The following is a 72,089-nucleotide window of genomic DNA, read 5'->3' as shown; positions in this document are numbered from 1 at the left end:
AAGTTTATTTTTACACATTTTCTCTTTAAATTGAGTTATAAATATATGTACATTTAAGTGCAGAGTGTGGGTATTTCAAGTAAGTTATCTTTGGCTCTGAAGAAACATTTGGGAGTATATTTTAAATGTTTGCTTACATATTTAGATATATTCCATATACATTTTACTATCCTATTTATAATTGAATATTTCATTATATGTGTAATTACAACTTATTATTAGAGAAGATACTAAAAAGAAAGCAAACAGTGAAAAGAGTTTTAAATTCTTTGCAAAAGAGGCGTTGTAATTCCTTGGCAGTTAAAGAAAGTTTTATTTATTGAACAAACATGTACTGTATTGCTGCTCTGCACCAGCCTCTGGGTTTGAGATTGGGCATGTGGCCACAAACAAGCTCTCAGAGTTAAGTCTCTGTTGAGGGAAAAAAGACTTAGAAAAGAAAGAAAAGATTTTTCATTGTTAATTTATAGAAATGCAAGCGATTTCTGTGTATTAATTTTATATCTTGTGACTTTACTAAATTCATCGATTGGCTCTAGTAATTTAGGATTTTCTAGGTATACTATCATGTCAGAAGGAGAAATTAAGACAACAATCCCATCCACTACTGCAACAAAAAGAATAAAATATCTAGGAATAAACCTACCTAAGGAGACAAAAGACCTCTATGCAGAAAACTATAAGACACTGATGAAAGACATCAAAGATGACACAAATAGAAGAAGAGATATATTATGTTCTTGGATCAGAAGACTCGATATTGTCAAAATGAATATACTCCCCAAAGCAATCTGCAGATTCAACGTAATCCCTATCAAGTTACCAATGACATTTTTCACAGAACTAGAACAAAAAGTTTTTACAATTTGTTTGGAAACACTGAAGACCCCAAACAGCAAAAAACAATCTTGAGAAAGAAAAACAGAGCCAGAGGAATCAACCTGCCTGACTTCAAACTATACTACTGAAAGAGTTAACTGCTAGGCAGGTCTCCTAGGGAGGCCAGAGGTCTCCAGGCCACAGGAGGGAGAAAGCTGCAAGCGGCAGACCTTTTTTTTTTTTTTTCCCCTGTATTCCTTCGCTTCCACTTTAGTCAGGATTTAGGAGGCTCCTTTAATCCTGTATTACTATGATGACAATAGGTTCTACCTGAAAGTGACTTTTTTCCAACCTTGAGCTACTAACTGCCCCCCAAAACAACACATCTTACTCATGAAAAAAAAATATTTTTTAAGCTATGTTAATGAAACTATGTGTCTTGTTTGGAGTTCTGCTTTCTTTCAAGACTTATACAATATATCTCACCCAGAGATGTTTTGTCCACGCCCCTTGTGCAGATATGTATGTTGTAGGAGAGAAGCCTGATGCAACTCTCTCAGTCTTGTGGCGTTTCTTTTTTCTATTCTCAACAGCTAGCAGAAAAGTATATAATTCCCTACTTAAAACTAGCAAGACGAGTAATCTTTCTACCCCCTTCTGATGTCTATGTCAGAAGCTTTTTCTGTCACTATTACTTTAATAAAATTTCTACAACACAATGCTCTGGGTGATTTAGACTGTCTTTGGTCCTGGAGTTAAAGCTTTTCCTTCAGAGACCACAAATTCAGCGGAACACCATACGCTTTCATCTATCATCTTGGGGGCTCGTCCAGGATTCCAAGACAAGGTGTAAGCTATCATCTTGGGGGCTAAGTTATAAAGTCTATCACTACAAATCTATAGTCATCAAGATAGTATTTTTCTGGCACAAAAACATATATAGATCAATGGAACATGATAGAAATCCCAGAGATCAATACATGCACCTATGGGCACCTTATCTTTGATGAAGGAGGAAAGAAATATACAATGGAGAAAAAACAGCCTCTTCAATAAATGGTCCTGGGGAAACTGGATATCTGTGTGTAAAAGAATAAAATTAGAACACTTCCTAACACTTTACATGAAAACAAACTCTAAATGAATTAAAGATCTAAATGTAAGACCAGAAACTATAAAACTCTTAGAGGAAAACAGGCAGAACATGTTGATATAAATCACAGCAAGATCCTCTTTGACCCACCTCCTAGAGTAATGGAAATAAAAACAAAACAAATGGGACCTAATTTAACTTAAATCTTTTGCACAGCAAAGGAAACTATAAACAAGATGAAAAGGTAACCATCAGAATGGGGGAAATTAATTGCAAATGAAGCAACTGACAAAGAATTAAACTCCAAAATAAACATGCAGATCAATATCAGAAAAACAACCCAATCAAAAAATGGGCAGAAAACCTAAACAAACATTTTGCCAAAGAAGATATACAAATGGCCAATAAACACATGAAAAGATTTTCAACATTGCTCATTATTAGAGAATGCAAGTCAAATGAGGTATTACCTCATACCAGTCAGAATGACCATCAAAAAATCTATAAACAATAAATGCTGGAGAAGATGTGGAGAAAAGGAAACTATATTGCACAGCTGGTGGGGATATAAATTGATATAGCCACTATGGAGAACAGTATGGAGATTCCTTAAAAAGCTAGGAATAAAACTACCATGTGATCCAACAATTCCACTATTGGGCATACATCCTGAGAAAACCATAATGTTTCAAAAAGAAACATACACCCCAATGTTCATTGCAGCACTATGTACAGTAGCTAGGACATGGAAGCAACCTAAATGTCCATTGACAGATGAATGGATAAAGAAGTTATAGTACATATATACAGTGGAATACTACTCAGCCATAAAAAGATATGAATTTGAGTCAGTTGTAGTGAGGTGGATGAACCTAGAGCCCATTATACAGAGTGAAGTAAGTCAGAGAGAAAACCAAATATTGTATATTAATGCATATATATGGAATCTAGAAAAATGGAGCTGATGAACCTATTTGGTAGCACAGTGGTAAAGAATCTTCCTGCCAGTTCAGGAGATGTAAGAGATGTGGGTTTGATCCCTGGGTCAGGAAGATCCCCTGGGGTAGGAAATGGCAACGTGCTCCAGTATTCTTGCCTGGAAAATCCCATGGATAGAGGAGCATGACGGGCTACAGTCCATTGGGTTAGCACAGCACAAGGAAAGGAACCTATTTCCAGAGAAGGACTGGAGATGTGTAGAAAACGGACTTGTGGATACAGTGGGGGAAGGAGAGGATGGCATAAGTTGAGAGAGTAGCACTGACATATATATACATTACCATGTGTAAAATAGATAGCTTGTGGGAAGCTGCTATATAACACATAAATCACAGCAAGATCCTCTTTGACCCACCTCCTAGAATATGGACAGAGGAGCATGACGGGCTACAGTCCATTGAAAAATAATTAAAGTACTTTGATAGAGTTGAGTTTGTAAAGGTATGGATGCACAGATCAGAGTTCAGCCTGTTTTGATGCTCTTTTCAGAGAAGCATAGATACTACCTCATATTGTAAACCCACTGCACTCACCACATTTCCTAAGCCACAAAACTGAGAGAATTGCAAAGAACAGTGATAGCACTCACTATTTCGTCTTCATGCAAGCATTCCAGGTCTTGGCACTCAGAGGTTGCAGCCTGACATAAATTAAAATCCTGACTGTGGGAAAGATGTCTCCCAAGATTTTTTATACTCCTTTATCTACAGGCATGTGGGCCAGTCCATGGAGGAAGTAGTTGATTTGTCCACTTCCTAACTCACAGTTCTCTCCTGCTTCCCATCATACAACCCATGGCCCTGCTAGGTTGAGACACTACTTTGCAATATTGCCTTATTTCAAGTGACTTATGTGTATGTGTCATAATTTATGTCATGTTCGCTTGTGTCTTTCTGAAGCAGTAAATATTGCTTTAGCTAAATCCCTTTGGTCCATCAACAACTAATGAGAGCCTATTTGATAAACAGATTGCTTGAGGTCAAGGCATTGTTCCTAGATGGAGTGAGAAGATCAAGGGGAGTAAATGCAACCACTTTCTTCATGGTGTTCTCTCTCCATGAGATTTTTTCCCAATATCCACAATATTTCAGAGCAGATTACTGAATCCTTGTAAAAAAAAAGATTGGTATTAATAAAAACAAAAATAAACCTGAGATCAATTTGGTGAGAATCACATACAGTTTCCTCAAATCACAACCATTATCTAAGCATGTGAAAAACTCCTTAATTTGCTATTGGAAACCTATTTAAATTGTAGCACTTAATTAGGTCACAGAAAAATAAGAGCCTAGAGTTAGTTAAATTCCAAAAGCTTTTCCACAAACATTTTGGAAACTTCTTCATGGCTAAAAATTTGGAAATCATACGCATCTCCTGCCTTGCTGAATATAAGTGAAAATGAATATCAGAAAAAAGTCAAGAATTTAGTTCATTGACAATCTCTTCTGTGAGTATTTTTACAGTGTTGTGTATGATGCTCTGCTGTGCCATTATTTTAATCTCCTTTTTCTGTTTTATAGTGTACAGATAGATCAGTGTAAGGGAAACATGTCCTTTTCCTAGCACTTAACATTGCTTCCTAGCATACTTGCCCTGGGCACAGTGCTTGTCTATACTCAGTGTTTTCTCCCAGATAAGGAGGAAGATTTTCCCCATCAGCTCACTTTTTTTTTTTTTTTTATTAATTTTATTTTATTTTTAAACTTTACATAATTGTATTAGTTTTGCCAAATATCAAAATGAATCCACCACAGGTATACATGTGTCCCCATCCTGAACCCTCCTCCCTCCTCCCTCCCCATACCATCCCTCTGGGTCGTCCCAGTGCACCAGCCCCAAGCATCCAGTATTGTGCATTGAACCTGGACTGGCATCTCGTTTCATACATGATATTTTACATGTTTCAATGCCATTCTCCCAAATCTTCCCACCCTCTCCCTCTCCCACAGAGTCCAAAAGACTGTTCTATACATCAGTGTCTCTTTTGCTGTCTCGTATACAGGGTTATTGTTACCATCTTTCTAAATTCCATATATATGCATTAGTATACTGTATTGGTGTTTTTCCTTCTGGCTTACTTCACTCTGTATAATAGGCTCCAGTTTCATCCACCTCATTAGAACTGATTCAAATGTATTCTTTTTAATGGCTGAGTAATACTCCATTGTGTATATGTACCACTGCTTTCTTATCCATTCATCTGCTGATGGACATCTAGGTTGCTTCCATGTCCTGGCTATTATAAACAGTGCTGCGATGAACATTGGGGTACACGTGTCTCCTTCCCTTCTGGTTTCCTCAGTGTGTATGCGCAGCAGTGGGATTGCTGGATCATAAGGCAGTTCTATTTCCAGTTTTTTAAGGAATCTCCACACTGTTCTCCATGGTGGCTGTACTAGTTTGCATTCCCACCAACAGTGTAAGAGGGTTCCCTTTTCTCCACACCCTCTCCAGAATTTATTATTTGTAGACTTTTGGATCGCAGCCATTCTGACTGGTGTGAAATGGTACCTCGTAGTGGTTTTGATTTGTATTTCTCTGATAATGAGTGATGTTGAGCATCTTTTCATGTGTTTGTTAGCCATCTGTATGTCTTCTTTGGAGAAATGTCTATTTAGTTCTTTGGCCCATTTTTTGATTGGGTCATTTATTTTTCTGGAATTGAGCTGTAGGAGTTGCTTGTATATTTTTGAGATTAGTTTTTTGTCGGTTGCTTCATTTGCTATTATTTTCTCCCATTCTGAAGGCTGTCTTTTCACCTTGCTAATAGTTTCCTTTGATGTGCAGAAGATTTTAAGTTTAATTAGGTCCCATTTGTTTATTTTTGCTTTTATTTCCAATATTCTGGGAGGTGGGTCATAGAGGATCCTGCTGTGATGTATGTCAGAGAGTGTTTTGCCTATGTTCTCCTCTAGGAGTTTTATAGTTTCTGGTCTTACGTTGAGATCTTTAATCCATTTTGAGTTTATTTTTGTATATGGTGTTAGAAAGTGTTCTAGTTTCATTCTTTTATCCACAAATCAATCAATGTAATACACCACATTAACAAATTGAAAAATAAAAACCATATGATTATCTCAATAGATGCAGAGAAAGCCTTTGACAAAATTCAACATCCATTTATGATAAAAACTCTCCAGAAAGCAGGAATAGAGGAAACATACCTCAACATAATAAAAGCTATATATGACAAACCCACTGCAAACATTATCCTCAATGGTGAAAAATTGAAAGCATTTCCTCTAAAGTCAGGAACAAGACAAGGGTGCCCACTTTCACCATTACTATTCAACATAGTTTTGGAAGTTTTGGCCACAGCAATCAGAGCAGAAAAAGAAATAAAAGGAATTCAAATTGGAAAAGGAGAAGTAAAACTCTCACTATTTGCAGATGACATGATCCTCTACATAGAAAACCCTAAAGACTCCACCAGAAAATTACTAGAACTAATCAATGATTATAGTAAAGTTGCAGGATATAAAATCAACACACAGAAATCCCTTGCATTCCTATACACTAATAATGAGAAAACAGAAAGAGAAATTAAGGAAACAATTCCATTCACCATTGCAACGAAAAGAATAAAATACTTAGGAATATATCTACCTAAAGAAACTAAAGACCTATATATAGAAAACAGCTCACTTTTGAGAGCTTGACTTGCTTGACTCTTACAGCGTGTGCATTATCTAGAAGAGAGAGAGTGATCCAGGTGGAGAGTAGGGAGAAAAATCAACATATTCGTGTAAAACCTATACTCCTTTAATTCATAGAATTCTGATTAGAATTATTTTTCTCTACTTTTCAGTGGATTAATAATTCTTCAACAGTCAAGAAGAAGATTTTAACTCTCATAGTTGATTATGCCTTTATTCTACTATACTTTCTGCTTTGGTTATTCTTGGCCTTTTCTATGTTGCCACCCACTTTGCTAGAGCAGTGGTTTTTTAGGGTTCATGCATTAAATTGCTGTGCTTCATATTTCAATCCAGCAATTTAGGCAGCACCAAGGAGTAAATTGTTTTAAATAGAGGATGAGTGAAGTGATATCTATCTGGGCATGATTTTTTTTTATTTTTTTGGCCATACCTCATGGCTTGGGGGATCCTATTTCCTGATGAGGAGTTGAACCCAGATGCCCTGCAGTGAAAGCACAGTGTCCTAACCACTGGACAGCCAGGAAATTCCCTGGGCATGAATTTAGATTGTATTCCTTTCTTACTGTAATTTTAAAATAATATGTATATTGATAATAACAGTAATGATAACATTGCAATTTAGTGAAGACCTCCAAGATGCCAAAATTTATGCTTAGATCTCTATACTTTAATTCAAACAACAGCCCTATTATATAACTGACAGGCTTTTATTATAAATGAAATTATTGCATCAAGAATAACCTTACCTTAGACCATACAAGTAGCAATTGTGTCAGTTTCAATGACCTTATTTTTAAGATTATAAACATGATATGCTTATTATATTTTAAAAGTAAATACCTTTATTATGTAGGTTATGATGTAACTTAGCTTTCTCTACTTGATCCATACTCAGAAACTTCAACTTCTTACTCTATAGCATATAATTGTGAAAGGATTCCCTCCCTTAATTAAAACATCCATCACCCACACATTTACCTTTTTTTGGTGAGAACATTTAAGTTCTCTCAGCTAACTTCAATTGTATAAGTGTCAACGATAGTCATCTTGTTAGCACATTATATCTTTAGACCTTATTGATTTTATATTCATCCTACTGTGAACGTCTCTACCATTTTACCAGCTTCGCCCTATTTCCTCCACCCACGTCAGTCCCTGGAAACCACTTTCCTGTCTTCAATTTGGCTTAAAAAAAAAAACAAACAGATTCTACATATAAGTGGTAACAGTTGACTCACTGGAAAAGACTCTGATGCTGGGAGGGATTGGGGGCAGGAGGAGAAGGGGACGACAGAGGATGAGATGGCTGGATGGCATCACTGACTCAATGGACGTTGAGTCTGAGTGAACTCTGGGAGTTGGTGATGGACAGGGAGGCCTGGCGTGCTGCAATTCACGGGGTTGCAAAGAGTCGGACGCGACTGAGCAAATGAACTGAACTGAACTGAACTGATGCAGTATCTGTCTTTTTCTCTCTGGCTTATTTTACTCAGCATGATGCATTCCAGATTCATCCATGTTTTGTAAATGATAGGATCTCCTTTTGTAAAGGCTAAATATGTGTATTATTTCACATTTCTTGATCCATTTATTTGTTGACACTTAGGTTGTGTAGAGTCCTCTCTTGTGTTGTTGGAAGAGGGTGTTGGCTATGACCAGTATGTTCTCTTGAGAAAACTCTGTTAGCCTTTGTGCTGCTTAATTTTGTACTCCAAAGCCAAACTTGCCTGTTACTCCAGGTACCTCTTGACTTCCTACTTTTGCATTCCATTCCACTATGATGAAAAGTACATTTTGGGGATGTTAGTTCTAGAAGGTCTTGTAGGTCTTCAAAGAACTGTTCAACTTCAGCTTTTTCGGGATTAGTGGTTGGGGCATAGACTTGGATTACTGTGATACTGATTGGTTTGCCTTGGAAATGAACAGAGATCATTCTGTCATTTTTGAGATTGCACCCAAGTACTGCATTTCAGACTCTTTTGTTGAATACGAGGGATACTCCATTTCTTCTAAGGGATTCTTGCCAACAGTAGTACATATAGTGGTCATCTGCATTAAATTCACACATCCCAGCCCATTTTAGTTCACTGATTCCTAAAATGTCTATGTTCACTCTTGCCATCTCCTGTTTGACCACTTGCAATTTACCTTGATTCATGGACCTAACATTCCCCTTTCCTATGCAATATTGTTTTTTTACAGCATTGGACTTTACTTCTGTCATCAGTCACATTGACAACTGGGCATTGTTTTCACTTTGGCTCCATCTCTTCATTCTTTCTGGAGTTACTTCTCCACTCTTCTCCAGTAATGTATTGGGCACCTACTGACCTGGGGAGTTTATCTTTCAGTGTTGTATTGTTTTCTCTTTTCATTCTGTTTCTTCTTCTCAAAGCAAGCATACTGAAGTGGTTTGCCATTATCTTCTCCAGTAGACCACATTTTGTCAAAACTCTTCACTATGACCCACCCATCATGGTTGGCCCTACACACATGGTTCATAGCTTCATTGAGTTAGACAGGGATGTTGTCTATGTGATGAATTTGGTTAGTTTTCTATGATTCAGATCATGAACTCCTTATTGCAAAATTCAACTTAAATTAAAGAAAGTAGGGAATACCACTAGACAATTCAGGTATGACCTAAAACAAATCTCTTAGGATTATACAGTGGAAGTAACAAATAGATCCAAGGGATTAGATTTGATAGACAAAGTTCCAGAAGAACTATGGCTGGAGGTTCATGACATGATGCAGAAGGCAGTGATAAAAACCATCCTAAGAAAAAGAAGTGCAAAAAGGCAAAATGATTGTCTGAGGAGGCCTTACAAATAGCTGAGAAAAGAAAGGGAGCTAAAGGCAAAGGAGAAAGGAAAGATATACCCATCTGAATGCAGAGTTCCAAAGAATAGGAAGGAGAGATAAGAAAGCCTTCTAAGTGATCAATGCAAAGAAATAGAGGGAAACATTAAACTGGGAAACATTAGAGATCTCTTCAAGAATAGTAGAGATAACAAGGGAACATTTCATGCAAAGATGGGCACAATAAAGGACAGAAATATTATGGACCTAACAGAAGCAGAAGATATTAAGAAGAGGTGGCAAGAATACACAGAAAAACTATACAAAAAAGATCTTCATGACCCAGATAACCAGGATGGTGTGATTACTCAACTAGAGCCTGACATCCTGGAATGCAAAGTCAAATGGGCCTTTGGAAGCATAGCTATGAACAAAGCTAGTGGAAGTGGGGGAATTCCAGTTGAGGTATTTCAAATCCTAAAAGATGATGCTGTGAAAGTGTTGCAACAAAATTGCCAGCAAATTTGGAAAACTCCACAGTGGCCACAGGACTGGAAAATGTCAGTTTTAATTCCAATTCCTAAGAAAGACAATGCCAAAGAATGTAAAAACTACCCCTCCATTTCCGTCATCTCACACACTGGCAAAGTAATGCTCAAAATTCTCCAAGTGTGGCTTCAACAGTATGTGAACTGAGATCTTCCAGATGTTCAAGCTGGATTTAGAAAAGGAAGAGGAACCAGAGATCAAATTGCTGCTATCTGCTGGATCATAGAAAAGCAAGAGAGTTCCAGAAAAATATCTACTTCTGCTTTATTGACTATGCCAAAGCCTTTGACTGTTTGGACAACAAACTGTGGAAAATTCTTCAAGAGATGGGTCTACCAGACCAGCTTACTTGCCTCCTGAGAAATCTGTATGCAGGTCGAGAAGCAACAGTTAGAACCAGACATGGAACAACAGACTGGTCCAAATTGGGAAAGGAGTATATAAAGGCTGTATATTGTCACCCTGCTTATTTAACTTATATGCAGAGTACATCATGCAAAATGCCAGGCTGGATAAAGTACAAGCTGGAATCAAGATTGCCGGAGGAAATACCAATAACCTCAGATATGCAGAATACATCATCTTATGGCAGAAAGTGAAGAGGAACTGAAGAGCCTCTCGATGAAAGTGAAAGAGGAGAGTGCAAAAGCTGGTTTAAAACTCAACATTCAAAAATCCCTAATATCAAAACCAGACAAAGATGCCACAAAAAAAGAAAACTACAGGCCAATATCACTGAATAACTTAGATACAAAAATCCTCAACAAAATTCTAGCAGACAGAATCCAACAACATATTAAAAAAGATCATACTTCATGACCAAGTGGGTTTCATCCCAAGGATGTAAGGATTCTTCAATATTCACAAATCAATCAATGTGATACACCACATTAACAAATTAAAAGATAAAAGCCAGATGATTATCTCAACAGATGCAGGGAAAGCCTTTGGCAAAATTCAGCATCCATTTATGATTAAAAAACAAAAACAAAAAAACAGAAAGCTGGCATAGAGGGAGTATCTCAATATAATGAAAACCATATATGATAAAATGACAGCAAACATTATCTTCAATGTTGAAAAATTGAAAGCATTTCCCTTAAAATCAGGAACAAGACAAGGGTGCCCACTCTCACCACTACTATTCAACATAGTTTTGGAAGTTTTGGCCACAGCAATCAGAGAAGAAAAAGAAATAAAAGGAATCCAGATTGGAAAAGAAGTAATATGCTCACTGTGTGCAGATGACATGATCCTCTACATAGAAAACCCTAAAGACACCACCAGAAAATTACTAGAGCTAATCAATGAATATAGTAAAGTTTCAGGATATAAAATTAATATACAGATATCCCTTGTGTTCCTGTACACTAACAATGAGAAAGAGGAAAGAGAAATTAAGGAGACAATTCCATTCACCATTGTGATGAAAAGAATAAAATATTTAGAAATAAATCTACCTAAAGAAACAAAAGACCCGTACATAGAAAACTATCAAACACTGGCAAAAGAAATCAAAGATGACACAAATAGATGGATAAATATACCATTTTCATGGGCCAGAAGAATCAATATAGTGAAAATGAGCACACTACCCAAAGCAATCTATAGATTCAATGCAATCTTTATCAAGCTACCATCGGTATTTTTCACAGAACTAGAACAAATAATTTCACAATTAGTATGGAAATACAAAAAACCTCAAATGGTCAAAGCAATCTTGAGAAAGAAGAATGAAACTGGAGGATTCAACCTGCCTGACTTCAGACTGTATTGCAAAGCTACAGTCATCAAGACAGTATGGTACTGGCACAAAGACAGAAATATAGATCAATGGAACAAAATAGAAAGCCCATAGATAAATCCATGCACCTATGGACCCCTTATCTTTGACAAAGGAGGCAAAAATACACAATGGAGAAAAGACAATTTCTTTAACAAGTGGTGCTGGGAAAACTGGTCAACCACCTGTAAAAGCAAAAATAAACTAATGGAACCTAATTAAACTTATATGCTTTTGCATAATGAAGGAAACTATAAACAAGGTGAAAAGACAGCCTTCAGAATGGGAGAAAATAATAGCAAATGAAGAAACTGACAAATAATTAATTTCCAAAATATACAAGAAGCTTATGCAGTTCAATACCAGAAAAATAAATGACCCAATTTAAAAAAAAATGGGCCAAAGAACTAAACAGACATTTCTCCAAAGAAGACATATGGATAGCTAACAAACACAAGAAAAGATGCTCAACATCACTCATTATTGGCGAAACACAAATCAAAACCACAATGAGGTACCATCTCACACCGTTCAGAATCAGTTCAGTTCAGTTCAGTCGCTCAGTCGTGTCCGATTCTTTGCAACCCCATGAACCACAGCATGCCAGGCCTCCCTGTCCATCACCAACTCCTGCAGTCTACCCAAACTCATGTCCATCGAGTCAGTGATGCCATCCAGCAATCTCATCCTCTGCCGTCCCCTTCTCCTCCTGCCCTCAACCTTTCCCATCATCAGGGTCTTTTCAAATGAGTCAGCTCTTCACACCAGGTGGCCAAAGTATTGGCATTTCAGCTTCAGAATCAGTTCTTCCAATGAACACCCAGGACTGTTCTCCTTTAGGATAGACTGGTTGGATCTCCTTGCAGTCCAAGGGACTCTCAAGAGTCTTCTTAACTGGTCAGAATGGCTACCATCAAAAAGTCTACAAACAATAAATGCTAGAGAGAGTGTGGAGAAAAGGGAACCCTTCTACACTGTTGGTGGAAATGAAAACTAGTATAGCCATTGAGGAGACCAGTATGGAAATTCCTTTAAAAACTTGAAATAGAACTGCCATACAAACCAGCAATCCCACTGCTGTCAATCCCATTGAGGAAACCAGAACTGAAAGAGACACATGTACCCCAGTGTTCATCGCAGCACTGTTTACAATAGCTAGGACATGGAAGCAACCTAGATGTTCATTGGCAGACAAATCAATAAGAAAGCTGTGGTACATATACATGATGGAATATTACTCAGCTATTAAAAAGAACACATTTGAATCAGTTCTAATGAGATGGATGAAACTGGAGCCTGTTATACAGAGTGAAGTAAGTCAGAAAGAGAAACACCAATACAGTATATTAATGCATACATATGGAATTTATAAAGATGGTAACGATGACCCTATATGCGAGACAGCAAAAGAGACACAGATATAAAGAACAGACTTTTGGACTCTTTGGGAAAAGGCGAGGGTGGGATGATTTGAGAGAATAACATTGAAACATGTATATTACCATATATGAAACAGATCACCAGTCCAAGTTCAATGCATGAAACATGGCACTCAAAGCCAGTGCTCTGGGACAAGCCTGAGGGATAGGATGGGGAGGGAGGTGGGAAGGGGGTTCATGATGGGGGACACATGTACACCCATGGCACATTCATGTCAATGAATGGCAAAAATCACTACAATGTTGTAAAGTAATGCCCCCAATTAAAATAAATAAATTAATTTTAAAAAGAACAAGAAACTAAAATCATGGTATCAGGTCCCATCACTTAATGGCAAATTGATGGGGAAACAATGGAAACAGTGACAGACTTTATTTTCAGAGGCTCCAAAATCACTGCAGATGGTGACTGCAGCCATGAAATTAAAAGACACTTGCTCCTTAGAAGAAAAGCTATGATAAACATAGACAGCATATTAAAAAGCAGAGACATTACTTTACCGACAAAGGTAGTCAAAGCTATGGTTTTTTCAGTAGTCATGTATGGATGTGAGTGTTGGACCATAAAGAAAATTGACGTTGAAGAATTGATGCTTTAAACTTTCATGTTGAAGACTCTTGAGAGTCCCTTGGACTGCAAGGAGTTCAAACCTAAAGGAAATCAGTGCTGAATATTTACTGGAAGGACTGATGCTAAAGCTGAAACTCCAATACTTTTGCCACCTGATTGGAAGAACTGACTCACTGGAAAAGACCCTGATGCTGGGAAAGATTGAAGGCAGGAGAAGAAGTGAACGACAGAGGATGAGATGGTTTGTTGGCATCACTAACTCAATGGACATGAGTTTGAGTTGGTGATGGAAAAGGAAGCCTGGCGTGCTGCAGTCCATGGGGTCACAAAGAGTCAGAGACGACTGAGCCACTGAACTGAACTGAGGTTGTGTAACAAAAAAAGCAGCCCAAGTTATCTTTATCCTGTTTCTACCAAAATACTCTGTTGTTTCCTAAAGACAACAGAACTACAAGTCATGCAGCCAAAATATGCACAACAGAGAAATTTTTTACCTCAAGGCGACGGCACCACACTCCAGTACTCTTGCCTGGAAAATCCCATGGACAGAGGAGCCTGGTAGGCTGCAGTCCATGGCGTCGTGAAGAGTCGGACACGACCGAGTGACTTCACTTTCACTTTTCACTTTCATACATTGGAGAAGGAAATGGCAACCCACTCCAGTATTCTTGCCTGGAGAATCCCAGGGACAGGGGAGCCTGGTGGGCTGCCGTCTATGGGGTCGCACAGAGTCGGACACAACTGAAGAGACTTAGCAGCAGCAGCAGCAACAACAACAACTGTAACTAAAATCCCCTGACTCCCCCCCACCTACACACACACACACACACACACACACACACACCCACCCAAATCAAAGAACTGGGATGTGACTGGAACCTGAATGTTAGAATCCTTTCAGAAGCAAAGAGTCCATTTTCCAAAAAGATTCAGTGCTGAAGCCCCTTTACCATCCTTACCATAAATGGTCACATTCTAAAACCTAATCAAAACCTGCCCCATAAGCATTTGTGCATATAAGCTTGTTCCCTCTGGCCTTTTAAATTTTGCCCTGAACCCTGAATTGTGCAGACAGATTTGAAGCCCGCCTATGTCCTTGCCCTTCAACCTGACAATAGAGCTTTTTCTTTTCTCAGAAGCCATTACCATAGTATTGGTTTCTATGCAGGTTGGGCAGCAAATCCTTTCTTGGTAACAGTCATGTCCATACTTGCCTACTATAAATAATGCTGCAATAAATATGGTTATACAGATATCCTAACATTGGTCTTGGCAATGATTTTTTGGATTTGACACCTAAATAAGTGCAGCAATAATAATAATAACAATAAAAGTGAGACTACATCAAACTAAAAAGTTTCTGCACAACAAAGGAAACCATCGACAAAATGAAAAGGCAACCTGTGAAATGGGAGAAAATATTTGCAGATGACTCTCCAATAAAGAGTTAATATCCAAAATACACAAATAACTCATGCAACTCAATAAAAAAAAGCTTTCTTTTGAAAGAAAAGTATTTGATTAGACATTTTTCAAAGGGAGCATAAAAATTGTTAATGGAAATAATCAACAATCTACAATAGGAATAGAAAAGAGTTTTACTTGAGCCAAACTGAGAATATAGCTTGGAAAAGCTATATCTCAAATCTGTATTTTGAGAAGCACTTGAATTATGCTCCACCACAGTATAAAATGGGAGAGACTTGTATAGGAAATACCACAAAGTTACAAAATTCTTTGTCAAGAATTAGGATTGGAGGCTGTCAAGAAGTAAGGGTGCTTGTTAAGCAAGAACTGAATTGAGTCTGAAATGGTTGCATAATTACAAGTGGAGACCTTGAGATCATAGGGTTGAAGCTGGCAGCTGCTAATGAAAGCGAGTAGAATCTTTTCGGGCCATCTCAGCTATCCAACTCCGTGTGTTCCCTCTCTCTTAAAGTATAAGCCTTTGCTTCAGACCTCACCTGAGTGTCAAACATCTCCCTCAAAATTAATAATTAGGAAACTGTGAACATACAGCAAGAAAGAATAGTCATTGGGCCAAGGAACTAGAAACACCTTTTGTTGTTTTGTTTTTATTGGGGTGCAATTGCTTGACAATGTTGTGTTAGTTTCTGCTGTACAGCTAAATGATACAGACTCTAGGTTTGTCATAGGAAAGATTAGAGACCTCTTCAAGAAAATTAGAGATACTAACAGAACATTTCATGCAAAGATGGGCTCGATAAAGGACAGAAATGGTGTGGACCTAACAGAAGTAGAAGATATTAAGAAGAGGTGACAAGAATACACAGAAGAACTGTACAAAAAAGAGCTTCACAACCCAGATAATCATGATGGTGTGATCACTCACCTAGAGCCAGACATCCTGGAATGTGAAGTCAAGTGAGCCTTAGAAAGCATCACTATGAACAAAGCTAGTGGAGGTGATGGAATTCCAGTGGAGCTATTCCAAATCCTGAAAGATGATGCTGTGAAAGTGCTGCACTCAATATGCCAGCCAATTTGGAAAACTCAGCAGTGGCCACAGGACTGGAAAAGGTCAGTTTTCATTCCAATCCCAAAGAAAGGCAATGCCAAAGATTTGCACTCATCATCAAACTACTGCACAATTGCACTCATCTCACATGCTAATAAAGTAATGCTCAAAATTCTCCAAGCCAGGCTTCAGCAATACATGGACCATGAACTTCCAGATGTTCAAGCAGGCTTTAGAAAAAGCAAAGGGACCAGAGATCAAATTGCCAACATCTGCTGGATCATCAAAAAAGCAAGAGAGTTCCAGAAAAACATCTATTTCTGCTTTATTGACTATGCCAAAGCCTTTGACTGTGTGGATCACTAGAAACTGTGGAAAATTCTGAAAGAGATGGGAATACCAGACCACCTGACCTGCCTCTTGAGAAACCTGTATGCAGGTCAGGAAGCAACAGTTAGAACTGGACATGGAACAATAGACTGGTTCCTAATAGGAAAAGGAGTACGTCAAGGCTGTGTATTGTCACCCTGCTTATTTAACTTCTATGCAGAGTACATCATGAGAAACGCTGGGCTGAATGAAGCACAAGCTGGAATCAAGATTGCCGGGAGAAATATCAATAACCTCAGATATGCAGATGACACCACCCTTATGGCAGAAAGTGAACAATAACTAAAGAGCCTCTTGATGAAAGTGAAAGAGAAGAGTGAAAAACTTGGCTTAAAGCTCAACATTCAGAAAACTAAGATCATGGCATCTGTTCCCATCACTTCATGGCAAATAGATGGGAAAACAGTTGTAACAGTGGGAGACTTTACTTTTCTGGGCTCCAAAATCACTGCAGATGGTGACTGCAGCCATGAAATTAAAAGATGCTTCCTCCTTGGAAGGAAAGGTATGACCAACCTAGACAACATATTAAAAAGGATGTCCTTTTATAACTTAAGTCTTTCTTTTGGCTCTGAGAATAATGTTTGCTTAGTTCTCCTGGTCATTGACTGTATTTAATACAAAATTATATATTTCATATTAATACTCCTATTGGATGACTGTATAAGTAAAGAATTACTGTCACTTATGGGAAATCATCATATGGTAATAAAGCATCTGGGTTTGTATATCTTCTGGTGGTATCACGACAGATTTTCTGAAAGATTGCAACTAAAACTTTTGGTGTCATATTGAATATTAATGTGCACTCTTGGATCAAAAACAGCTTTTGCATTTAGAATAGATGTGTGTGTCTGTTTTATTTTAGGCCCTGTGTGCTGAAATACTGGGGCTAAACCAATTTATGGATTCATGGCATTCTTTTCAGGCTTTCAAAGCATTTCACCAATATCAGATGAAAATGTAACTGTGAAAGATACAACATTTAACAACATTCCTGTCCATATATATGTATGCTAATGGAAGCCAAAATCATTAAGAAGGGGATTGTTTTTTATCCATGGTGGTAGTTGCTGTTTGGGTAGTAATGATAAGGGTGATGTTTTGGAAGATTCACTTCATATAATATAAATTATTACTCTCATACTATGATCTATAAGTTAAATATCGTGTTTCTGCTTCTGAGACTCATTTCATTCAAGCAACATGAATTAATGGAGTTTTTGAAATCTCATTCTAAATAAATGTTTATTAACATTTGGATTTTAAAACATTTCTGTTACAAAAATTATGAGAGTTTCTGATCCTACCACTCACTAACAGAACTTATGAATTTTCCAGAATGAAGATGAAGCTCCTTAGAAAATAAAATCATTTCTTTGTCTTTTGAGCTTACTAACATATTGCTGCATATATCTTATTTATCTTTCAAGACTCAAATGATTATACTTCAAGTATGCTTTCCCAGTGGCACCATATAGAGGTCAAAAAATGTTCAGTTTTTTAAATTAAATGTTAAAGTATAGTCTGCTTTCTTGAAATCATCTCCTGCTTAAGAGCATACAACTAAATAATGAGTTATGTTTTCTTTCTTATTTTTCCCTCAGCAACATTTCTATCCCTTTCCCAAATCAAAATGTATTCAGAAAAGTAGTTTTGTTTTTATGTTAAAAAGACTTTTAGGAAATTTTTTTTAAGGAAGGATATCACAATGGATAGGACTGTGGATTAAAAGTGAAAGTGAAGTTGCTCAGTCGTGTCTGACTCTTAGCGACCCCATGGACTACAGCCCACCAGGCCCTCCGTCCATGGGATTTTCCAGGCAAGAGTACTGGAGTGGGGTACCATTGAGCAAAATTCTATTCCAGGCCCAAGGTCCAAGGTACTGAGAGTGTGGTTTGCAAAGGAAAGACATGCCACTGTGCCCTGCTGGGTCTATACCCTGTGGTGGAGCAGTTACCAAAGAAATCCAAACAGTCCTTCTAATGTTGGAACCCTGAGCAGTGCCCCAGTTCCCTAGGTCTGAAGCGAGCTTGATTGCCAGTGTTCTAGGCTGCGTGACCTAGGGAGTGTTGGCATGAAACTATTAATATTTTCAAATGGTGCAAGAAGATATGACAGCCACACTGTAGGACTAAAAATGGTCAGAGATACAAGAGAAACCTAGAAACAAGAGAATACCAGGAAAGAGGATGGAGTTGTCAATACCTAATGCTAAAGGCATCCTGAAAAGTTAAAGAATGCCTCATGGACAATTTTATTGATTGCATGAGGGCAGAAATTATATAATGATGCTATGATAAATGAATAGTGAAAGAGATCTGAGGGCAAAGCTCTGCCAGCACACAAAAGGAGGAACAAGTCTTCCTAGGAGAGGGAAGAAGACTTCAGTGGAGAGGTTGTAAGTTAGTTGTAGGTATGTGGAGTTGATTGTATGAAAAGTAATTAAGGAAGTGCTGAAGGCAATGGCACCCCACTCCAGGGCTCTTGCCTGGAGAATCCCATGGACGGAGGAGCCCAATAGGCTGCGGTCCATGGGGTCGCTAGGAGTCGGACACGACTGAGCGACTTCGCTTTCACTTTTCACTTTCATGCATTGGAGAAGGAAATGGCAACCCACTCCAGTGATCTTGCCTGGAGAATCCCAGGGGTGGGGAGCCTGGTGGGCTGCCCTCGATGGGGTCGCACAGAGTCGGACACGACTGAAGCGACTTAGCAGCAACTAAAAGATTACAATGAATAGGCAGTATTATTAACTGCTGTTGATATAGTGTGTTTCTAAAGTAAAAATTTTTTACCATGGCTAATTTGTCTTTCAAGTGGGCCCAAATGCTGAAAGCTTTGTTCCTCAAACTATTTTGCTAGATTTGTACTTTATATGAGTGCTAATTCCCGAGACACACACACACATTCTCATAGAAAATATTTATACAAATTTGTAGTCTCTAGTCTACTAAAATCCTTTCTAAATTCTACCCAGAACCCTTGGGAGGTTTAATGAGAGATTTCTCCCCTATATCTCAACACTGCTGCCCACTCACACTATTTTATTTTCTTTTGTAATTTTGTTGTTGACCTGTATCTGTGCCTGTATACCTCATTGATGTGAGCACCTTAAAGTCAGAGAACATATCTCTACATATTTGCATTCCCAGTCTCTAACTACATGTCAGTTGCATTAAAGGCAGGTAAACAAAGCTAATTTGGACTAGGCAATTGAAAAATTTCTCAAATGGAAAAGAAAGCTGATTAGGGGCAAATGAAAGGATCACCAAAGAGAATGATTCACATTCTATTGAGATGTGAATATGTGCATTGATCAACATGAAACTAGGGTTAGTTTTTTTTTTTTTTTTTCCTTTTGTTAGTATTTCACAATAAAGGGAAGAAATTTACAACATTGCCAGTAAACTTTATTCTTAACAGTACCATTTTTCAGTTGTTATTAGTAATCCATTATATTTTCTTTTATTTCAGATTATTATACCTATGACCTTCTGTCAAGATGGACAGCAGACAGATTGATACAGTTGTCACATCAACCAAGTCAGAGCTGTGTTCATTTGATTTTAGGCCCCGTGCCTTACATATCAACATACAGTCAGCTATATAGAGTGTCTTTTATGGCAAAAATTAATCCATGCCCCTGATGAGACTGACTATAAATAGAGAAACCTAATGCCAGAGGCCGTCCAGTCCAGCATTGGAGAAAAAAGACATACACATATTTCAAAAAGGAACAAACACCAGAAAGTTAAAAAGTTGTTCAAGGCTACAGAATAACAGGAACTTAACTACTGGCTCTGGTTTTTTCCCCTATAATTAGTAGGGTACTAAGGAGGTGGACTTTGGGGCCAGAGGACTGGGATTGAATGTAGAGTCTGCAAATTGGAAACTGTGTGATATTTTAAAGGATGAGAACTCTAAATATTACTAATTTGCAAAATTCATCATTTATATGGGGATTAAATGTTATAATACCTGTTACAGTGCTTGGAATGGTGGCTAGAAGATAGTAATCCATTGAATAAAGCAACTATTACCATGTTAACTATGAAAGGTAAGACACAACCTATCTTAAAGTCCTTTTTAGAGCACTCTTTAGAAAGAGTAAGAAAAAGGTTTAAATTTTCTATAGAATATACTCTCTGTGAGAAGCTACTTAAAGCTTAGAAAATAAAGAACTAATGGACTAATGCAATTAAGATTATGTAAAATTTGAATAATTTTATAAAGTTGGAAAAATAACTGTGGAGAAACAAGTAATAATAATGACTGATTTTTTAAGAAATAGTATGGGAATTACCAAAACTAGTCATTCTGTAAATATTTGTTGCTAGCAAAAGATGGAGAAGGAAATGGCAACCCACTCCAGTACTCTTGCCTGGAAAATCCCACGGACAGAGGAGCCTGGTAGGCTGCAGTCCATGGGGTCATGAAGAGTCAGACACGCCTGAGCAACTTCACTTTCACTTTTCACTTTCATTCACTGGAGAAGGAAATGGCAACCCACTCCAGTATTCTTGCCTGGAGAATCCCAGGGACAGGGGAGCCTGGTGGGCTGCCATCTATGGGGTCGCACAGAGTTGGACACAACTGAAGTGACTTAGAAGCAGCAGCAGCAGCAAAAGATAGCAGCTAGAAAGTTTTCCCCCAAAATTGAACCAAATTGATCAAACTCTAAATTTTTATTATAAAAATGATATTCAGAGATTGCCAGTCACATTTTATGATTAGGAAAAATACATTTTTCAACAAATATGCTGTTGATAAAAACAAAATTTTACTTTTGATTGTGGATCAGAAGTGCCTGCCTTAGTTTAGTATATGACTAAGAATCAATGGTTATAGTACAGGGAACTCTACTCAATATTCTATATATTCTTTTGTAATAACCTATATGGCAAAATTATCTGAAAAAAAATGGACATATGTACAACTGAACCACTTTACTATACACTTGAAACTAATACGTAAATCAACTATGTGCGTGCTAAGTCACTTTAGTCATGTCTGAGTCTTTGTAACCCCAAGGACTGTAGCCAGGCTCCTCTGTCCATGTGATTCTCCAGGCAAGAATACTTGAGTGGGTTGCCTTGCCCTTCTCTGGGGATCTTCCTGACCCAGGGATCAAACCTGTGTGTCTTATGTCTCCTGCATTGGCAGACAGGTCCTTTACTACTAGCACCACCTGGAGCACCCCAATAGAAAATAAAAATTAAATTAAAAATTTTTAATGGTAAATAAATCAGTGATTGTTTTTCTGTCTACAGCTACAGACTAGCCCCACAGTGCCATTTTCCAGTTCAGTTTGAAGATGTGTACATTGCATTGAAATGTTTTTTACACCCCCAAATTCTTGAAAGATGTGTAAATCCTGGAAGAATTGGTATCTCTGGAGACAGTACTAGAGGGAATTTAGCTGCAAGAGTGACCCAGCAGGTAAGATGCCCAGCATTTTCACTTAATAGGTTTTCTTTTATCTTTTATTAAAATTTTTGATTCTTACTTCTAAATTATAAATACAATGTCAGTATTTTTTCCTTTACTTATTTTGAGGAACACTGAGGTGAACAATTTTATACTTTAATACTTTTGCAAAATGCTGATATAATTTCCTGTATAGTATATAAGCATTTTTAAGAAAGAAAATCAATAAATTACAGCAATAACTATAATTAGGAAATCAAAGTATTTTATTTAATCTGAGTATATTCATAATATATATTCAGAATATTATATATTATAATATACTATAATATGTGTATGTATCTTACTAGAAGCAAATATAGGTCATCACTGAGAGAAGGCAACCTGATCCTAGGTCTCAATTTACTCCAAAAATTAATTTTTCATTTCAATAATCAATAGAAAGCTGAAGGTAAGCAGGTATATAGACAAAGATGAAAGTAAGAACTAGTTACAGGGGGAAAAAATCACCCAGATTCAGATATCATTATCCTTAGAAAAAATGTCTTAGTAGAATCTGTTTAGTAGAAATAAAAATATATTTTAAAACTTAGAAATATGCTCATGGAAGAAGCTGTAAATTATGGATTATTCAAAAAATAAAGAAATAAAACTTAAATATACAAAAATATTAACCTTCAAAGTTAAGCATTTAATACAGACTTTAAGATTACTTGTAGAGCGGTTTTAGATTCATGGCAAAATTGAGAAGAAGACAAAAATTTCCAGACTACCCTCTGCCACACATACATAGCCACCTTCCTTATCAACATCTCCACCCAGAGTGATTCATTTGTTTCAGTTGACGAACTTATATTTACACATTATCATCATCCAAAGTTCATCGTTCACTCTTGGTTTTACAATGTAGATATTTGTTATTATATTGACTGCAATACAATATAGAAATTGGAAGACAGACCAGAAAAATTGTAATACTGAACAGCTAGATTAAAAGAAAATACAAAATGAAAATAGACATGTAAGCATATGGAGGAAAAGACTAATATGAATATATCTTTCTAATCTGAGGACAAAATGAGGACATATATTTACAAATAAAATTAAAGAGAATTCACTACCCAGCCTACTGTCGCTTTGGATTTTAAAGAGGATGATTTCAGGCAGGAGAACATTAACCCCAGATGGAGGACCAAAAAGACAGGAAGGGGCTCTCCCAGTATGGTCCAATGTTAGCTAACACTTGCTGTGCTCTTTATCACGGGGAAACAGTGGACTACAAGAGACAGCTGTATCTGCCTCTATTCCCAACAAGCTCATGTTCGGGTTCCCACACCAAAAAAAAAGCCAGGAAATTTTTATTAATCCTTTTTTTTTTTAAGTTAATATAAAGCTATGGCAAAAACGAACCTGAACTTTACTAACACAGCTGGAACAATCTGCAGTGGCGGCGTCATCTGTGGGAAAAGAGATTTAATGTAGTTGATTTTCTGTGGTTGTTGGTGGGTCACTAGTCTCACGGTTATGGAAGCTGCACATTTTTTGGAGGAAAACCAAGAAACTGCTGGAAGTTTGCTTCTCCATGCAGCAGCCCAACACAAACCAAGCATCTGGGGATCTTCTTACAATACCAAAATCAGAGTGGGTCATATTTTTGAAGACTGCAATATTCAATCATGTAACAGAAACTGACAAGCAGGAAGCTTATGTACTCAGTGAGAGTAGTATGTTTGTCGCTAACAGACCGTTCCATTTTGAAGACATATGGTACCATCCTCTGGCTGAAAGCACTGATTCCCTTGTTGAAATTTGCTAGGGATTACAGTGGATGTAGCTTAATTTAAAGCTTCTTTTATTCTCATAAGAATTTCATGAAGTTGTCTCACCAAGGGGACACCCCACAGGAATTTCCAGGCAAAAATAGACTTTTTAAATGCAGTTTTCCCAAATGGAACAGCATATTGTATGGGACACATGAATTCTGACTGTTGGTACTTTGTACACTTTGGATTTCCCAGAGAGTTGGGTCATCAATCAGCCAGATCAAACCCTGGAAGTTCTGATGAGTGAGCTTGACCCAGCAGTCAATTTAAAGAAGGAAATCATATGGTTATGTTAATAAGTGTGAACTGTTTACAGATAATACTCAGCATCTATAAATACAAAACAAATAGGAAATGGTGAATGGAAGAGAATTTCCTAACTTTGAAAAAAAGTATGTAAACAAAAACACTTAGAAGAAACATCATTCTTATTGGGTAGTTATTAAGTTTTCTCTTGAAAATTGGATGCACACTACCACTACCAAATTGTATCTGAAGTCCTGGTCAGTACTCTGAATGATGAGTGAGCGATACTATTTTTCAGTGTGATAATCAGTTTGCCTTCTCTTAAATAGGCCAGCACTTCAGGCATGTCCAAGACAAAGTTGGTAGTGTTTGGAAAAACAACCTTATGAAAGTCTGAAAATTTTAATTTATCCAAACATTACTGTGCAACAAAAAAGAAAAAAACATGGGTTACTAGATACATGTCTTATGACGGGTAGAATAATCATTTTGTCGCAATGTGCTCAGAAGCACATTGCAGGAAAATTAGCCTAGAAGAAAATGATAAAATTTTACTGTTGTTGGAAAGATAAGGACTAGACCTAGAAAAGATAGAGCAGTGCTGAAAAAAATTAAAAATTAAAAGTTTCACACTGTTTATAATCTTCCAAGATCAAACATCTCTTCAGTATGAGAGCTATCTCCTTCCCATCACAATGTTTGATGACATACTTAGATACTTAAAAGAGTCTTAAAAATGAAAAAGAGGATCAAACACCTGCAGGTTACATAAGTATGCAATTCATATTATAATAAAAGATACTTTAACAAGGTTTATGAGGAGAGTACTGATTATTTTTGTTTTGAAAATTTAAGTTTATATTTAGTTTATGGGCATCTACTACTAAAATTTACTTGATATTAATATTTTTATTCTTTTACCAACTGTGTAAATATGTTATATATTTAAGGATTTTTAAATTTAAGAATGCCTTTTTTGCATTGTGTTTTTTTTCCATTAAAATGACTTATACAATCAACATATCCTAGTATTTTTCAGCTCTTAGACGATCCAAATGTCAAGATCAAACTCAGGGTTTGATCTTTAATATATCCTGTTCTTCAGAATTTTCATTTCGATTTACCATCATATTGAGAAAACGCACCTTAACCAGTTCTGTCGAAATCATTCATGGTCAGATTCTGGAGTGAATATATTACTACAGATAGATCAGTTAAGAAAGCAATGCTTTCCAAACAACTCATTCCTCTGGAAGCAAGCAATCTGTTCAAATTTAATTGGAGTTCTTGGCTCTCTGAGACGTTTAAGAAAGGTCACATTTATAAGACTCCAATTCATGGTAGTTCAGAGCTGGCTAAAAAATATCCAGGGATTCTAGATGTGACACTTCACCTTCACTAGCTGATAACCACCAGTTGTGTGGTCTACCTCTGACTTACTTATGTCACCACTTGTCAATATGATGTCTTAAGAGATTATGGCCTCATGTATGTTACTCAACTTCAGAACTCTGGAGTTCAAGTGGTCCATAACCACATAGAGGGTGCATTCCATGGAATACTTTCTTTTCTTTTTACTAAGGTTGGTTACACTGCATCAATCAGTATATTAATTGGCTACATGAAAACCTGTAGTAAAAATCTGATCAATATAAAAAATGTAAACCCTAGTGTTGTAGGAAAAGCCTGCAAAGAATTCACATTAAGAATGTGTGTTTTATAGATCAGTCTTCCTAAATCTACATGCATGTAATTGTTGTTATTGTCAATGAATGTTTTTATACATTAGTCTCAGAGTGGATTCACTCACTTTTGTTTCTCAGAATATATTATTTTCTTTTTCTGTTATCTTTTTTTTTTTAGGCCGTGCCACATGGCATGGGGGATTTAGTTCCCTTAGTCCCAACCAGGGATCGAACACGCATCTCCTGCATTAAAATTGTGGAGTGTTATCCACTGGACTGCCAGGGAAATGAAGTGAAGTTGCTCAGTCATGTCCAACTCTTTGCAACCCCATGGACTGTAGCCTACAAGGCTCCTCTGTCCATGGAATTTTCCAGGCAAGAGTACTGGAGTGGGTTGCCATTTCCTTCTCCAGTCTGTTATTTTTATCATTTTTAAAAGGCTAGGTTTCTTACATTCCTTTCATTTTCCTTGCTTGATAAATGTTATTTCAGCTAGAAGAAATATGTGCTAGTTTATTACAAAGGATTTACTCAGCATGATTTCAGGTCCTTGGAGAAGATCCATTTATTGCTAGCATGAATGAAGTTGTTGCTGCTGTTGCTATTTAGTCACTAAGTCATGTCTGACTCTTGTGACCCCATGGATGGTAGCCTGCCAGACTCCTCTGACCATGGGGTTTCCAAGGAAAAAATTCTGGAGTGGGTTGCCATTTCCTTCTCCAGGGGATTATCCTGACCCAGGAATTGAACCTCCATCTCCTACATTGTCAAGCAGATTCTTCACCCTGAGCAACCAGGGAAGCCCAAACACTGTCATTGGATTTCCCTTCGCTGGTGGTCAAGTGGTTAAGAATCTGCCTGCCAATGCAGGGAACACGAGTTCGTCCCTGGTCCTGGATGATTCCACATGCTGCCAAGAAACTAAGCTCGTACACTAAAACTATTGAGCCCAAAACAGCAAAGTTAGCTGAGGATGTTTATATAAAACAAGCAAAATCATTGCTAAATAAATGAATGGATATGAATCTGACAAGAACAGTGGCCCAGAAGCATAATTTATGTATTATTTTTATGTATATTCTCTAAAATTTTTACCTCAGCTCAGTCACTCAGTCATGTTCAACTCTTTGTGACCCCCATGGACTGCCACATGCCAGGCTTCCCTGTCCATCACCAACTGCCAGAGCTTACTCAAACTTATGTCCATGGAACTGGTGATGCCATCCAACCATCTTATCCTCTGTCATCCCCTTCTTCTCCCGCCTTCACTCTTTCCAAGCATCAGGGTCTTTTCCAATGAGTCAGTTCTTTGCATCAGGCAGCCAAAGTATTGGAGCTTCAGCATTGGTCCTTCCAATGAATATTCAGGACTGATTTCCTTTACGTTTCACTGACTGGATCTCCTTGCAGTCCAAGGAACTCAAGGGTCTTCCCCAACACCACAGTTCAAAAGCATCAATTCCTCGGCACTCAGCTTTCTTTATACTCCAAATCTCATATCCATTACTACTAGAAAAACCATAGCTTTGACTAGATGGACCTTTCTTGGCAAGTATGTCTCTGCTTTTTCACATACTGTCTAGGTTGGGCATAACTTTTCTTCCAAGGAGCAAGTATCCTTTAATTTCATGGCTGCAGTTACCATCTGCAGTGATTTTGGGGTCCAAAAAAAGTCTGTCACTGTTTCCATTGTTTCCCCATCTATTTGCCATGAAGTGATGGGAAAAGATTCCATGATCTTAGTTTTCTGAATGTTGGCTTTTAAGCCAACTTTTTCACTCTCTTTCACTTTCATCAAGAGGCTCTTTAGTTATTGTTCACTTTCTGCCATGAGGATAATGTCATCTGAATATCTGAGGTTATTGATATTTTTCCCGGCAATCTTGATTCCAGCTTGTGCTTCATCTGGCCTGGCATTGCACATGATGTACTCTCATGTAAGTTAGATAAGCAAGGTGACTATATACAGCCTTGACATACTCCTTCCCTAATTTGAAACCAGTCTGTTGTTCCATGTCCATGTTCATGTTGCTTCTTGACCTACATACAGATTTCTCAGGAGGCAGATAAGATGGTCTGGTATTCCCACCTTTTGAAGAATTTTCCACAGTTTTTTGTGGTCCACACAGTCAAAGGCTTTGGTGTACTCAATAAAGCAGAAGTACATGTTTTTCTGGAACTCTCTTGCTTTCTCTATGATCCAACGATGTTTGCAATTTGATCTCTGGTTCCTCTGCCTTTTCTAAATCCAGCTTGAACATCTGAAAGTTCCTGGTTCATGTACTGTCGAAGCCTGGCTTGGAGGATTTTGAGCATTACTGTTCTAGCATGTGAGATGAGTGTAATTGTGTGGTAGTTTGAACATTATACCAGAAGCAGAAGATATTGAGAACAGGTGTCAAGAATACACAGAAGAACTATACAAAAAAGATACTGACCCAGATAATCACAATGATATGATCACTCACCTAGGCCAGACATCCTGGATTGTGAAGACAAGTGGGTCTTAAGAAGCATCTCTACGAACAAAGCTAGAGAAGGTGATGGAATTCCGGTTGATCTATTTAAAATCCTGAAAGATGATGCCGTGACAATGCTGTATTCAATATGCCAGCAAATTCGGAACACTCAGCACTGGCCACAGGACTGGGAAAGGTCAGTTTTCATTCCAGTCCCAAAGAAAGGCAATGCCAAAAAATGCTCAAACTACCACACAATTGCACTCATCTCACATGCTAGTAAAGTAATGCTCAAAATTCTCCAAGCCAGGCTTCAACAGTACATGAACCGTGAAATTCTAGATGTTCAAAAACTGGTTTTAGAAAAGGCAGAGGAACTAGAGATCAAATTGCAAACATTCATTGGATCATTGAAAAATCAAGAGAGTTCCAGAAAAACATCTATTTCTGCTTTATTGACTACTCCAAAGCCTTTGACTGTGTGGATCACAACAAATTGTGGAAAATTCTGAAAGAGATGGGAATACCAGATCACCTGACCCGCCTCTTGAAAAATCTGTATGCAGCTCATGAAGTGACAGTTAGAACTGGACATGGAACAACACACTGGTTCCAAATAGGAAAAGGAGTATTTCAAGGCTGTATATTGTCACCCTGCTTATTTAACTTCTATGCAGAGTATATCATGAGAAACACTGGGCTGGAGGAAGCACAAGCTGGAATCAAGATTGCCAGGAGAAATATCAATAACCTCAGATATGCAGATGACACCACCCATATGGCATAAAGCGAAGAATAACTAAAGAGCCTCTTGATGAAAGTGAAAAAGGAGAGTGAAAAGTTGACTTAAAGCTCAACATTCAGAAAACTAAGATCATGGCATCCAGTCCCATCACTTCATGGCAAATAGATGGGAAACAGTGGAAAGAGAAAGAGACTTTATTTTGGGGGGCTCCAAAATCACTGCAGATGGTAACTGCAGCCATGAAATTAAAAGACACTTGCTCCTTGGAAGATAAGTTATGACCAATCTAGATGGCATATTAAAAAGCAGAGACATTGCTTTACCAACAAAGATCTGTCTAGTCAAGGCTATAGCTTTTTCAGCAGTCTGTGAGAGCTGGACTATAAAGAAAGCTGAGCACCAAAGAATTGATACTTTTGAACTGTGGTGTTGGAGAAGACCTTTGAGAGTCCCTTGGACTGTGAGGAGATCAAACCAGTCCATTCTAAAGGAAATCAGTGCTGAATATTCATTGGAAGAACTGATGCTGAAGCTGAAACTCCAATACTTTGGCCACCTGATGCGAAGAACTGACTCATTTGAAAAGACCCTGATGCTGGGAAAGACTGAAGGCAGGAGAGAAGGGGACAACAGAGGATGAGATGGTTGGATGGCATCTCTGACTCAATGGGCATGAGTTTGAGTAAACTCTGGGCGTTGGTGATGGACATGGAGGCCTGACATGCTGTAATCCATGGGGTCGCAAAGAGTCGTACACGACTGAGTGACTGAACTGAACTGAAGTGATTTCATATTCCCTGGTTCCCTGGTGGCTCAGATGGTAAAGAGTCAGCCTGCAGTGCAGGAGAATGGGGTTCATTCCCTGTGTTGGAAAGATCCTCTGGAGAAGGAAATAGCAACACACTCCAGTATTCTTGCCTGGAAAATCCCGTGGACAGAGGAGCCTGACAGGCTACCATCCATGGGGTCACAAAGTGTCAGACATGACTGAGCGACTTCACTTTCTTCTTTTCTTCTTATTTCGTATTTAAGGCTGTTACAAATTGCAATAATTTATTTGTAATTTTCATTTTCTTATTATTGATATCAGGAATATAGAAGTGCAATTGCTTTTATATATAGAGAGATCTTATATCTCAATACCTTGTTTTAATTTGCTTAGTAGTTCTAAAACTTCTCAATGAAATATTTATGACTTTCTATGTAGATAATCCTGCCATCTGTGAATAATTATCCTTAAAAATCTGCTTACTTTTTATACATCTTTCTTGTCTTATTGCACTGCCGAGGACCTCCAGTATAACGTTAGGGAAAGAAAGAGTGGCGAGAAAGGATATTTTTTTTTGTTTTTTCCAGTGTTCAGATTTTAATTATTTGATATCAAGTCTACTATTTAAGTGTTTGATATTAGGTCTGTACTTTGGAGTTGCTTTTTACCAGTGTGTATATTCTCTTCTCCTTCAAGTTTCACTGGGACAAGAAAATAATTGCTGAATTTTGTCTAATATGGATGCTACATAAATTGATATGATTGTAAGCTTTTTTTCCCCTTTATTCAGTTTATCTGGTTGTTTAATCTGCAAGGTTAATTTTTGTACTCCAGAGATGAAGTCCATAATGGCATACAATACTTTATTACTTTCTTTTACTTTTTATTACTTTTTCTTTCTTTCTTTGTTAAGAACAGATTTTTATTCCAATTAGAGACTCTTAATTGTGCTCCATAAGCATCAGGGTACATGAAAGTCAGTAAATGACTTTGTAAATAAAACTCATTTTTATCAACTGCCATCATGACTCCTCTGCTCTCTGCTGAAGAAGAGAAAGCATCAATGCAAAGTTCTGTCAGGTGGGGTAGAAATGCACAACAAAGAACACAGCACAAAGTCCTTTCATGTGTGAATTCCCCCCCAGCCCACAAGACCAACACTGTATCATCCCGTTCAATCTATTACCAAGCCTATTATATTGATAAAGGTCTTTGAGAACCTTTGTTAGCAGGGCAGGAATAGAGAATGCACACGTGGACACAGAGGAAGGGAGGGAAGGGTGAGACAAAGTGGGAGAATAGCACTGACATACACTTGTGGGAACCTCCTGTATAGCACAGGGAACTTAGCTTGGTCACTACTTAGCTTGTAGTGTCCTAGAGGGGTCAGATGAGGGTGGGTGGTAGGGAAATTCAAGAGGGAGAGGATATATGTATACATATAGATGATTCACTTAGTTTTACAACAGAAATTAACACAATGTTGTAAAGCAGTTATACTCCAATTTTCAAAAGGTAATGATTTGGAAAATGTGAACATGTAGCAACTAAGAATAGCTATTGGGCCAGAAACTAGTAACACTTTAGAAAATAGATCAGCCATACAGCAGGGATATAGAACATGATAACATGCCTCCCAGAACATGATAACCCTGTCTGAAACACATTTCTAAGTTGCTTTTTTAAAAATATGTGTGTATTTATTTGATTGCACCAGGGTTAAGAAACAGCACATAAGCTCTAGTTCCCTGACTATACTGAACCTGGGTGCCCAGCGTTGGGAGCACAGAGTCTTAGACCATGGACCCCGGGAAAGTTCCTCCTAAATTGTTTTTACAGACACCAGACTCCAACACTAGGAAACTGTTAACCACAAGTACATAAACCTCAGACTGGTTGGTACCATAAGGTTGATGATGTTGATCCAAGTATCTCCCTTAGCCAGCAACCAATCAGAAAAAAGATCCAAAGTCTTATCAGGCACCCTGCAACCCACCACTAATGTTGCCTTTAAAAACCCTTCCCTGAAAGTCATTGGGGATTTCACGTATTCTGAGCACTGACTGCTCATTCTCCTTGCTTCAGTTCAGTTCAGTCACTCAGTCATGTCCCACTCTTTGTGACCCCGTGGACTGTAGCACACCAGGCTTCTCTGTCCATCACCAACTTCTGGGACTTATTCAAACTCATGTCCATTGTGTCAGTGATGAAATCCAACCATCTCATCCTCTGTCATCCCTTTTTCCTCCCACCTTCAATCTTTCCCAGCATCAGGGTCTTTTCAAATGAGTCAGTTCTTCGCATCAGGTGACCAGAGTATTGGAGCTTCAACTTCAACATCAGTCCGCCCAATGAACATTCAGGGCTGATTTCATTTAGGATGGTTTGATCTCCTTGCAGTCCAAGGGACTCTCAAGAGTCTTCTCCAACAACACAGTTCAAAAGCATCAATTCTTCTTTACTCAGCTTTCTTTATAGTCCAACTCTCATATCCTTACATGACTACTGGAAAAATCACAACCTTGACTAGATGGATCTTTGTTGGTCAAGTAATGTCTCTGCTTTTTAATATGCTATCTAGATTGGTCATAACTTTTCTTCCAAGGAGCAAGCGTCTTTTAAGGCAAACCATTCAATATCACACTAATCCAAGTCTATGCCCCAGACAGTAATGCTGAAGAAGCAGAAATTGAATGGTTATATGAAGACCTATAAGACCTTTTAGAACTAACACCCCCCCCCCAAAAAAAAGATGTCCTTTTCATTACAGGGGACTGAAATGCAAAAGTAGGAAGTCAAGAAACACCTGGACTAACAACCAAATCTGGCCTTGGAGTACAGAATGAAGCTGGGCAAAGGCCAACAGAATTTTTCCAAGAGAACTCACTGGTCAAAGCAAACACCCTCTTCCAACAACAAAAGAGAAGGCTCTACACATGGACTTCATCAGATGATCAACACTGAAACCAGATTGATTATATTCTTTGCAGCCAAAGATGGAGAAGCTCTATAGAGTCAGTTAAAACAAGACTGGGAGCTGACTGTGGCTCAGATCATGAACTCCTTATTGTAAAATTCAGGCTTAAATTGAAGAAAGTAGGGAAAACCACTAGACCATTCAGGTATGACCTAAATTAAATCCCTTACCATTATACAGTAGAAGTGACAAATAGATTCAAGGGACTAGATCTGATAGAGTGCCTGATGAACTATGGATTGGAGGTTTGTGACATTGTACAGGAGACAGGGATCAAGACCATCTCCAAGAAAAGGAAATGCAAAAAAACAAAATGGCTCTCTGAGGAGGCCTTACAAATAGCTTTGAAAAGAAGAGAAGTGAAAAATAAAGGAAAAAAGGAACGATATACCCATTTGAATGCAGAGTTCCCAAGAATAGCAAGGAGAGATAAGAAAGTCTTCCTCAGTGATCAGTGCAAAGAAATAGAGGAAAACAATAGAAAGAGAAAGAGTAGAGATCTCCTTGCTTGGCACCATGCAATAAATGCTGTACTTTCCTTTACCACAATCCGGGGTCAGTTGATTGACTTTGCTATGTGTTGGGTAAGCAGACCCCAATCTATGTTCACTAACACTAGCAGATGATGTTCTGAGGATGACCGATGTTGTCCTTTAATTTATGTAGTTCAGAAAGTTCAACTTTTCAATGATGCAGGAACATGTCCAAAACCACATGTATGATGGCCACCCGGCCCCATTTCGGATGCCTGAACCACAGTTTTATATCTTGTCAAAACAAAGAACAGACATCAAACATGACTCTTACATTCCTTCAAGGTTTCAAAAGAGACAGAATAGCATGTACATAGTAAGACAGCACAACATTTGTAAAGAAAACCTCATGTTCAGTAGTACTAGCATTAGCGAAATAGGAAGGGGAGCATTTATCTCTACCTTCAAATTTGGACATCCTAAACAATCTGGTGACTGCATTCTTTTTTTAAATTGGTTAAAACAGATGGATGTTTGACAGGCCATAAGACAGATTGTTCTATTTGGCAGAAAGTTCAAGCCAAACCATGTATAATCCAGGGTGACTTCCGCATATCACAGTATATGAAAATTTCTTCCATCAAAATGATCACCAAGTACATGAAAAGGTACTCAATATGACTAATCGTCAGGGAAATAACAATTCAATTAGTGAGATATCACCGCACACCAGTTTGGAGGGTGATTTTTTAAAAAACCAAGAGAGAAAGGTGAAGATGTTGAGAAAAGGGAAACCCGATCCCATGTTAGAAGGAATGTAAACTGGTTCCTCCACCAAGAAAAATGTTATGCATTTTCTTCAAGAATTTATTTCTAATTAGTAGCATGTTAATGCAGAAGTTTAGTTTTCATGTATCTGTTTTAATCTGAGAAAGGTTTGCCTTCGATAGGCAAGATATTTCTCACAAATTTTATTACTTATACTATTACTAAATTCACCTGAATGTCTTTAAAATTAAAGTATGTATTTTAAGGGAGAAACTGTTAAACAAAGCAAGAAGAAAGAGACAGTGACAGATAGAGAAGTGTAATAGTTGATCTTTAAACATTTCACCCTGAGTCTTAACCTGCTCTTTCATCCTGTCCAATGCCTTCTCCCTGTTGTCAAGTAATAAAACAACTATAAGAAAATTTGTTTCTTTTTGTTTTAACACTGAGTTAAGCGCCAGGCAGAGAACACATACCAGGTAAGAAATTCAGTTAGTCATTTTCAGAGGAGGAAAAGCAGATGTTTTTAAGAACTAAAGAGTGAAAGGGCATACTCCACAATGATTATGGGCATTAAGAACTGAAATGCAGCTGTTTATGTGGTACTGATGACTCTGGCGTGCTGCGATTCATGGGGTCTCAAGAGTCAGACACGACTGTGCGACTGATCTGATCTGATGACCCCATAGGTTAGTATACAAGGCCCCTTGATCAATTGTCAGGAAAGAATTTCTAGTTAAATTCAGGTCAGTCAGTCAGTCAGTTCAGTCGCTCTGTCATGTCTGACTCTTTGTGACCCCATGAATTGCATCATGCCAGGCCTCCTTGTCAATCACCAACTCCCGGAGTTCACTCAAACTCATGTCCATGGAGTTGGTGATGCCATCCAGCCATCTGATCCCCTGTCCTCCCCTTCTCCTCCTGCCCCCAATCCCTCCCATCATCAGAGTTTTTTCCAATGAGTCAATTCTTCACATCAGGTGGCCAAAATATTGGAGTTACAGCTTTAGCATCAGTCCTTCCAATGAACACACAGGACTGATCTCCTTTAGAATGGACTGGTTGGATCTCCTTTTAGTCCAAGGGACTCTCAAGAGCCTTCTCCAACACCACAGTTCAAAAGCATCAATTCTTCAGTGTTCAGCTTTCTTCACAGTTGAACTCTCACATCCATACATGACCACTGGAAAAACCACAGCCTTGACTAGACAGACTTTTGTTGGCAAAGTAATGTCTCTGCTTTTGAATATGCTATCTATGTTGGTTATAATTTTCCTTCCAAGGAGTAAGCATCTTTTAATTTCATAGCTGCAATCACCGTCTAAAGTGATTTTGGAGCCGAAAAAAATAAAGTCTACAACCGTTTCCACTGTTTCCCCATCTATTTCCCATGAAGTGATGGGACTGGATGCCATGATCTTAGTTTTCTGAATGTTGAGCTTAAAGCCAACTTTTTCACTCTCCTCTTTCACTTTCATCAAGAGGCTTTTTAGTTCCTCTTCACTTTCTGCCATAAGGGTGGTGTCATCTGCATATCTGAGGTTATTGATATTTCTCCCACCAATCTTGATTTCAGCTTGTGCTTCTTCCAGTCCAGCGTTTCTCATGATGTACTCTGCATATAAGTTAAATAAACAGGGTGACAATATACAGCCTTGGCGAACTCCTTTTCCTATTTGAAACCAGTCTGTTGTTCCATGTCCAGATCTAACTGTTGCTTCCTGACCTGCATTATAGGTTTCTCAAAAGACAGGTCAGGTGGTCTGGTATTCCCATCTCTTTCAGAATTTTCCACAGTTTATTGTGATCTACACAGTCAAAGGCTTTGGCATAGTCAATAAAGCAGAAATAGATGTTTTTCTGAAACTCTCTTGCTTTTTTGATGATCCAGTGGATGTTGGCAATTTGATCTCTGGTTCCTCTGCCTTTTCTAAAACCAACTTGAACATCTGGAAGTTCACGGTTCATGGATTACTGAAGACTGGCTTGGAGAATTTTGAGCATTACTAAACTACCGTGTGAGATGTGTGCAATTGTGCAGTAGTTTGAGCGTTCTTTGGCATTGCCTTTCTTTGGAATTGGAATGAAAACTGACCTTTTGCAGTCCTGTGGCCACTGCTGAGTTTTCCAAATTTGCTGGCATATTGAGTGCAGCACATTCATGGCATCATCTTTCAGGATTTGAAATAGCTCAACTGGAATTCCATCACCTCCACTAGCTTTGTTCGTAGTGATGCTTTTTAAGGCCCACTTGACTTCACATTCCAGGATGTCTGGCTCTAGGTGAGTGATCACACCATCATGATTATCTGGGTCGTGAAGCTCTTTTTTGTACAGTTCTTCTGTGTATTCTTGTCACCTCTTCTTAATATCTTCTGCTTCTGTTAGGTCCATACCATTTCTGTCCTTTATTTAGCCCATCTTTGCATGAAATATTCCGTTTGTATCTCTAATTTTCTTGAAGAGATCTCTAGTCTTTCCCATTCTGTTATTTTCCTCTATTTCTTTGCATTGATCGCTGAAGAAGGCTTTCTTATCTCTTCTTGCTATTCTTTGGAACTCTGCATTCAAATGGGTGTATCGTTCCTTTTCTCCTTTGCTTTTCACTTCTCTTCTTTTCACACTATTTGTAAGGCCTCCCCAGATGGCCATTTTGCTTTTTTGCATTTCTTTTCCATGGGGATGGTCTTGATCCCTGTCTCCTGTACAATGTCATGAACCTCATTCCACAGTTCATCAGGCACCCTATCTATCAGATCTAGTCCCTTAAATCTATTTCTCACTTCCACTGTATAATCATAAGGGGTTTGATTTAGGTCATACCTGAATGATCTAGTGGTTTTTCCTACTTTCTTCATTTTAAGTCTGAATTTGGCAATAAGGAGTTCATGATCTGAGTCACAGTCAGCTCCCGGTCTTGTTTTCGCTGACTCTATAGCACTTCTCCATCTTTGGCTGCAAAGAATATAATCAATCTGATATTGGTGTTCACCATCTGGTGATGTCCATGTGTAGAGTCTTCTCTTGTGTTGTTGGAAGAGGGTGTTTGCTATGACCAGTGCATTTTCTCGGCGAAACTCTATTAGCCTTTGCCCTGCTTCATTTCATATTCCAAGGCCAAATTTTCCTGTTACTTCAGGTGTTTCTTGACTTCTTACTTTTCCATTCCAGTCCCCTTTAAAGAAAAAGACATCTTTTTTGGGGGGGTGTTAGTTCTAAAAGGTCTTGTAGGTCTTCATAGAACAGTTCAGCTTCTTCAGCGTTACTGGTTGGGGCATAGACTTGGATTACTGTGATATTGAATGGTTTGCCTTGGAAATGAACAGAGATCATTCTGTCATTTTTGAGATTGCATCCAAGTACTGCATTTTGGGCTCTTTTGTTGACCATGATGGCTACCCCATTTCTTCTAAGGGATTCCTGCCCACAGTAGTAGATACAATGGTCATCTGAGTTAAATTCACCCATTCCAGTCCATTTTAGTTTTCTGATTCCTAGAATGTTGACATTCACTTTTGCCATCTCCTGTTTGACCACTTCCAATTTGCCTTGATTCATGGACCTAACATTCCAGGTTCCTATGCAATATTGCTCTTTACAGCACCGGACCTTGCTTCTATCACCAGTCACATCCACAACTGGGTTTTTTTTTCTTTCTTTGGCTCCATCTCTTCATTCTTTCTGGAGTTATTTCTCCACTGATCTCCAATAGCGTATTGGGCACCTACCAACCTGGGCAGTTCCTCTTTCAGTATCCTGTCATTTTGCCTTTTCATACTGTTCATGGGGTTCTCAAGGCAAGAATACTGAAGTGGTTTGCCATTCCCTTCTCCAGTGGACCACATTCTGTCAGGGTTACTTAAATTCATGGTTCTTTAAGAAAATTAGCCTCAGAAGTGTTAAACAGAGCATTAAGTTTTGATTCTCTCCTGTGAAAGTAGTTCTGAAATTAAAAAATTTTCCTTGTATACTATCCACCTTCTATGCAGAAATTCCCTTAACAACACATAACAATGTAGTTATCCAAGTTCTTTTTCTTCCTTTCTAGAAAGTGGAACAGTAACAGAATCACACATTTTACATAAATCATCAGAATTAGCTTGGGTGCACATGTATGACATCTTCATTTCCAATATTATTTAGTGGAGTTATGTAACAATTGAGGTTATATATTATCAATCAAGGTTATATATTAACCAAATAGAATTTGAAATAGCAAGTTACATATTAAGCTGAGAAATGCACTTTTAAAATTGGGCTTACAAAGTCTACATCAGTGCCTTTCATTTCACAAAGTTCATTATCTTTCCTGGGTTACCCAACAGTGGACCTAAGTCTTGGCTTAGGCTTAGGTGCTGGAAAGTTTTCCATTATTCACTCCAAAACTACTCCAGTCACTACATAGCCATTAAGATGATCAATTTGTATATGATTTACTTTTAATAAAGCTATAATAAAGATATCAGTAAAGGTATATCAAACTTTTTTATGGATCTCTTTGTTTTCTTCTCTTTCCTGGCAGCTCAAATGGTAAAGAAACTGCCCACAATGCAGGAGAACCCGGTTCAACCCTTGGGTCAAAAGATCCCGTGGAATACCCACTCCAGTACTCTCCTGGAGAATTCCGTGGACAGTGGAGCCTGGTGGGCTACAGTCCATGAGGTCAAAAAAGTCAGACACAACTGAGCAACTAAGACACACACACAGAGGGAGTGTGTGTCTGTTCTATTTTACAGAATCTTTGAGAATATCCTTCTCTAAATTGGTGTTCCATAATTATTTTTCTCATATGTTAATGCAGGGAGATTTGATATGAACTGTCAAAAATGTGAGTGTTATCCTTTACAAACTGCACACTGGAACTTCAGCTGTTATCCTTAGCACTAGCCTTCTGTACCTGCCAGGTAACAACCTATTGTGCCAATGAGGGAACTCAACTGGCCCAGTAGTTACATAGTAACTAGGTGGTGTTTGCCTCTATTTAGTTTCAGGCACTGAAATGTTGTCTAATACTGTCTTGCTTAAGAAACAGAACAGTTACAACATGAGGAAAAAATATTTTGGCTTTCTGATATTGGGAGTCCTCTTAGCAGGTTATATTTATGTACCTCTTCCAGATAATGTTGAAGAACCATGGAAAATAATGCTGTTAAATACTTTTTTAAAAACTTCATCATATTTGGTAAGTGATATTATTTATTAATCAAGAAAGTCAAGTTTTATAATATTCTAGCTTTGTTTCATTTTGTTTTTACAAGTTCTTCATAACCTTGGCTTCTTGTTGTCAAATTCTCCTGACTGCTATACCGCTGAGTGATCTCAGAGCAAAGTGTAACAAGATGACCAAGGAGGCATTCAGGTTGTATTTCTAAAGTGATCTATTCTGCTAGCGGTAAAAATGTGTGTGTGTGTGCATATGTGTGTGTGACAATCTCGTTTTATTTTTTCTACTCTTGTGTGCTTTTGAGAGGGTAACAGGCAGGAAGGCCAGGGGTCTCCAAATGGAGAAAATAGGCCGCGTCTGTCAGACATTTGTGTCTCTCTTAAGCTGCAGGAGGAAACAAACTAGCATATTTTTTTTCCTTCTCTATACAAATTTAAAAGAAGGTTTCCCTTAAAATACTGTGTTGCCATAATGACACCTGGTCTCACCTGAAGTTCAGATGAGATCAGTCGCTCAGTCGTGTCCGACTTTTTGCAACCCCATGAATCACAGCACGCCAGGTCTCCCTGTCCATCACCAACTCCCATAGAAAAGAAATGCAAAAAAGCAAAATGGCTGTCTGGGGAGGCCTTACAAATAGCTGTGAAAAGAAGAAAAGCGAAAAGCAAAGGAGAAAAGGAAAGATATAAGCATCTGAATGCAGAGTTCCAAAGAATAGCAAGAAGAGATAAGAAAGCCTTCTTCAGTGATCAATGCAAAGATATAGAGGAAAACAACAGAATGGGAAAGACTAGGGATCTCTTCAAGAAAATCAGAGATACCAAAGGAACATTTCATGCAAAGATGAGCTCGATAAAGGACAGAAATGGTATGGACCTAACAGAAGCAGAAGATATTAAGAAGAGATGGCAAGAATACCCAGAAGAACTGTGCAAAAAAGATCTTCACGACCCAGATAATCACGATGGTGTGATCACTGACCTAGAGCTAGACATCCTGGAATGTGAAGTCAAGTGGGCCTTAGAAAGCATCACTATAAACAAAGCTAGTGGAGGTGATGGAATTCCAGTTGAGCTCTTCCAAATCCTGAAAGATGATGCTGTGAAAGTGCTGCACTGAATATGCCCCAAATTTGGAAAACTCAGCAGTGGCCACAGGACTGGAAAAGGTCAGTTTTCATTCCAATCCCAAAGAAAGGCAATGCCAAATAATGCTCAAACTACCGCACAATTGCACTCATCTCACAAGCTAGTAAAGTAATGCTCAAAATTCTCCAAGCCAGGCTTCAGCAATATATGAACCGTGAACTTCCAGATGTTCAAGCTGGTTTTAGAAAAGGCAGAGGAACCAGAGATCAAATTGCCAACATCTGCTAGATCATGGAAAAAGCAATAGAGTTCCAGAAAAACATCTATTTCTGCTTTATTGACTATGCCAAAGCCTTTGACTGTGTGGCTCACTATAAACTGTGGAAAATTCTGAAAGAGATGGGAATACCAGAACACCTGAAGTTAACTATTCTCAAACCTTGAGTTAACCAATGCATTTTTCTTATGGAAATGTTTGTCTTAAGCCATGTTAATGTACTATGCATTTACCCCAGACTCTGTCTTCAAGTTGGTTCCGCCTTTTGGCTCAGAAACTACTTGACAAACCATTATGTTATACTCAGATATTATTCCCCTAATCTATGTAAACTATACTATTTGTTTGGTAATCTGCCCTTCTACAAGATTCAAGTCAATCGTTTTATGGCCTGGGATGAATCGTCTGGTACAGAGATTATCCCAAAATACATTTTATGGATGAAGGGCCTGGTGCCATTCTGAGTTTTAAGACACACCTTTCTTTCATTAACAGACTGCTAATGACTATATAACATCCAGCTGAAGACTAGCAGGGGGATACTCTTTCTGCCCTCTTCTGATGCCTTTGTCAGAAGCTTTCTCTATCTCCTTTATACTTTAATAAAACTGTATTACACAAATGCTCTGAGCGATCAAGCCTCGTCTCTGACCCTGGATTGAATTCTTCTCCTCTGGAGGCCAAGAATTCCGTCAACAACAAGCTTTCACTTTCAGAATTTCATACAAAATTCAGAAGTCATATGCTTACTCAGTAGGAACCTATGACATTTAAACACTAGTAATGGTTTTGGAACACAATATATGCTGTAGACGTGCAAGTAGGTTCTCATGGTATAGAAAAGCTGACTGTAAATGCCTAATAAAAAACATGAGAGGTTTGTTGTTGATGGTCAGTTGCCTAGTAGTGTCTGACTCTTTGTGACCCCATGAACTGCAGCACACCAGGTTTTTCTGTCCCTCACAATATCCCTAAGTTTGCCCAAGTGTCCAAGATCCATATAGTCAAGAATGAGAGGTTTAGTTAGAGGCAATCAGTTATCACCCCTGGATTTGTTATGACTACTTATTTGGAAACCTGATCCAGTTTACTCCTCTAACCTTCTCACTGCAAGATTAGCCTCCTCCCTTTGTCTGTCTCTCTGTCTCTCTCTCTCTGTCCCTCTCTATATAAAAAAGAAATCAGCAAAGATTGTTTGGTGGCAGACTGGAAACTGCTAAAGTCATTCTGTAATATTTTCCACTCCAACCAGCAAGGCATGAAAATATTACAGAATGACTTTGCAATAATTAGCAAAATTCCAATTGGCTCAGCAATTCCATTTCATGGATTTATCATAGACAAAATGCAACCTCTGGAAGTTTTTCATGTATTACTATTTTATTGCTTGTAATACCAAAATACTAAAAATAACAAAACTTTGCACCTCAATAGGGCTGAATAAGTGAACTATATTTTTATACACTTACTGAATCCTTTGCATTATGTAAAAGAATGAGGGGACTTTTTACGTGAAGATGTGGACAGATCTATAAGATATATGATTAAATGAGAAATGCAAAAAACCCAACAGAATACTTGTTATGTTGGAGTGACGCTACTATTATGAGACAAGTCTGGGAGCGCTCCAACAAGGCGAAGGAAATAACAAATGTCTTCCTCTTGGTAACTACCAGCTTTGTTTCAGTGTCTATATGTGCACTAGTGTTCATGATAATGGCTGACATGTGTACTTCATTATGGAAGCAAAATAGTAGTCTAGCCCCAGTTTGTGTGCATCAAGTAGAGCTGGCTAAATAATTTTTCGAGCCTGGTGCAAAATGAAAACTCGAGAACCCTTGTTCAAAAGGCAGGGAGGAAAAGGCACAAAGATATTTAATCATAAAGCTTTTCCTTTAAAAACATCTATTACTCGTGATATATAATATATGTGAGCTTCCCAGGTGGCACAATGGTAAAGAATCTACCTGCCGACACAGGAGATGCAAAAGACAAGGGTTCGATCCATGGGTTGGGAAGATCCCCTGAAGTAGGAATGGAAATCACTTCAGTATTCATGCCTGAAAAATCCCATGGACAGAGGAGCCTAGAGGGCTACAGTTCAGGGGTTGCAAAAGTCAGACACGACTGATCACACACACACAATGTTGAGCTAGGTATGTTTGGGCTTCTCTGTTTGTTCAGCAGTAAAGAATCTGCCTGCCAATGCAGGAGATGCAGGTTTGATTTCTGGGTTGGGAAGATCCCCTGAAGGAGGAAATGTCAACCTACTTCAGTATTCTTGCCTGGGAAATCCCATGGACAGAGGAGCCTGGCAGACTACAGTCCACAGGGTCACAAACAGTCAAGCACGACTGAGCAACTAAACAGCAGCAACAAATGATACAGGTAATAGTGAATACATGAATAACAGCATATACAAATTATAAAAATATGTATGTAATTTATGTGTTGCTATGAATAATAATAACTTATTAATGTAATGCTTTTTATTTATCAAGTCTTTTCTCATTTTTCTATAAAGTTATTCATCAGGTCAACAAGATCTATACTTTTAGTAACTTCATTTTCAATACATATAATTGAAATTGAAACCAATTGCTTATAGCAAACGCAAGATCACATTAATTTTTAATAATCTGTATATTTTCTGTATCAACCCCTTATCAGTTATATCATTTATATAACATCTTCTCCCATTCAGTAGACAGACTTTTCATTTTGTTGATAGTCTCCTTCACTGTGCAAAAGGTTTTTAATTTGATGTAGTCCCACTTGTTTATTTTTGTTTTTGTTTCCCTTGTCTAAAGAGACATTTCCAAAAACGTATTGCAGAGACTGATGTCAGAGAGCATATTGCTTATTTTTTAAAGAGTTTTATTGATTCAGGTCTTACATTTAGTCTTTAATATATTTTGAGTATATTTTTTAAATGATGTGAGAAGGTAGTCCTGTTTGATTCTTAGCATGTAGCTGTCCAGTTTTCCCAACACCATTTATTGAAGAGGCTCTCTTTTCCCCCATTGTATATTCTTGCCCTTTGTCATAGAGTAATTTCCCATATCAGTGCGAGTTTATTTCTGGTCTTGAGATTCTAATCCATTGATGTCTGGATCTGTTTTTTTCCGGTATCACAATTCTAATCCATTGATGTCTTGGTTTGTTTTTTTCCCAGTATAGTCCTTATTTGATCAATATAAGTTTAGTAGTATAGTTTGAAATCAGAGAGCATGATACCTCCAGCATTGTTCTTTTTTATCAGAATTGTTTGGGTTATTCAGAGTCTTTTGCATTTCCATACAATTCTAGAGTTCTTTATTCTAATTCTATGAAATATGCCATTGGTATTTTGACAGAGGTTGCTTTGACTCTGTAGATTGCCTTGAGAAGTATGGTCATTTTTACAGTAATAATGTCAATTCTAACTCATAAGCATTGTATATCTGTCTGTCTGTGTCATCTTCGATTTCTCTCCACGTCTTACAGTTATCCAAGTCCTAGTCCCAGTTTGCCCTACACGTCACCCTCCCTGGGTGGCCAGTCCAGTTGCTCTGAGCACACACTGACTGCTGCCTACTGTGTCTATGGGTCTGAGCATTTAAAATTGTGTCCTTTCATTTATTTCTGATACTGGTAAACTGCAGCTTCTCTTTCTTTCTGATTATTCTGACTGGAGGCTGATCAATTTTATGGGATTTTTTTTTTCAAGGAATAAATCTTTAATTTTCTTTATCTATTTCTATTTTATTGATTTCCAGGGGGTTTTCCCTCCTTTATTCTTTCCTTCATACTTTAATATGCTAATCTAACTCTAAATTTGTAGTGGAGGAAGCTTAGATCAGTTCCTTCAGACCTTTCTTCTCCTCTAATAATGCATTTAAAGCTAAGAATTTTCCTTCAGTCAATGCTTTTTCTGCACTCTACAAATTTTGATATGCTATAATTTCATTATCAATTGCTTAAAAATATTTTTTCAATTTGTCTAGAGGTATCTTTTCCTTGGCCAATGAGTTATTTAGCAATATGTTGTATAATTTCCAAATATGTAGGGATTCCTCATACACTATTGTGTTTCCAGTTTTTATTTTACTTATGCTATGATTGACAACTATTCTGTATGATCTTAATTTATTTGGCTTGTTGAGATATTTTTTCCCCAAAATTTGTCATGTGGTACATCTTTGTGAAATTTCTTTATGCAGTTGAAAAGAATGTGTATTCTGTTTTCATTGAGTGGAATGTCCTCAATACATTAATTCTGTTGAGTTGATAGTTTTTTCAAATTTTCTATATGGTTACTATTTTTCTATTTGCTTTTTCTATCAATAAATGATGTAAGAATATCAATTTCCAACTAATAACTTTGGATTTTTTTTTTGTTTCTCCTTTCAATTTTTCAGTTCTCGATTCCTGCATTATTAAGCTCTGTTACTGTTTGCATACACATTTTAGTATTGCTGTGTCTTGGAGAACTAAGCTTTTTGTTATTATGATTCCTAGTACTGTGCCTTTTTTCAGAAGCATATATTATAATACAGTCTTGTTATCAGGGTGGCAGGAGATTGATTGAAGAAACCCCCTCAGAAACCAATATCAGGGCTGAAGTCCCTTATATTAAATGGCACAGACCAGTTAATATAGCCAATCCTCCTATCAGTGGATTTTGTATCTGTGGATTCAACCTGTGTGTGCCTGTTAAGTTGCTTGTTATGTCCGACTGTGTGCAACACTATGGACTGTAGACTGCCAGGATCCTCTGTCCGTGAGATTCTCCAGGCAAGAATACTGGAGTGGGTTGCCATGCCCTCATCCAGGGGATCTTCCCTATCCAAGGGATCAAACTGGCCTCTCCTATGTTTCCTGCATTGGCAGGTGGGTTCTTTACCAAAAGCGCCACCTGGGAAGCCTGGATTCAACCCACCAGAGATCACAACCCTAGGATATGGAGGGCCAATTGTATTTTGCTTTCATAGCGTAACTGTATTAAGATTTTTATTTTACCTTAATTTTAATAAAATTAGAAATGAAAGAAGGTTTAAACAGTGCTTATTCCACCATTTTGTTGTATTTGCCATTCTTTTGAATTGCATATTTGAAAATTGAGTATTTTTGTTCCTTAGAGCCTCAGTCATTCTAGACCTTTCATGATAAAAATGTTGGAATCTTTTGTCTATTGAATTGTTAGTCTGTTTCTTACTGTAATCAGTTTGTTATATATTCTAAAGACTATCATTTTCATAATTGCAAGTTTATTATTTACATTGTGCTTTGACGTTTCAACCACTTTACTAGATTTTTTAAATATTATTGTTAAATTTAACAAAACTTAATTTTTCAATATGCCTTTCATAGCCTTTGGGTTTTGTTTGGTTTTTAATATGTGTGTGTTGTATATTTTATTAAATTCTTCTTAAGGACTCTTTCCTTTCATTCAGCCTCTTGGAGTCCAAACGTATAGGAATAGCAAACAACCTGTATTTCTCTATCACCACATTTTGTTTTTCTCTAGACTAAGCTTACTTAATCTGACTGAAAGGTTTTCTCTTCAGTTAATCATCCAAACTCTATTTTCCTTTTAAGTCTTAGTTAAAGTAGAAGTTAAAAACCTTTTCCTCACCTTGACAATTATTCCAAAGAATTTTTCCCATATTTACATTACAATGTACTTTTGTAACTTGCCTTTCATTAGACTGTGATTTTTTTCTTTTCTTTTTTTTTTGAGGATGAATAGCTTGCCTAATTGTACTGGGCATTGACAACAGAATTATATATTCCATACTAATATCTATTGGGTGAGTGTATAAGTGAGGATTAGTGTCACTTAGGTTATTCATCATACAGTAGTAAAGCATCTGGGTTTGTATATCTTCTGGTGGTATAATCATTGATTTTTCTGACTATAACTAAGAGTTTTGGGGTAATATTGAATATTTATGTACACCTCTTGACTCAAAACATTTTTTACAGTTAGAGTATATGTGTATTTTTATTTCATTTTAGGCCCTGTTTGGTGAAATATTGGGGCTAAACCATTTCATGAAATCGATGGCACTCTTTTCAAGAATTCAAGGTTTTCCACCAACATCAGATGAAAACATAATTGTGAAAGATACAACATTCAATGATATTCCTGTCCGTATATATGTGCCCCAACAGAAGACAAAATCATTAAGAAGAGGCTTGTTTTATATTCATGGTGGTGGCTGGTGTTTTGGTAGTAATGGTAAGGGTGATACATTGGTAGATTCATTTCATATAATGTAAATGATGATTCTCATATTAGGAGCTACAAATTAAATATCATGCTCTTGCTTCTGAAATTATTTTCAGGAAAGCAACGTGAATTAAGTTTTTGAAATCTCAGTCTGAATAAAATGTTATTAACATTCAGAATTTAACACATTTTGTTACCAAAAAAAATTAAGACAGTTTCTGATCCTACCACTCACTGACAGACCCTATAAATTTTGCAGAATGAAGATTAAGCACCTTAGCAAATAAAAATTCTTTTTGTCTTTTGAACTCATTAACATATTGCTGGAAATGTCTTATTTATCCTTCAAGACGCAAATGATTATTTTCAAAGTTCCTAATGCCCCAATATAGATGTGAAAAAGCTTTCCAATTACTTAATTAAATGTTAAGGTATAGTCAGCTTTCTTGAAATCATCTCCTGCTTAACAGTATAGGACTAAATAATGAGTTGCATTTCATTATTTTATTTTCCTTTGAAGAACATTTCTATCCTTTCCCAGATCAAGTTGTACTCCAGAAAAACAGTTTAGTTTTTATGTTTGAAAGGAGACATTTAGTACATTTTTTCATGTATGTTATCACAATGGATAGGACTGTGGATTGAAAGTAGGAAGACGGTGTTCAAGGCCCAAGGTCCAGTGTACTGAGAGTATGGTTGGCAAGGGTAAGACATGCCACTGTGCTCTGAAAAGGAAAACTGATCAGGGGCAAGTGAAAGGATCACCAGACTTAATGATTCACATTCTACTGACATGTGAATATGTAAACTGATCAACAGGAAGCTAAGTATTAGACTTTTTTCTTTAGGTAATATTTTAAGATAAAGGGAAGAAATATAAAGTCATCACAGTAAACTTTATTCTTGACAGTATCATTTTTCAATTCTTATAGTGGTCCAGTGTTGTGGTCTTTTACAGACCAGGACCTGGGGACCAGAGTCGATGAAAAGGAAGAGAGAAAAAGAGAGAGAGAGAGCAGTATCTCTCAGGTTACGTGCAAAACCAATAAAGCCCATGCACAGGACATGTGCCGCTCATGAAGGCACAGGGCGTCCTCTCAAGAGGGTCTTGAAAGCCCGGTGAGAAATTGAGCTTGGTAGGCTTCCACGCTCCTAAGAGAATGAAGACAGAAAGAAGGACGTGGGGGACCCAAGTATCTAGTGGAACAAGGGTGTTTTATTAGCAGAAATGCATGCTTATATATCTTCAGTAAAATGATTACTCAGCTATTACAAAGAATGAAATTCTACCAGTTGCAACAAAATGGATAGTCTAATATATACAAGGTCACTGAAGAGAGTCACTGAAGAGAGTCACTGAAAAGAATCCAAGCAGGTGCCCTTTCTCAGCCCTGAGAACTGCATGCAGCTCTACTCTTTCCTGTATTCCAGGAACTGATAAGAAACAGAGAGTCCTTGAGAAATGGCACACAAAGGAAAATGCAACATATTGGATCCCTTAAAGCTGAACGTCCCCTGACAGTCCAGTATTTTTTCTTTTATTTCAGATTATTATAGCTATGACCTTCTGTCAAGATGGACAGCAGAGAGACTTGATGGAGTTGTCATATCAACCAAGTAAGAGCTGTGTTATTTGATTTTAGGCCATATGCCTTACATATCAGTATACACTCAACTATATAGAGTGTCTTATTATGGCAAAAATAAATCTGTGCCTCTGATGACATTGATTATGGACAGAGAAACCAAATGTCAGAAGCTGTCCAGTCCAGCAGTGGAGAGAAAAGGCATACACCATATTTGAAGAAGGAACAGAGGTCAGAAAGGCAAGATGTTGTTCAAGTGAAGTTAGCCAACAGTATCACATGGATTTAACTACTACCTCTAGATCTTTCCCTATAATTAGCAGGATATTAAGGAAATTTTTGAGCCAGAAGATTGGGGTTGAATGTCAGCTCTGCAGATTGGTAACTGTGTGATATTTTACAGGATATTGAACTCTAAGTATTAACGATTTGCATATCTCATCATTGACATGGGGACTACATATTATAATACATGTAACAGTGCTTAGAAAGGTGCCTAGAAGTTAGTAATCCATTGATATTACCCATATTTACCATGAAAGTAAGACAAAACCTATCTCAAAGTCCATTCTAATATACACCTTAGAAAGAGTAGGGAAAGGGTTTAAATTTTCTATAGAACACACTGTCTGTGAGAACCTTCTTAAACATAAACTTCAGAAAATTCAGTTAATGGACTAATGGAATAATTATCATATTAAACTGATATATTTTGATAAAATAACAGTAATTCTAGAGAAACAAGTAATAATAATGATATATTTTTTAAAAAAAAGATAGAATATTTACCAAAAATAATCACTCTGCAAATATTTTTTCCTGGGAAAGGTAGCAGCTAGTAAGCTTTTCCCCAAGACCAAACCAAATTTAACAATTGGACTTTATATTTTGATTATAAAAATGACAATATTTAGAGATTCCCAGTCAAATTTTATGATTAGGAAAAACATGTTTCCAACAAATATGTTGGTAAAAGCAAAATTTTACTCTTGATTTTTGGTCAAGAGTCCAGGAAAATCAATGGTTATAGCACAGGGAACTCTGCTCAATATTCTGTTATAAACTATATGGGAAAGGAATCTGAAAAAGAATGGATATATGTATATGTGTAACGGAGTCACTTTGCTGTACACGTGAAACTAACACAACAATGTTAATCAAATATGTCAACATAAAGTAAAAGTTAAATAAAAAATTTGAAATGATAAGAAAATCAGTGATTAAGAAAGCATTGTTTTCCTATCTACAGCTACAGACTAGCCCCAAAGTACCATTTTCCAGTTCAATTTGAAGATGTGTACACTGCATTAAAATGGTTTTTAGACCCCCAAAATCTTGAAAGCTATGGTGTAGATCCTGGAAGAATCGGTATCTCTGGAGACAGTGCTGGAGGGAATTTAGCTGCAGCAGTGGCACAGCAGGTAAGATGCTCAGCATTTTCACTTATTGTATTTTCTTTATCTTTCATTTACAAATTTTTAACTCATACATCAAGATTATAAATATAATTTGTCGCTAATTTTATTTTACTTATTTAAGAACATTGAGAAGAATGATTTCATACTTTGAACTTCTTTATATATAAAATGCTGAAACAATTTCCTATATAGTCCATTGGCATTTTTAATGAGAGAAATTCAATAAAGGGTAACAATAAGTATAATTAAGAAATCTGAATATGTATGTAATCTAAGTATATTCATGACATATGTTCAGAATATTGTATATTATAATATACTTTAATATGTGTATATATGCTTGCCAGAAAGAAATATAGGTCATCACTGAGAGAAGTCAACATGATCCTAGTTTCCAGTTTATTCCTAAAACTGATTATTTTTTTTCAGTAATCAACAGAGAGTTGAAAGTAAGCAGATATACAAAGAGGAAAATAAAAACAAGTTAACAGGAAAAAAATATCACCCAGATTCAGATGTTGCTATTGTTATAAAAATCTTTTAGTAGAATCTGTTTAAAATAAATAAAAGTATATTTCAAAATTTGGAAATAGGCTCATGAAAGAAACTATGTAAAACTAATAATATAAGATATTTGAAAAATAAACAAAATTTCAATAAATAAAAACATTACCCATAAAAATTAGGCTTTCAATGTAGTTGTTTTAAGATTTTATACTTTTTGAGCAATTTTAGATTCATATAAAAATTGAGAAGAAGATGAGAAATTTACAGTCTACCCTCTGCCACACATTCATAGACTCTTTCATTATCAACAACCCCACCCAGAGTGGTACATTTGTTACAGTTAATGAACTTGTATTTACACATTATAATCCTCCAAAGTCCATAGTTTATATTAGGGTTCATTCTAGGTTTTACTATGTAGAAGTGTTAGTATATTGACTGCAATACAGCAATATAGAAAATTGGAAGAGAGATCAGAAAATTGTTTGTAATGTTGAACAGAGAGATTAAAAGATAGAAAATACAAAATAATAATGTCATTAAATATATGGCAAAAAGACTAATATGAATATATCCTTCTAATCTGAGGACAGAATGATGACTATTTTTAGAAATAAAATTCCAGAAAATTCACAACCCAACATACTCTCCCTTTGGATTTTAAAGAGGAGTGTTTCAGGCAGAAGGAAATTAACCACAGAGGGAGGATCAAAAAGATAGGAAAAAATAAAGAGAAGGGAAAAAGGTAAATATATTCACAGACTAAAATGAAAATGAACATGACTCTATAAAAGAATAATAATTGTGTCCTGTGATGTAAAAATAGAAATAAATTAATATGAAAAATATTAATGGATGGATTTTCTTTTAAAAATTTAAAAATTTTAAAAATTTAAGAAAATAAAATTTAAAAAAAATTAATATGAAAAATAATAACCCATGCATAGAAGGACTAATTAGAATATTAAAATATTCCATTAACTTTCTATTTTGTAAGAAGGTAATAAAGATGTAATTAATATTCAGTTCAGTGCAGTTCAGTCGCTCAGAAGTGTCTGACTCTTTGTGACCCCATGAATCACAGCACACCAGGCCTCCCTGTCCATCACCAACTCCCGGAGTTCACTCAAACTCATGTCCATCGAGTCGGTGATGCCATCCAGCCATCTTCACATTTGATAAAGTAATGAGTTTATGTTTATCCTTAGTGGACATATAAAAAAATGTTATAAAAATGTACCAATAAAATGATATCACAGGAAAATTGAATAATAAAAAATATTTCAAAAACTACAAAATGGAAAAAGAATAGTAGAATAGATGAGATAAATAGAATGCACAATAATACATAAATTATGAATTTAAACCAAAAATATTAATAAATGTTTTGGTATAGATGTACTAAAAATTCTGGTAGAATACAAAAAATGGAAACAATAAAATTTTAAATTCCAACAGAAGTTGTATGAATAGGATGCTTTAAAACAGATATAAATAGATGCAAGAAAAAAAGATAGTAAAAGATATGTCAAACAAATACTAATCAGTATACTTATTTTATAATCATATTAAATAATCCTAGAGGAAAAAAACTATTCCTGGAATTAACATGCAACATTCCTAACTATAATTCCATTTACTGGAAGATGAAAAAAAAAAAAAAAAACACATCCATTTACATGCAATTAATAACAGTCTGAAAAGACAGAGCAAAGCTGATAGGAAATAAAGGAAAAATGAACAAATTAATTGCAAAATTGGAAGAATTTTACTAATCTCTTTCAGTAATAGAATAGCATGGTTGATAAATTTAAACAGTGAACATAAAATAATAAACAGCAGAATGTACATTTCTTTGAAACACACAAAACATTTTTCTTAATCAGGCACATATGCAGGGTTATAAACCAAGTCTCAAACAATTCAAAGAACTGAAATCAAATAGACCCCTGCTATTCATAGCATAGTATGTGAACTAGCAGTATCAGCAGCATCTGGGCACTTATTGGAGATAGAGAATCATTGGTCTTACCAAAGATGTCCTGAATAACACTATGCATATGTAACAAGAATTCTAAGTGATTCTAAGTATGCACAATAAAATTTGAGAAATCAAATTATTTAGATTATATCTCTCTCTGTCCACAGTTAGCATAATGCTTTGAACTACTAATAAAATATCAAGAGAAAACTCTGTATGTTTTGAAAGTAAGATGCTCATTCCTGATTAATCCAAGTGTGAAAATATTTGACCTGCATTATAATAGATATACATTATACTGTGTGAAACACAGATATATCAACATCCAGAGGAAAATATACAGCCTTAACTAAATATAAAAAAATTGCTAAAATTAACAGGTCAGTATCCTTTTAATGAAATTAAAAAAAGAAAAGAATGCCTAAAAAATAGAAACAAAGACAAAATAAAAAGGGATAAGAGATAGATGAGAGCATAAAAATGAAATTAAAAATAAACACAATAAGATCAGCAAAGTCAACAGAAATAGTTTCTTGAAAAAAGCAATACAGTTGATTAGTCTGGGTGAGACAGACCAAGAAAAAATGGTGAGAATCTTAATAAGCTGATATAAGGAAGAAAAGGAGACTATAGCTACATATCTTACAGATATTAAAAATACAATAGTATACTTTGAACAGCTTTACTGCAATGCATTCAAATTTACGTGAAATAGAAATATTCACTATAAAAAGAATTGACTCTAGGGAAAATATGAAAAAAGGATTATATTATTATCATGAAATAAACAGAACGGTCATTTTTATATTTTTACACACACACACTCCAGGATCAAATAGTTTTAAACACAAACTCTAGCAAGTATTTTTAATAGAAATATCTACTTCTAAAAACAAATTCTGAAAGTTGCAAAAGTTGCATTTTGGGAGGCTGACATATCTTGATTTGTAACCTGACAATGTCAATTTGAGAAGGAAAAATGATAAACATCTACATTTGTGAACACAGATGCAAAATCCTGAACTAAAATACTATCCAAAAAATTAAACAATACTTTAAATGGTTAGTATATCGTGACTATTTTGAGTTCATTCTTTAGATTGTGATAGGTTTAATATTAAAATACCTTTAATACAATTCTTCAAATTAATAAAGAAGAAAATAATGATTATCTTAATAAAAGTAAGTTGTTTAAAGATAATAAATATCCAGCATCTATAAATATGAAAAAATTAGGAAACAGTGAATAGAAAAGAATCTCCTTAATTTGAAAAAGTATGTATACAAAATCACTTAGAAGAAACATCATACTTAATAGGTAATTCATAAAAGTTTTCTCTTGAAAATTGGATAAACACTACCTGTACCCAAGTGTACCTGAAATCCTGGCCAGTGCTCTGAATGATAAGCAAGTGATACTATTTTTCGGTGTGCTAATCAGTTTGATTCTTCCTGAGTATGTCATTACTTCAGGCATATACAAGATAAAGTTGGTTCTGAAAATTTTAACTTACCAAACATAACTATGCAGTAAACTAGATATATATTTTATGACTGATAAAATGATCTGTTTGTTCCAGTAACAGAAGCATATTGCAGGAAAATTAGCTTTGAAGAAAACTATAGAATTCTACTGTTTCTGGAAGAAGATGGGGACTATATTTACAAAAGCACAAAAGTTCTAATTTTCTTTGAACTATTAAGTTTAAATATTAAATTTGAGTAATAAGTTAAACCATCAAATAAATTCAAATATTAAAAACTTAATAGTTCTGTATAATTTAAACTTATCCAGAATCAAGCATCTCTTTAAAACTCAAGCTATCTCCTTCCCATCTCAATGCTTGCTAACATATTTAGGTATTTAAAATAATTCTAATAATAGAAAAATATGTTAATCACTCAGTCGTGTCTGACTCTTTGTGACCCCATGGACTATAGCCTGCCAGGCTCCTCTGTCCATGGAATTTTCCAGGCAAGAATACTGGAGTGGATAGCCATTCCTGTCTCCAGGGGATTTTCCCTATCCAGGGTTTGAATCCAGGTCTCTGGCATTGCAGGTGGATTCCTTACCATCTGAGCCACCAGGGAAGCTCAATAATAGAAAAGAGAAGAACAGTACCTGATTATAAACTTATAGAACCTCAGATTATAAATCCAAGTTCCATAAGTATGAAATTACATTTAGTAAAAGATCCTCTTAAAAAAATGATTCTCTTGCACAATCTATGAGGAGGATATGAATTAATTTTGCTTTGAAAATTAAAACATATTAACTACATGAACATCTAATATACGGGGAGGCCTGACATGCTTGAGTTCGTGGGGTTGCAAAGAGTCAGACACGACTGAGCAACTGAACTGAACTGAACTGAATACTAAAATTTACTTGATATTAAGATTTTTATTTTTTATCAAAATGTGTTATTGAATTGTATTTTTAAGAACCTTAATAATACATTGTTTTAACATTGTGGTTACTTTTTTCATTAAAAGGACTTATTAAAACAATATATTATATTTTTTTTCAGCTCTTAGAAGATCCAGATGTCAAGATCAAGCTCAAGGTTCAAACTTTAATATATCCTGCCCTTCAGAATTTTGATTTCGATTTACCATCATATCGAGAAAATGCACATTATCCAGTTCTGTCGAAATCACTCATGGTCAGATTCTGGAGTGAATATTTTACTACAGATAGATCACTTAAGAAAGCAATGCTTTCCAACCAACACATTCCTCTGGAATCAAGCAATCTGTTCAAATTTGTTAATTGGAGTTCTTTGCTCCCTGAGAAGTTTAAGAAAGGTCACATTTATAAGACTCCAACTCATGGTAGTTCAGAGCTCGCTAAAAAATACCCAGGGATTCTAGATGTGAAAGCTTCACCATTGCTAGCTGATGACAGCAAGTTGCGTGGTTTACCCCTGACCTATGTCATCACTTGTCAATATGATGTCTTAAGAGATGATGGACTCATGTATGTTACTCGACTTCAGAAGTCTGGAGTTCAAGTGATCCATAACCACGTAGAGGGTGCATTCCATGGAACACTTGCTTTTCTTTTTACTAAAGTTGGTTATAGAGCAGCCAATCAGTATATTAATTGGCTACATGAAAACCTGTAATAAAAATCTGATCAATATAGAAAAAAGTTAGCCCCAGAATTTCAGGAAAAAAGGACAAACACTGAGAGTATTCACATTAGGAATACATGTTTTATAGACTACAGTCTTTCTAAATCTGCATGTAGGTAATTATTGTTATTGTCAAGGAATGATTTTTATAGGTTAGTGTCACTCACTTTTGTTTCTCAGAGTATATTAGATTTTATTTTTCACTTTTAGCTATCACTTTCAAGCATCTAGTTTTCTTACATTCCTTTCATTTTACTTGTTTCATAAATTATTTCAGTTAGAATAAATGTCTGCTTGTTTAATACCAACCATTTACTCTGCATGGTTTTAGGTCCTTGGATAAGATCCATTTAATGCTGGTGTGAATGAAATTGTTATTCTTTCTATGTATTTTTGTCCCAGTTCTATATCAACTGTCCACCACTGCAAAATTTATTTTCTAATGCCCAACTCCTTAGTCAAGGAAAACAAAGATATAAAAAATCTCAGTCTTTTGATATTTTGATGATAGGTGCTGACAGATTATTTTAGCCAAACAAAAGCAACATTTACTTTTGGATAATCTGAATCCTTGAAACTGTCAAGGAGTCAGCTAAGAAAATAGCTCCAAATATGAGTAGCTGAGCAGTAACAGGAGAAGCACAAGGAAACAAAAATGCATATGTGTGTGCATATATGTTTGCACATATGCTCATATACCAATGTATTTAATCTACATCTATATATATATATATATCTGTATATACACACACATACATATATACATGTCCTCAAATGTATACCAAACCACAGAAAAACACCAATACAGTATACTAACGCATATATATGGAATTTAGAAAGATGGTAACAATAACCCTGTGTACGAGACAGCAAAAGAGACACTGATGTATAGATCAATCTTATGGACTCTGTGGGAGAGGGAGAGGGTGGGGAGATTTGGGAGAATGGCATTGAAACATGTATAATATCATGTATGAAACGAGTCGCCAGTCCAGGTTCGATGCACGATACTGGATGCTTGGGGCTGGTGCCTGGGACGACCCAGAGAGAGGGTGTGGGGAGGGGGGAGGGAGGAGGGTACAGGATGGGGAACACAGGTATACCTGTGGCAGATTCATTTCAATATTTGGCAAAACTAATACAATATTGTAAAGTTTAAAAATAAAATAAAATTAAAAAAATAAATAAAAATAGTTTTGGGAAAATAAATTATTAAGAAGTGAGATAGGTAAGTTTGAAGATGTTTTATATGAAATAAATTTATTTTTAAAAATTGCATGTGTGCCTCTAAATAGAGACTTTATAAAACATAATGAATTCAATTATTTGAAAAAAGTGCTGTAAAAATCTTTTGTTGAATACTTCTGTTACTGGTGTTTGTCATTATCCTCTGCCTACCTCAAAGTATTCTGCAGTGGAAAACTTTACAAATAAAGACAGTCCAGTGTTGAAGTTGAGCATACTAAAAAATATTTCCTTAACTGAGTTAGTGTATTCAAAATAAAATAAGCAAAAACACTGCTGAATAAGTGAATGGATGTGAATTAGACAAGAACAGAAGTCCAGAAACAATTTATGTATTATTATGTTATTTTCTTAAATTTATACCTGATTTTTTTCATATTTAAACCTGTTCAAAAGTATAATATTTTCTTGTAATTTTTATTTTCTAGTTGTTGACATCAAGAATATAGAAGCCAGTTATTTTTATATATTGACATTGTATTCTAAGCCCTTGCTTAATTCACTTAGTAGTTCGGAAAGCTCTACACTGAATGATTTATGATTTTCTGTGTAGATAATTGTTTCAACTGTGAATAAGAGTTTTATCAATAATTATTAATTAACAGTCTTCATGCCTTTTATGTCTCTTTCTTGTCATATTGCTCTGTCTAGGATCTCCAGTAAAGTGTTAGGGAAAGAGGGGCAAGAATGGATACTCTTGTGTTTTTTCCAGTGTTCAGATTTTAATTATTTGATATTAAGTGTATTATCTAACAGCTTGATATTAGGTCTACATTTTAGGGTTGCTTTTTACCAAATGTGTTTATTCTCTTCTCCTTCAAGTTTGCTTGTTGAATTTTGGACAAGAAAATAATTGTTGAATTTGTCTAATTTAGTTGCTACATAAATTGAAATCATTACATGCTATTTTCTCTGTATTCAGTTTATCTGGTTGTTTAATCTAGAAGGTCAATCAATTTTTGTACTCCAGAGATGAATTCCACAAAGTCATACAATTCTTTATATTTATTACTTTTTTCTTTCTTCATTTTTTAAAGAACAGATTTTTATTACAAGTAGAGACTCTTAATTGTGCTTCTTAAGCATCAGGGTACATGACAGTCAGTGAATAACTATGTAAATTAAACTCCTCATTTTTGTCAACTTCCCATCATGATGCCTTTGCTCTTTGCTGAAGAAAAACAGAAAACATCAATAAAAGTTCTGTCAGGTGGGGTAGAAATGCACAACAAAGAATACCACACAAAGCGCTTTCATGAATGCATCCCTACCACAAGACGGACACTGTCTCATTCCAGTCAATCTATTGCCAAGCATATTTGTTTTGATAAAGGTTTTTGAGAAATTCTGTTTGCAGTGCTGGAATAGAGATGTAGACATAGGGTATGGACATGTGGACATGGTGGGAAAGGGGAGACTGGGACGAATTGAGAGAGTAGGGTTGATGTACAAAAGTAGATAGCTAGTGGAAAGTTGCTGTTTAACACAGGGAGCTCAGCGTGGTACTCTGTGATGACATAGAGTGTTTGGATATGGGGGAGGGGAAGAAGACTCAAGAGGGAGGGGATGTATGTGTAAATATAGCTGATTTACTTCATCATACAACAGAAACCAAGACAACGTTGTAAAAGCAATTATAGTCCAATTTTTAGAATGCTGATGATTAAGAAAATGTGAACACGTATCAACAAAGAATAGTGATAGGGCCAGGAAACTGATGACACTTTAAACAATAGATCAATCATATAGCAGAGACACAGGACCTCCCAGTAGAACATGGATAACAGTGTCTGAAGCATGTTCCTAATGCACTTTAAAAAAAAAAAGTGTTTATATATTTATTTGACTGCACCAGTCTTAGTTGGGGGGCATGGGCTCTTTCATCTTCATTGTTGCATGGGGCATCTAGCTCCCTGAGCAGGGTTCAAAGCCGGACTCCATGGATTGGGAGGGCAGAGTCTTCCAATGCTGGAAGGAATGTAAACTGGTACTGCCACTCTGAAAAATGGTATGCAGATTCCTCAAGAACTTTTTTTAAAAGATAGCATCTTAAGGGTGAAGTTTAATTTCTACTTATCTATTTTAACCTGAGAAAGATTTGCCTTTGGTTAAGAAAATTATTCCCCACAATTTCTATTACTTATATCTATTACTGTGACTTATTACTAATTTCACCTGAATGCTTTTCAAATTAAAGTATATATTTTAAGAAAAGAAATTGTTGAACAAATCAAAATGAGAGAGACAGAGAGAGAAGAGTGATAGGTAATCTTTAAACGTTTCCCCCTGAGTCTTAACCTGTTATTTAATCCTGTCCATTGCCTTCTCCCTACTGTCAAATAATAAAGCAGACTATATGAAAAGTTTATATGTTTTTGTTTTAATGCTAAGCTAATTGCCAGGCAAGGACTGCATACCAGACAAGAAATTCACTGAGTCATTTTTGAAGGAGGAAAAGCAGACTTTTTGAGAACTGCAAAGTGAAAGGGCATCTGCCACATTGGCTGTGGTCATTAAGAACTGAAATGTAGCTGTCCATGCAGTACTGTTGGGTCCATAGGTCTGTATACAAATGCCCTTAATCATTAGTCATGAAAGAATCTCCAGTTAGATTCAGGTCAGGGGTATTTAAAGTTCATGGTTTGTTAAGAAAATGAGTGTCAGAAGTGTTCTAGTGAAATACAGCATTAAGTTTTGATTCTCTCTCTCCTGGGCAAGTAGATCTGTGCGTTAAAATTTTTCCTTTTATACCAAACAACCTCTATGCAGGAATTCCTTTGAAAACATAGAAAAAGTAGTTATCCAAATTCTTTTTCTTGTTCTCTAGAAAGTAGAATCATGACAAAGAAAACACTCAGACCTTAAAGTCAGCAGAGTTAGCTTAAGGACCCATATAAGACGTCTTCACTTCCAATATTTTATAGTGGAGTTATTTAACAACCTATAAGTCAAGGTTGTATATTAACCAATATATAATTTGAAATAGCAAGTTATATATTAAACTCAGAAATGAACTTTAAAAATTGGACTTACAAAGTCTATGTCAGTGCTTTTTATTTTACACAGTCCTTTACCTTTCTCTTGTTTATCAAACAGCTTGGGCTTGGGTCAGCAAAGTTTTCCATCATTCTCTTGAAAACTATTCCAATCACTACGTATCTCTTATGGTACTCTATTTGCATTTAATTACTTGGCTTTTATTAAAGATATAGTAAAGATATATCAAAACTTTTTTATGGATTCCTTCACTTACTACTCTCAGGGGGGGAATGTGATTCTATTTTCCAGAATCTTTGAGAAGGAATATTCTTTTCTATCTTGGAGTTCCACAGATATTTTTCTCCTATGCTAAAGCTGGAAGATTTGACCTGGCCTTTATGAGAATGTATTTTTTTTTTATAAACACCAAAAACTGCCCTGTGGCAACTTACTGTGCTAGTGAGAAATCTCCTTGACTCAGAAGTTATGTAATAATTTTGAGCAGAGTTTTCCCCAAGACCATTTCAGGCATTTAAATGAGGTATCATACGGTCTTGCTTAGGAAAGGAACAGTTACAATATGGGGAAAACATCCTTAGGCTTTCTGATATTGGAAATCTTCCTAGCAGCTTATATTTATAAACCCCTCCCAGACGTTGAAGAACCATGGAAAATAATGCTGTTAGATACTTCTTTACAAACATCAAGATATTTGGTAAGTGAAAACATGTGCTAATCAAAAAAGGCAAATTTTCTAAGTTTCCCAATTTGTTTGTTTTGTTTCTGCAAGTTCTACATAGCCTTAGCTTCCTATTGTCAAATTCTGCTCATGTTGTGAAATGCTATACCTCCGAACGATCTCAGAGCAGACTGCTAACACGATAACCAAGGAGACATTCAGGTTGTAATTTTAAAGTGATCTATTCTGCTAGCAGTAGAGTAAAAATGTGATCATTTGTGTGCATGCATGTGTGTGTTTGTGTGACAATCGTGTTTTACTTTCTCTACTTTTACTTTTGTGTGATTTTTAAATTCCCTACAAAACTCAGAAATCATGTGCTTGAGATCTTCTAGTTAACTGTGACACTTAAACACTAATAATGGATTTAGAGTACAGTGTATACAGTAGGCATGTTAATAGGTTCTAATGGTATATATTTGCTGACTGCAAATGCCTAATAAAAAGCATAAGATGTGTAGTTAGTGGCAATGGATTATTGCCACTGGATCTTTTGTTTCTATTATGACTACTTCATTGGGAACCTAATCCAGTTTATTCCTCTAACACTCTCCCTGAAAAATTAGCCTTCTCATTCTGTCCCTGTCTCCTTCTTTCACTATATACTAAAAAGAGTAATCAACAAAGACTGTTTGGTGGTAGAGACTGGAGGCTGCTAAAGGTCCAACCGCTAGAAATCTCTAAACTCCACATGCATATTTCCAGGAATGGAGAGTTCACTACTGTTTTATGTAGTCCACTCCAGTAAAAAAATTTTTTTAAACAAATTTTATTTTTTGAATAGTAATGCATCCATATGGGCATCCCCAGTGGTTCAGCAGTAAAGAATCTGCCTGCAATATAGAAGATGCTCGAAATGTGGGTTCCCTCCCTGGGTTGGGAAGATCCCCAGAGGAGGGCATGGCAACCCATTCCAGTGTTCTTGCCTGGAGAATCCCATGGACAGAGAAGCCTGTCAGGCTGCAGTCCATAGGGTTGCAAAGAGTCAGACAAGACTGACATGACTGAACAGGCACACACTCATCCATATAGTTCAAAAATCAAATCAATATGAAAAAAGTAAACATTGAGAATTCCTGCTCCTATTCCTGTGTTCATCCATTCTATCCTCAGCCCAGGCCTCTGAAGAAAACCAGTTTATTAGCCTCTTGTGATTCATCCTGGGGCTTCTTTATACAAATAATACCTATAATACAGTAATAAAAAGCATATATTCTTATCCTCTTTTCATTTTTACATGAGAAACAACATAGCAAGTATTCTATTGTGTTTTTTATATTTTTCATTTTGTTATATATCCTGTAGATGTTTCCACAGCTTCACATATAAAGCCCCCTCATTCACTTACATACTGCAAAGGATTTAGTATGAATATAAACCATAGTTCACTTAATCAGGCCTATTGAAGTTCAAGCTTTTTATCTTTTTGGGATTTTGTTATTATGAATAATAAAATGATAATACATGAAAAATATTCAGAGGCCGAGTTTTGTCTATGATAAATCCATGAAGTGGGATTGTTGAGCATTTTGGAATTTTGCTAATTATTGCAAAATTGCCCTGTTTATATTGTCCACACCAACCAACGAGACATGAGAATATCCATGCTCTGTCAGTTTCTCAACAAAGTATGTTGTAATTTTTCTCAGTTTTGTTTTATCAACATAATGATAAGTTGTATCTTAGTATACTTTTATTTTGTATTTCTCTTAGATTCTGCCTAAGAAGCTCAGGAAATAAATTTTCCAACAGTTAGTCCCTTAAGCTGAGTCATAATGCTGCTATTGTGTGACAAGCCTGGGAGTGCTTGCATCAGGCTAAGCAAATATCAAATACCTTCACCTTTGTAACTACCAGCTTTGTTGCAGTTTTAATAGGTGCATTTAGTGTACATGACAATGGCTGACATAAATACTACATTATGGAAACAAAAGAGTAGTCCATCCCTTGTCTGTGCATCTATATTTATCCATAATATTCATATCAAGTGTACATCAAGAGGAGCTGACTACATTATTTGTAGAGCCTGATTCAAAATAAAAAGGCAAGAACCCTTGTTCAAAAGTTAGAAAAGCACAAAGGCATTAAAACATACAACTTTTCTTTTAAAAACATTTTATTACTGATAAAATATGGGTAATAGTGAATACATGAATAGCAAAAGTTACAAATTATAAAACTATAGTTTGATATAACTTGTGTGTTATAATGAAAAATAATAATTTATTAATGTTATGTTTTTTATTGATCACAAGATTTTTCTGGCTTTCTTTTCTATTAATTTATTCATCAGGTCAACAAAATATGTACTTAGACAAATTCATTTTCAGTTCATATCATTAAAAGTGAAGTCAGCTGCTTTTGGCAAATGCAAGGTCATGATTAATTTTTAATGATCTTTGGATATTTTGGACATTAACCTTTTATCCATTACATAATTTGCAAATGTCTTCTTCCATTCAGTAGACAGCCTTTTCATTTTGTTGATAGTTTTCCTCACCATGCAAAAGCTTTTTAATTTGATATAGCCCTATTTGTTTATTTTTTCTTCTGTGTCCCTTGCCTCAGAGACATATTCAAAAAGAATTACTAATATTGATATCAAAGAACATATTGCCTAATCTTTAAGAATTTTATGGTTTCAGATATTACATTAAGTCTTTAAAATATTTTAAATTTCTTTTTATATGTTGTAAGAAAGTAGTCTAGTTTGATTCTTAGCATGTAGCTGTCCAGTTTTTTCAATAGCATTTATTGAAGAGTCCATCTTTTCCCCATTATATATTTTTGCCTCCTTTGACATAGATTAATTGCCCATATAAGTGTGGGTTTATTTTTGGGCTCTCAATTCTATTACATTGATGTATGGGTCTGTTTTATTCTCATATCATACTGTTTGATTACTGTAGCTTTGTAGTATAGTTTGAAATCAGACAGCATGTTAGAGCCAGCATTATTCTTTTTTCTCAAGATTGTTTTGGCTTTTGGAGTCTTTTGTGTTTTCATACATATTTTAGAATTCTTTTTTCTAGTCTGTCATTGGTATTTTGATAGAGATTGCATTGACTCTATAGATTGCTTTGGGGAGTATGGTCATTTTAGCAATACTGATTCTTCTCATTCATAATCATTGTATATCTTTCCATATTTTTGTTTCGTCTTCAATCTCTTTCCTCAACGTCATATACTTTTCCAAGTACTAGTCTCACTGAGTGGCCAGGCCAATTGATCTGAGCACAGACTGATTGCTGCCTATAAGTCTGAGCATGTAAAGTGATGTCCTTTCACTTATTTCTGATATTGCTAAGCAGCATCTTCTCTTTTGTTTCTGACTAGTCTGATCTGAGGCTGATCAATTTTATAGTTTCTTTTCAAGGAATAAATCTTTGGTTTTATTTATCTATTTTGACTTTATTGATTTCTGGGGTTTTGTTTGCCCTACGTCTTTTCTCCATACTTATGGTTTAATTTGATAATCTAACGGTAAATTCTTAGTGGAGGAAGCTTAGCTCACTTCCCTTAGACCTTTCCTCTTTTCTAATATATGCATTTAAAGCTATGAATTTTCCTTCAGTCAATGTTTCTCCTGTACGCTACAAATTTTGATATGGAATAATTTCATTTTCAATTGCTTCAAAAATTTTTTTCAATTTGTCTAGCGGTATCTCTTCCTTGACTGATGAATTATTTAGAAGTATGTTGTTTAATTTCCAAATATGTGGGGATTCTCATAAATCATTGTTTCAGATTTTTATTTTAATTATACAATGGACAGACAACATATTCTGTATTATTTTAATCCTTTTTAACTTGCTGATTTTTTCCCAAAATATGTCATAAGGTACATCTACTTCTGCTTTTCACCTTTGACTGTGTGGATCCCACCAACTGTGGAAAATTCTTAAAGGGATAGGAATACCAGACCATCTTACCTGTCTCCTGAGAAACCTATATGCAGGTCAAGAAACAAGAGTTAGAACCTTACATGGAAAAATTGGTTCAAAATTGGGAATGGAGTGCGACAGGCTGTATATTGTCACCCTGCTTACCTAAAGTATATGCAGAGTATATCATGCAAAATGCCAGGCTGGATGTATCAGAAGCTGGACTCAATATTTCCAGGATAAATATCGACAATCTCAGAAGTGCAGATGATACTACTCTAATGCCAGAAAGTGAAGAGGAACTAAAAACCCTCTTGATGAAGGTGGAAGCAGAGAGTGAAAAAGCTGGCTTAAAATTCAACTTTCAAAAAACTTAGATCATGGCAATCTGGACCCATCACTTCTTGGCAAATAGATGGGGATAAAGTAGAAGCAGTGACAGATTTTATTTTCTTAGGCTCCAAAATCACTGCAGATGGTGACTACAGCCATGAAATTAGAAGACACTTGCTTCTTGGAAGGAAAGCTATGACAAACCAAGACAGAGTATTAAAAAACAAAGACATCACTTTGCCAACAAAGGTCCGTATAGTCAAAGCTATGGTTGCACCATAAAGAAGGCTGGACACCAAACAATTCATGCTTTTGAACTGTGGTGCTGGAGAAGACTCTTCAGACTGCCAGGAGATCAAACCAGTCCATCCTAAAGGAAATCAGTCCTGAATATTCATTGGAAGGACTGATGCTGAAGTTGAAGCTCCAACGTTTTGGCCACCTGTTGTGAAGAGCTGAATCATTGGAGAAGACCCTGATGCTGGGAAAGATTGAAGGCAAAAGGAGAGGAGGGTGGCAGATAATGAGATGATTGGATAGTATCACTGATTCAAAGGATATGAACTTGGGCAAACCCTTGGAGATAATGGACAAGGAAGCCTGGTGTGCTGCATTCCATGGAACACAAAGACACGACTTAATAACTAAACAACAACAACAACATCTTTGTGAAAGTTCTGCATGCAATTGGAAAGAATGTGTATTCTGTTGTCACTGGGTGGAATATTTTCAATATGTCAATTAGTTCTGTTGGGTTCATAGTGTTTTTCAAATTTTTTATATACTATTTTCCTGTTTACTTGCTCTATCAATTAATGAGATAGGAGTATCAATTGCCAACTAGTAATTTCAGATATTTCTGTCTTTTCTTTCAGTTTTTTTCAATTCTTACCCCCTATGTTATGAAGCTCTGTTACTGAATGCAGACACATTTTAGGATTGCTGTGTCTTCCTGGAGAACTAGGTCTTTTGTTATTCTGATTCTTGATAATAATCAAGAATCATCTATAAGAGGTATATAAAGAATCACCTTTTTAAGAGGTATAGATGATAATACAGTTGTCCCTCATTATCAGAGCTGGCAGGAGATTGGTAACAAATCAGATAACAAATCTGTGGATTTTCAGTCCCCTTATATAAAACAGTACAGAACAATGAACACAGTTAATTGTCCTGTCAGTGAATTTTAAATCCATGGATTCAACCAACCGCAGATCAAATCCCTAAACTATGGAGGGCCAATTGTATTTTGCTTCCTTAGCATAATTGTATTACCATTAAGATTTCTTTTTTACCATCATTTTTATAAAATGAGGAGAAATGAAGGAAGGTTAAAACAATGTTTATTCCACCATTGTTTTGTGTCTGCCATTTTTTTGAAATTATATATTTGAAAATGAATATTTTTGTTCCTTAGAATCCCAATCATTCTATACCTTTGATGAAACAGGTACTGAAGTCTTTTGTGTGTGGAAGTGTTAGTCTACTTCTTATTTTTATGAGTTTGTTATATATCTCCAGTCAAGAATACTGGAGTGGTAGCCATTCCCTTCTCCAGGGGATCTTACTGACCCTGGGGTTTAAGTCAGATTTCCCACATTACAGGCAGATTTTCTACCATCTGAGACACCAGGTAAGCCCATTCTAAAGAATAGTATTTTCATAATTAAAATAATGCAAGTATCATTATTCACATTGTGGCTGTACTTTCAAATATTTCATAATTTTTTTAAAAATAAATTCTCAATATATGTATCATAGCTTCTTGGGTTTTGTATTGCTTTTAGTAAGTGTGTATATATTTTGTACAATACTTCTTAAGGATTCTTTCCTCTTACTTAACTTCATGAAGTCTGGAAGTATAGGAATAGCAAATAACCTGTATTTCTCTAACACCACAATTTTGTTTTTCTCTAGGTTAAGCTAATTTTATCTGACTGAAAGGGCTTTTGCTCAGTTGATCATCCAAACTCTACTTTCCCATTAAAGTTTCTGTTCAAATATAAGTCAAAAACCTTTTCCTTCCCCAGCATCTTCACAACTATTTCAAAGAATTACAGCCATATTTTATGTTCAGTTCAGTTCAGTCACTCAGTTGTGTCCAACTCTTTGCAACCCAATGAATTGCAGCACACCAGGGCTCCCTGTCCATCACCAACTCCCAGAGTTCACTCAGACTCACATCCATTGAGTCAGTGATGCCACCCAGCTATCTCATCTTCTGTCGTCCCCTTCTTCTCCTGCCCCCAATCCCTCCCAGCATCAGAGTCTTTTCCAATGAGTCAACTCTTCACATGAGGTGGCCAAAGTACTGGAGTTTCAGCTTTAGCATCATTCCTTCCAAAGAAATCCCAGGGCTGATCTCCTTCAGAATGGACTGGTTGGATCTCCTTGCAGTCCAAGGGACTCTCAAGAGTCTTCTCCAACACCACAGTTCAAAAGCATCAATTCTTTGGCGCTCAGCCTTCTTCATAGTCCAACTCTCACATCCATACATGACCACAGGAAAAACCATAGCCTTGACTAGACGGACCTTTGTTGGCAAAGTGATGTCTCTGCTTTTGAATATGCTATCTAGGTTGGTCATAATTAGGATGTCTTTTTATAACAAGTTTTCCATCTGACTCTGATTTTTCTTTTCTTTCTTTCTTTCTTTTTTTTTTTTTTTTGAGAATGAAGAGTTTGCCTGGGTCTGCAGGATATTGATAGTATTTAACAGAGAATTATATATTCCATATTAATATTACTATTGGGTAAATGTATAAGAAGGATTGATGTCATTCATGCTCATTCATCATATGGTAATAAAGCATTTGGGTTCATATATCTTCTGGTGGTGTCATGGCTGATTTTTCTGAGACTGCATAACTAACACTTATGATCATGTTGAAGATTAATGTGCAATTCTTGGCTCAAAAGCTCTTTACATTTAGAATACACATGTATATGAATGTGTTTCATCTTAGGCCTTGTTTGCTGAAACATTGGGACTAAGCCACGTCATGGAAGCCATCCTATTCTTTTCAAGTATTCAATGTGTTTCACCAACATCAGATAAAAATATAACTGTGAGAGATACAACATTTAACAACATTCCTGTCCATATATATGTGCCCCAATGGAGACAAAATCATTAAGAAGAGGCTTGTTTTATGTTCATGGTGGTGGCTGGTGTTTGGGTAGCAATGGTAAGGATGATATGTTGAATGATTCACTTCATATAATGTATATGATTACTATCATATTATCATCTAAAAATTAAATATCATGTTCCTGTTTGTGAAGTTCATTTCAGTCAAGCAGTGTGAATTAATGTTCTTGAAATCTCAGTCAAAATAAAAGTTTATTAACATATAGAATTTAAAACACTTTTGTTACAAAAATTATGAGAGCTTCTGATCTTATCACTCACTGACAGAACTTACAAGTTTTACAGAATGGAGATTAAGCTACTTAGGAAATAAAATCTTTAATCCAATTTTCTGTTGATGGGCAGGGCTGAGTTCCCTCCCTGTTGTTTGACTGAGGCCAGACTATCATGGAGGTGATGAATAGAATGGCAACCTCCTTCAAAAGGTCTTGTGCATGTACTGCACACTTAGTGCCCCCAACCCTGCAGCAGGCCACCACCAACCCACGCCCCCGCCAGAGACTCCTGGACACTCATGGGCAAGTCTGGGTCAGTCTCTTGTGGGGTCACTGATCCTTTCTCCTGGGTCCTGATGTGCACAAAGTTTTGTTTGTGCCCTCCAAGAGTCTGTTTCCCCAGTCCTGTGTAAGATCTGATGGCTCTGTGGTGGGGTAATAGTGACCTCCTCCAAGAGGTCTTATGCCATATCCAGGTCTGCTGCACCCAGACCCCCTGCCCTGTGGCAGGCCACTGCTGACCCATACCTCTGCAGAAGACACACAAACACTCAAAGGCAGGTCTGACTCAGTCTCTCTGGGTTCTCCTGATGTGCACGAAGTTTTATTTGAGCCCTCCAAGCATCTCTGAGGAGTATGGAGTTTGATTCTAAATCCAATTTCACTCTTCCTACTGTCTTGTTGGGGCTTCTCCTTTGCCCTTGGACATGGGATATCTATTTTTGGTGGGATCCAACATTCTCCTGTCGATGCTTGTTCAGCAGCAAGTTGTAATTTTGGAGTTCTTGAAGGAGAAGTTGAGCGCATGTCCTTCCACTCCTCCATCTTGGATATATATAACTCAACATTCAGAAAACTAAGATCATGGTATCCAGTCCCATCACTTCATGGCAAATAGATGGGGAAACAATGGAAACAGTGACAGACTTTATTTTGGGAGGGTTCCAAAATCACTACAGATGGTGACTGCAGCCATGAAATTAAAAGACCCTTGCTCCTTGGGAGAAAAGTTATGACAAACCTAGACAGCATATTAAAAAGTAGAGACATTTCTTTGTCAACAAAGGTCCATCTAGTCAAAGCTATGGTTTTTCCAGTGGTCATGTATGGATATGAAAGTTGGACTATAAAGAAGGCTGAGCACCGAAGAATTGATGCTTTTGAACTGTGGTGTTTGAGACGACACTTGAGAGTCTCTTGGACTACAAGGAGATCAAACCAGTCAATCCTAAAGGAAATCAATCCTGAATATTCATTGCAAGGACTGATGCTGAAGCTGAAACTCCAATTCTTTGGCCACCTGATGTGAAGAACTGACTCATAGGAAAAGACCCTGATGCTGGGAAAGATTTAAGTAAGGAGGAAAAAGGGATGATAGAGGATGAGATGATTTGATGGCATCACCAACTCGATGGACATAAGTTTGAGTAAGCTCCAGGAGTTGGTGATGGACGGGAAGACTGGTGTGCTACACTCCATGGGATTGCAAAGAGTCAGACACGACTGAGTGGCTGAACTGAACAGAGGAAATAAAAAAACCTTTTTGTCTTTTGAACTCATTAGCATACTGCTGGAAACTTCAGATTTATTCTTCAAGACTGAAATGATTATTTTCCAAGTATCCAAAGGGGTTCATATAAAGGTAGAAAAAATTCCCAGTTAGTTAAATTAAATGTTAAGGTATAGTCTACTTTCTTGAAATCATCTACTGCTTAAGAGCATAGGACTAAGTAATAGGTTGTGTTTTCTTTTTCTTTATTTCCAAGAGAATTTCTATCCCTTCCCCAGATCAAGATGTACTCCAGAAAAATAGATGATTCTTTATGTTGAAAGTTGACATTTAGTACCTTTTTTCATGTAGGATATCACCATAGAGAGGATTGTGGATTAAAAGTAGAAAGATTCTGTTCAAGACCCAAGGTCCAGGGTATGAGAGTATAGTTTGTAAGGGTAAGACATGCCACTTTTCTCTGTTGGGTCTATACCTTATTGTGAAGCAGGCAACCAGAAAAATCCAAACAGTTCTTTAAAATGCAGGGCCCAGAGCAGGGCCTCAGCTCCCTAGGTCAGAAGTGGATTCTAATTGCCAGTGTTCTAGGTTGTGTGAGTGTTGGCATGAAACTATTTTTCAATAGTGAAGGAAAAGATGACAGTCATTCCACGGGACAAAGAATGGTTAGAGATAGAAGAGAAAAGCAGAGAGAAGAAAATATCAGGAAAGAGGGTGTTTTAGTACCAAAAGCTGAAGGAATCTTGAAATGTTAAAAGAAAGCCTCATGGACAATTTCATGGATTTTATGAGGTCAGGAACTGTAGAATGGTAGGATGTTAACTCAGTTACGATGGGTGAATACTGAAAGAGATACAAGGGCAAAGTTTTGCCAGCAAACAGAAGGAGGATTAAGTCTCGCTATGAGAGGGAATAAAAGGAAGACTTCAGTGGAGAGGTTGCCTGTTGGCAGAGGGAGCATAAAAAGTAATTGAGGGAGTGCTACTTAATGATTACCATGAATAGGTGATATTGTTCATCGCTATTGATAAAGTTGTGTTTTTAAACTTTTTTTTTTTTTACTATGATGGGTTTGTCTTTCAAATGGCCCCAACTGCTCAAAGCTTTGATCCTTAAACTATTTTGCTAAATTCGTACCTGCATGAGTGCCAATTCTCAAAACACGCACACAAACTCACACACCTATATGTACAGACTCCTCATAGAAAGCATTTATACAAATTTGCAATCTCTAGTCTGCTGCTGCTGCTGCTAAGTCGCGTCTGTCATATCCGACTCTGCGACCCCATAGACGGCAGCCCAGCAGGCTCCTCTGTCCCTGGGATTCTCCAGGCAAGAATACTGGAGTGAGTTGCCATTTCCTTCTCCAATGCATGAAAGTGAAAAGTGAAAGTGAAATCGCTCAGTCATGTCCGACTCTTAGCAACCCCATGGACTGAATTTAGAAAGGACCCCAAATCCTTTCTAAATTCTACTCAGAACCAGTAGAAAGATTACTGAGAGACTTCCCTCCTATATTTTAGCATATCTTTCTACCCACCTCAATTAAAGCAGCTATCTTTTTGCTTGTTTTTATTGTTGCCCCTATACCCCATAGATGTGAGTTCCTTAACGTTATAAAACATATTCTCTTCAAATTTTTGTTCCCAGCCTGTAATCACATAGAGGCAAAATCACATAATAGGCAGCAACACAAAGCTAATTTGACTAGCCCATTGAAAACTTTGGCAAATGGACAGGAAAGCTGACCAGGGTCAAGTGAAAGGATCACTGAAGGAATGATTCACATTCTATTGAGATGAATATGAGCATTGATCAACATTATCCTAGAGTTAGATTCTTTAGGTAGTATTTCAAGAAGTAATCATAAAGCTGCAATAGTAAACATTATTCTTAACAGTATCATTTTTCAAGTCTTATAAGTGGTCCAATATTTTTTTTATTCAGATTGTTATACCTATGACCTTCTGTCAAGATGGACAGCAGACAGAGTTGATGCAGTCATCATATCAACCAAGTAAGAGCTGTGTTCATTTGATTTTAGGTCATATGCCTTACATATCAAAATATACTCAACTATAGAGTGTCTAAATATGGCCAAAATTAATCCATGCCACTGATGACATTAACTATGGACAAAGAAACCTACCTACTATCAGAGGCTTTCCAGTCCAGCATCAGAGAGAAAACACATGTACACATATTTCAAGAAGAGGACAAAAGCTATAAAGAAATAGATCAAGTGAAATTAACCAACAGTATCACATGGACTTGGGCTTCCCAGATGTCACTAGTGGTAAAGAATCTGCCTGCCAAGGCAGGAGGCATAAGAGACCTGAGTTCACTCCCTGGAGAAGAGCATGGCAAACCACTTCAGTATTCTTGCCCGGAGAATCCCATGGGCAAAGGAGCCTAATGGGTTATAGTCCATGGGGTTGTAAAGAGTCAGACACAACTGAAATGACAGCATGCATGCACACACACACACACACACACATATCACATGGACCTAACCACCACCTCTGGATTTTTTGCCTATAATTAGCAGAGTATTAAGGATAAGGACTTTGAAGCCAGAGGACTGGGATTGAATGTAGGCTCTGCAAATTGGTAACTGTGTGATATTTTAAAGAATATTTAACTCTAAATGATAATTTGCATATCTCAGTATTGATATGGGCTTAATTGTTATAATACATGTAA

At 36.5% G+C, this 72,089-nt stretch overlaps 2 protein-coding genes and 3 pseudogenes across 2 annotated transcripts in view; all 5 read left to right on the top strand.

Annotated features, from left to right (window-relative positions):
* Positions 1–1,538, top strand: part of LOC113893512 (arylacetamide deacetylase-like) — a 16,828-nt gene extending 15,290 nt beyond the window's left edge. Inside the window, exon 4 of the mRNA XM_027543461.1 lies at positions 1–1,538. This exon is cut by the window's left edge and continues 1,753 nt beyond it. The gene's annotated coding sequence lies outside the window, so the exon portion shown is untranslated.
* Positions 1,539–23,434: 21,896 nt separating this feature from the next.
* On the top strand, positions 23,435–24,617 carry LOC113893501 (annotated as a pseudogene).
* LOC113898085 lies at positions 24,191–25,853 on the top strand (annotated as a pseudogene).
* A 13,106-nt stretch (positions 25,854–38,959) lies between these two features.
* LOC113893490 (arylacetamide deacetylase) lies at positions 38,960–55,645 on the top strand. The gene is made up of 5 exons (XM_027543454.1): positions 38,960–39,140; positions 46,488–46,710; positions 48,249–48,318; positions 49,537–49,708; positions 54,725–55,645. Exons 1-5 carry the CDS (start codon positions 39,003–39,005, stop codon positions 55,319–55,321), a joined length of 1,200 nt encoding a protein of 399 aa, XP_027399255.1. The 5' UTR covers positions 38,960–39,002; the 3' UTR covers positions 55,322–55,645.
* Positions 55,646–72,061: 16,416 nt separating this feature from the next.
* Positions 72,062–72,089, top strand: part of LOC113898078 — an 8,634-nt pseudogene continuing 8,606 nt past the window's right edge.

The sequence above is a fragment of the Bos indicus x Bos taurus genome, chromosome 1 (assembly GCF_003369695.1).
Source record: "Bos indicus x Bos taurus breed Angus x Brahman F1 hybrid chromosome 1, Bos_hybrid_MaternalHap_v2.0, whole genome shotgun sequence".
Lineage (NCBI taxonomy): Eukaryota > Metazoa > Chordata > Mammalia > Artiodactyla > Bovidae > Bos > Bos indicus x Bos taurus.
The sequence above is the reverse complement of the archived record's forward strand: the minus strand, read 5'-3'. Positions and strand labels throughout refer to the sequence as shown.

Bases quoted from the DNA above. Each gene is read 5' to 3' on its own strand.
- LOC113893490 (XM_027543454.1), top strand. From the start codon at position 39,003: ATGAGGAAAAAATATTTTGGCTTTCTGATATTGGGAGTCCTCTTAGCA. The intron at 46,711-48,248 runs GTAAGGGTGATA...CTTTTATTTCAG, and splicing joins CTGGTGTTTTGGTAGTAATG to ATTATTATAGCTATGACCTT. The intron at 48,319-49,536 runs GTAAGAGCTGTG...TCCTATCTACAG, and splicing joins GGAGTTGTCATATCAACCAA to CTACAGACTAGCCCCAAAGT.